Below are 52,754 nucleotides of genomic sequence, written 5' to 3'. Positions count from 1 at the left end.
GGGGAGGAGGGAAAGGAGGGGGGGGAGGAGGAGGAGAAACTGAAGAGATCTCAACAATTGCCTCAAAGTTTACAATATCAGTTTTAAGTCCCAAGCTAATTCTCCTTCATTTTAAAATGTAGATGTGGGGCCAGAGATACTGTTCTCTGACACCCACATGGTGGAAGGAGAGAACCAATTGCTGAAAGTTGTCCTCTGACCCCCACATGAGAGCTATGACATGTGTATACACACATAAACAAACAAATAAATTTAGTGTTACATTTTGTTTTTATTTTATATGTATGGGCATATTTTCTCTATATGTGTATATATGCAATTATGTATGTTGTTGGTATCTATGGAGGCTAAAAGAAAGTCTTAGTTCCCATGAAACTGGAGTTATAGACAGTAATGAGCCACCTTGTGGGTGCTGGGAATTGAACCCAGATCCTCGCAAGAGCAACCAGTGCTCTTAACTCCTGATCCACCTCTCTAGTCACTTCCTTCTTTCCTTCCTTCCTTCCTTCCTTCCTTCCTTCCTTCCTTCCTTACTTACTTATTGTGTTTAGGTGTTTTGCCTGTTTTATACCTGTGCACCACTTGCATGACTGATACACCACTTGCATGCAAGACCTTGAAGATCAGAAAAGGGCTTCAGATATTCTAGGACTGGAATTATATAGATGGCTGTGAGCTCCCATACAGGTGCTGGGAATCAAACCTTGATCCTCTGAAACAAAACCAGTGCTCTTAACCAGTGAGCCATCATTCCAGCCCACCTGGAATTAAAAATATATTTTAATTTTATCTATTAAAAAGAGAAGAATCAAATGTGCACTTTGGAGGCACTATTTCTTTTTTACAAAGGACCTGGACAGCCTCACCTTCTAGTGATCAGTTCTAACCCAGCCATTCCCTCTAAGAGGCCTCTTTAGTACGGTGTGCTTTTCTGGTATGACCTTGTTTAAAATAAAGTACAATTGCTCTATTATCTCCTTTGAAGAGGAAATGTGCCATACTCATTTGCCAAATCATACTTAGCATTTTTGTTCCTATCTTTATGAAATAAGAAGGTAAATAATCTCTTCCTCTTGAGGTTATTGGCTAGTGAAAAGTATTGTGAAGCTTGATCCATACAGTTTCGCTGGAGTGCAGTGTGTCTCATAGATGCTCTCTAAACAAATTGTGCCATCCACGCTTGATAAAAACTGCATTCATCAAATTATGAGCTTAGCATGATAGCTATCCTCTGTAACCCCAGCACTCATGGGCCAAGGCAGGAGAATGACTTAAATGAATTATTTATTCTAGCTAGCTTTATTAGTCAGGGTTCTCTAAAGTCACAGAACTTATAGAATGTTTCTATATATTAAGGAAAATTATTGGAATTTCTTATAGTGTACAGTCCAACTAACCCAACAATGGACAGCTATGAATGGGAAGTCCAAGAATCTAGTAGTTGCTCAGTCCCACGAAGCTGGTTATTTTAGCTGGTCTTCTGTATAAGCTAGAATCCTGAATAAGTAGGTTCCAAGAGATGTGCTGGCAAGTAAGTGCAAACAGATGACAAAGAAGGAAGTTTTCCTTCTTCCATTGTCATTATGTTGGTCTCTAATGGAAGATGTGGCCCAGATTAAAGCTATGCACCACCATGCCTGGACCTAAGCTGTTCTTTACTTGGAACTTGCTCTGTCCCAGGCTGATCTTGAACTCAGAGATCTTCTTGCCTCTGTCTGGGATTAAAGGCATGTGCCACCACCACCCAGCTAAAAACCTACTTTTAATAAGGGTTCTTAAATGCTTCAAACCACCTTCTAGCCTACTGTCCAAAGGTAGAGGAGAGAAGATGGTAAATAGCACAAGGGGATGTAGACCTATTTAGTAGTTCCTTGGGGGAATTCCAATCTCTTTGTTAGGATACCAGTAGTCTAGTTCAGTAGTGTCAGAAGAGCAAACACAAATAAGCAGTGGTGGCAGGATCTAGCAGAATCTGCCAGGCCTTCCACGGAACCAGCACGAGTCAGCGGTAGCAACCAGGACCAGCTGAGACACCAGGAGAAGTTCTCTGCCTCCCTCAATGAAGTGAAGATTAGCTAAGATGAAGACTAGAGGCCAGCAAAGCATTACATAGTTAGCTTTCACTGTCCGTTGAGTCTTATTTATACCCTCTAACTCCACGTGAGACTGTCTTAGCAAAACAGCATGTGAGTCTGCATCACATGACATATCCAGAAACTTCCACTTCAGTTGATTAGTCAATACCAAATGTCCATACAAGTCATACCATTATAAAATGTATGGTGTAAATCTTGCCTGTGCTTACCATTATGGGTTAGGTCATTATGAATGTTGTTTTGTCTGCATTGCCCATCATAATAACTATCTCATATAATAATCACCTTGCCTCTGGTGACTCAATGCTGCCACCTGGCCCCTGCTACTTCAGGGCCCAATTAAACCCATTGCATTTAACTCATCCAATTGAACAGCAGCATCTCTAACCCTAAGGGCTGGCACAAGGAAAGGGGCAACAACAACAAAACTCTTCAAATCTGCTGGTGCCCCTCCCATCATTTTAGGCCTTCTGGGATTTGTGAAGGACATGTCTTCTGGGATTTCTTACCCTTTTCACCTGGGGAAAATTAATTCTTCCCATTGTGGACAATTAGATTTTACACAATGTATCTACTCTAACATTGCAAATTCCCTGAGCCTTAAAATCCCTTCATCAGCACTAAGTCAAGGAATATCAGACATTTCCAACTCCTTTTCAGTAGGCCATCTTTTGGTAAATGCTTCAATCACCATTCAAACAAACTTCTGACACCTTTAAAAAAAAATCTTTGCAAGCTTCTCCACTCAGAGGGCCCATGTCAAAAAACTCAGCCTGCTCTAGTTTTATGTTCCTTCCACCATTATCCCATACCCTTAAAATCCATTCCCACACATATTCCCCAGACTTCTACTTGGATGAATTAGCAAACTCATTAAGCTCCTTAGTAGTGTAAGCCCACTTCCTAATGGACTACACTTTCCACCTCCCCTCTATGAAGTTCTTTTGCCTTGAGTCTGGTTAAGGTCTAGAGGCAACTATTAGTGGGCCTTGAGGAACATCAATATTGTCTTGCCTGGCATTTCCTTCAGAGAAAGTCACTGCTGGTTTATCTGACAATGAAGAATTAATTTCCTCAGGTGAAAAGGGCATTATTTCAAGGGGTGGGACTGAGGGTGCTACTTCCTCAGGTGGGGCAAACCCTTGAGAATCTGGGGATTCAAAGTTCTCAGCTTCAATGGGGTCTTCCCACACATCCCCATCCCAAGTTATAGGATCCCATTCTTTGCTAACTAATGCCCTTACTTTAACTGCCAACACCCTCTGAGGCTGAGACTTGAATTTTCACTGTAACTCAGTCAACCTTAAAATGAGGGCTTCAGTTTGATTTTCTGCAACTTAAGCTCTGTGGCTGCTGGAAAGAATATTCTCTTCAAGGGCACACTTAGAAACCTTTAGTGTTTTCTTTGCATCTGGAGCCAATCAATTTTATCATGTAACTTATTCCATTCCTGTATCAATTTATCCAGAGATGCTGAGAGCAATGAGCCAGCAAAATAATTTTCCTTATTTGCCCCCAAACTGTAGAAATTTTCGTATACCGAATCACCTAATCCATTGCCAATCACAATTGATGGATCAAGATAATCAAAGGCATTTACTTCTTTGAGTTTGAAATAATTTCCATCATGGGCCTTCAATATTCTCCAAGCTCCCAGGAGAGTGATTGACTGGAAAGGTTTCAGTAGTTAAGGGTGCTGGTGAATTAGAAGGTGCTGGCAAATTATCAAGCCAATTCTAGATACTTAAAAGATTCATACTTATACCTTTGCTTCTCTAGAACAATTCCAGGTAACAACTTCTGTATTAGTTAGGGTTCTCTAGAGTCACAGAACTTATGGAATGTCTCTATTGTTGGGGTTCAGGAATTGCCACAAACTACATGAACAGTAATCTCAGTCAGACGGGGATGGTTTATTGAATGTACACCCTAATACTGATCAATCAGGACCACAAAAAGAAATAACCTAATTGTGGCACTTGTCTGTCTTCAGGAAAGGTATTCTTTTTCTTTTATAGGAAAAACCAGGTTCAAAGGTTTAAAAGCAAACAGTGAAGTGGAACAACATTTTTGGGTAACTAGATAAAGTGTTATCAGCTATCCTTTGAGTGGATTTATCCTAGGTGAAGTAAGAGGGGAGGTATACAGGTAGTGAACCGGAGAGAGGAGTCCAGTATATTGAGATAAGAGAGTACAAGTGATTCAACCATAACTTTTTGGCTTATTAGTTGCATTCTTAAGTGTCAGCTATGAATAATTATTTCTGGGAAGTGGAGTCTGAGAACCTGAACTTAATTTTACCTTATGAGCAAAATGGAGACCAAATGGCTACAGTTATGTTAAATAGAGCAGGCCTCGACATATATTAAAGGAACTTATTGAAATGACTTAGTCTATAGTCCAACTAACTCAACAATGGGAAGCTGAGAATGGGAAGTCCAAGAATCTAGTAGTTGCTCAGTCTCACAAAGCTGGTTGTTTTAGCTGGTCTTCTGTATAAGCTAGAATCCTGAAGTAGGTTCCAACAGATGTGCTGACAAGTAAGTGCAAGGAGGCAAAGAAGAATGAGTCTTCCTTCTTCCATTGTCCTTATGTAGGCCTCCAGCAGAAGGTATGGTCCAGATTAAAGCTGTGTACCACTACACCTGGACCTAAGCTGTTCTTTACTTGGAACTTGCTCTGTCCCAGGGGGGCCTTGAATCTAGAGTTCTGTTTGCCTCTGTAATTTTTAAGAATCACGAGGTTGGAGATTAGCTCAGTGGTAGAGTGCTTTCCTAGCAAGCACTAGGCCCTGGGTTCGGTCCTCAGCTCTGAGGAAAAAAAAAAAAAAAGAAATGAAGCCTTAAACTTAGGTCAAATAGTACAGATTTTTAGCTGGGTGGTGGTGGCGCACACCTTTAGCCCCAGCACTTGGGGGCAGAGGCAGGTGGATTTCTGAGTTTGAGGCTAGCCTGGTCTACAGAGTGAGTTCCAGGACAGCCAGGGCTACACAGAGAAACCCTGTCTCGAAAAAAAAAAAAAAAAAAGAATCACTTGGTAAAATATCTCAAATAGGAGTTGAAAACATGTTTACATAGTATGATGCAGCAAAATGTAACCTCAATTTTGCATCAATATACAGAGATTTATAAGATTTTTGGCTACTTAATTCTCTTTGGTCTAAAAATAAATTCAATAATCTACCCCTTTTTCCTATTATTTCTATATATTATTTCTATATCTCTCCCCCCTTTTTCCATCCCTTCTCCTCCCTCTATAGGATAGAGGAAAGAAAAAGAGAGAAATCCCTGACTCTAACTTCCAATATTTTGTTTTCTCCCTGACCAAGACCATGTTATAATTTATAACCAACCCCCCTAAAATGACAACAAATATTTATTATTCATTGAAAAATCCAAAACCATCATCCCACCTTTTGGGAATGGAGTATAATTCTCTTTAAATTTCCTCCTGCAGATTTGGGGAATCACTTTCGTTTTGGGGGACCATGATAATTGGAAAAATGGTTAATCTTAAAAAAGCTAGTTGTAACAATTGTTGTCTAGTCTCTATATGCTGTGAAAATGCAGGCTTAGATCGAGTCCTGATTGGAAAAGTCTGAAAGGCTGGACAAAGAGAGCTAGCTACTGTGAAGTTGTTATGGAAGCAAGCCTTTTGAGAAAACAGCGTTGAGGCAATGTGAGCTGGGATCAAACAGGATGCTAGAACATACAGTGTTTTAGCATCCCTGAGGGTGAATCTTGTCAGGTCTGCTTTTCTGGTTGCTTTTTTCTTTAAATAAAAAAGCTCTCAGAGGTAATACACATGTTTGTATTAACATATGTATGGAATGTGCAATGTGCACAGATCAGTTAAAAGATGATTTTCTGTTCTCTGTTTGAACAGGTAACATATGTCTTTATATGTTAGTTTAGTCTGTATAACCAAACTGCAGTATGAATTTCTATCTATGCCAATTGAAAGAACACTAAGTAATAATACGTGATGAGGATTTTGTAGCCAAAGATGTATTAGCTATGCTTAACTGAGGTTCTGGTTGGAGAAATGTTTATGTCTCAGTTAGTCCTTATGGAGGGATAAGCAAATTATGTCACCTGTCTGTAGGCATATACTTTTCTCAACTTACTTTAATAAGGGTTCAACCTCCTCTCTAGCTCACGACCCACCAGAGGTAGTAGAAAAGAAAGGTTATTAGGATACAAGGGAAGTAGACTTGTTTAGAAATAGTTCTTTGGGGAGATTCCAATCTTTGTCGTTCCCAGTCCAGTCCACTAGCAAACGCCAAACATGAATCAGCAGCTGCAGTCCAGTCAACTTGGCAGACACCACACATGAATCAGTAAGGGCAGTTTAATCCACAAGAAACCTGGAGGCTCACCAATCCACCCAAGTCTGCAGAAGCAGCAAGAAGCCACAGAAACCTCACCAGAGTTTCTCTCTATGAAGTAACCGTAAGCAGAGCTCAGCAATGCAATGTAAGGTGAATCAATGCATGCATGTTGTCAGTGAAGACTAGCAAGGTGGAGCAAGGCAAGCCAGTGCTTAAACTCCCACTGTCTATAGGATCATACTTATATTTTTTCTAAAAACCATGCATCCTTTCATGTGTCTGCCATCCAGAATATCCTTTCATTTGTGTCTTCTTCAGCTAAATTCTTTCTCATGCGTCTGCTTTAGCAAGGCATCCTTTCACCTGTGTACCCCAGCAAAACATCATTTGACATAACGGGCTTTCTAAGGAAACCAAAAGTTTCCACTTCACCTGTCCTGATTTCCTTCCTTCTGTCTGCAGCTAAGATCTTCAGGGGGTCTTCCACTGTCATATCTGATTTTTATCAGTTTGAATGGAAATAGCTTTTCTTTTCTTGTTGGGACAAATGGAAAATCTCTTCCCCAATGCAATGTACTTCCTGACCTCCATTTTGGGGTCAGGACATCCAATATAAACAAGCTGAATTAGTTCAGCAATTTCTTCCTCAAAAGTCCTGCTGGATCTCTCCACAGTTGTCTGACCTATAGGGTTGTAAGCCATATCTGTAACAGGTTTTTTACCATAATGTCTAAAACATTCTTGTATTCTAAGGAATACATATGTTGAAGCATCATCAGCTTCAGCCTGAAAAGGCATCTTTAAGATAGCCCTCATCTCTAATAAATGTGCACTCTCAGATTCACTATATTTAGAATTTAAAGCAAAAGTCCAGTTCTCAATGTGTATCAATAACACGGTGTATCATTGCATGTATATATTTTAATTCTCCAAACTATATAAAATGAAATGTATCATCTAGTGTATGATGTTGCTCTAAGGTGACTTTATTAAACAGGACTTGTATTTTAACTCAGGATATAGACCTTCATTTAGTAATTGATCCTTGACATTACAAATATAATATCCAGTCTGACAAGGTTGATTTATAACTGAAGCTTGTTTATTTAGCATCAATATGGGCTACCATTCTATAATCTCCTCCAGCCTTTGTGGACCCTTTTCATCTGTAATTACCTGTTCTAATGTTGTTGTAGGTTCCAGGTCATCTAATTGCTTTTCTATACTCTCTAACCTAGCATTCTGTCTTTTATATATCTCTTCAAAGGATATATGAATTTGCAATTGTTATTGAAAATAATTGTTTTATGCTAAGTATAGTAAAATTATATGTAATCCAGATGTACTGTGACATTACATCTTTTTCCACTTTTTTTTTCTCCAGAACAGAGGACCAAACCTAGGGCCTTGCATTTGCTAGACAAGTGCTCTACCACTGAGCTAAATCCCCAACCCTAATCTTTTTCCATTTTTAACATGGAAAAATACATTTTAATTTATAATTGTTGTGGTAAATATTTAATCTCAATTGGCAGTTTCTACCTGATTTTTGATCATTGAGTTTCCAAGTAAAAGATATAAAAGTTTTAAAGCACTAGAGCTGGACAGATATCTACCCTCGTGCTATTATGTCTTCTTGCCTGTCAATAACCCTGGGATATGACTTGCCCTGTTCTCCCAGGGCTGCCTGCACTTCATCTGACTGGCTAGCTCTTGTAGCCATTTCTCACGACCCCTCTCCCCGTGGTGTCTTCTCTCTACACTTCCTCTCTCCTCTCATGGTCTCTGCCTCAGATCTCAAGCCTGGGGACTGAAACTCTACCTACCTCTCTTCTACCCAGCTATAGGCTATAGGCATCTTTATTCAACCAATAGTTTTCAACTAAGGAGCAAGGTTACGTAGCATCACTTGGTGTACGTGAGGATCTCCTTGTCCCTGGGGGCAACCAGACCTCGGGGAGCTAGTATTTGGCATTTCAATACATAGCAAACAACCAAACCTTAATAAATAACTCTTTTCCTTCCTTTGGAGACTTCACCTCTTTATTTTTTTAAAGTAAATATTTCTTCCTATTAAATTTTATATACACAGATTAGAAGTTTGTGGTTTTCAGTCCCACAGTAACTTTGGGAAAAGGTTTCTTTTGCCCTTCTGTGCAGCTGTAGGCTCCTCAGACCAACACGCGTCTGTGGCAGCTAACTCCACCCCTTTGGCTCAGTCTAGCCCTCAGCCTGACTGTGGCTTGTGGTCTTAGACTGGCATGCGTTTCTGCGGTCGTCTAGGGCCCATGTGCCACCTGGGTTGGGCTGCTATTTGCGAGCCTATGGCAATACTTTCCTCCCACCAGACCCCTGCACAACAGCAGGCTTTTCCCAAAGGCATATTCTGGTTTCCCGCTGGCTGCAGCATGAAGGCTGAGGGATCCAGTGGGTGGTGTTCAGTCCCTCTGTGTGCCAGGAAATGCACTCAGACTCTGAGAGAGCCCATAGTGCAACCTCTGCTCAATATACCCTGCAAGGCAGCAGCTTCGCTTAATGGAGCCCTGCCTCTGAAATGCGTTCGGCTTCGGTTCTCCACTCTTGGCTAGAAAACCTTCTTTCACCCAGAACTCTGTCTCATAACTGAATGTGAAATTAAAAGGGTTGGGTTACATGGCACCACATATGAATGAATGATCTATTCCAGCTAACCTATATAAAAGAAACAGAAACCTGGTATTTTACTTACAAGCTGTAAGCCTAGACTGGGTAGGATCTATGCTATTCTCACCTATATCCAAGCCTTATGCACCTTATCTTGCTTTTTGAGTCTTGTCCAAGCTGCTTCTATCAGCCTGTCTTCAGAGTGCACTTTTCCTGGCCACATACTCATGATCCATCTGGCTTCATGGAGGCCTCCTCTTTCCTCTGGTCTTGCTCTCTTCCTGGTCTCTCCTGAGACCCCTCACTCAATCTTGAAGTCCCGCCTTTCTCTCTCTACTGCCTCATCACAGGCTCCAGCCGTTTATCAGCTTTAAACTGGGGAGGAAGGTTTATACAACCAAGGCCAGTGTATGTGAGAATGCACTTGTTTGGATGGCAACCAGATCTTGGGGATCAGAATTTAGCATTTGTACCCATAGCAACAGACCAACCCCCAACAGATAGATGACCATGAGTTCAAGGCCAGCTGGGCTATGTAGTGAGGCCCAGACTTGCCTGAGTTATACCATGAAACAAACTAACAAACAAAAAATATATTTTAACTTTTAACTATTGTGGTAAATATTTCATATCAATTGGAGGTTTCTACCTGATTTTTGATCATTTGGTTTCCAGATAAAAGACACAAAACTTTTAGATTTATAATAAGCCTTTAAAACACTAGAGCTGGGGCTGGTGAGATGTCTCAGTGGGTAAGAGCACTGACTGTTCTCCCGAAGGTCTTAAGTTCAAATCCCAGCTGTACAGATACAGTGTGTACTCATATTCATAAAATAAATAAATAAATCTTTTTAAAAATCTCCCAAACCTCCCTCTGGAAAGGAACTTTTTTAAAAACAAACAAACAAACAAACAAGACAAATAAAACCTCTAGAGATGGGCAGACATCTACCTTCTATACTGTTCTGTCTTTTTCCCTGCCAATAACCTTGAGTCCAGGTCCAAAGCCTAATTATAATGTAAATTGGGTTATCATTAACCTAATTAATATCCACTCATTGCCCACCTCTGTGCCTGACTTGATGTCTTTGTGACTATCACACAGAACCTTTTGGGATGTATTAACAGGACACTGGTGGGCTAGTAAGCTTTTGTCAACTTGACACACACTTGAGTCACCTGGGAGGAGGGAACCTCCATTGATGGAACGCCTCGAACAGAACAGCCCGTGAGCCTATCTTTGTGGCATTTCCTTGATGGATGATTGATCTGGGAGGGCACAGACCTCCCAAGGTTGGTGCCAGTTTTGGGCAGGTGGTTCTAGGATGTTCTAAAAAGGTAGCTAGCTGAACATGAACCTGGGAACCAGCCAGTAAGTGGCATTTCCCCCATGGCCTCTCCTTCAGCGTCTGGCCTCAACTTCCCGAGTTGGTTTCCCTCAGTGATAGACTGTAAGTTGTAAGATGAAATCAACCATTGAAACAACTGGTATCCACCCACCCTGTAGCTAAGAGTGTCATTGGGTGGCATCTGAAGCGTGCGTATAGCAGAGGTCCACCTGCACTGCTGTAACCACCCAGCTGATTCTTCTACCAACATAATTGAAAAATGCCTTCTGCTATTACTTTGTTCTGTTGCTATAAAAGCTTCTTGAGACAGTTTCTATGTTGAAACATGGAAACTACCTCTGTGTCCCCAGGCCATGGCTGCTCAAATGGGGCTCCAGAGTAAGTGTCTCTTATTGCCTTGAGGGGTAAATTCTAGAGTTCTGGAAAGCATAGTAGATGAACTGTAGTAAATGAGCAAGGTTTGTGCATTTCAAAATAACTACAATGAGTGCTTTGAATGTTCTCACTGCAAAGCAATGGAAAATGCTTAAGGAGATGGAAAAGCTCATTGCCCGGATTTGATCATTATAGACTGTATACATGCAATTTGGAAATGTAAGAGGTGAATATATTTGTGACTACATCAGATAACACAGCAATAGGACACTCAAAATGACATTCAGGAATGTTTTCTTGCCTCAACTTTATCGTCATTATCTCCATTGGGAAAACATATCCAATATGTTTTCTGACTATTTTCATGATTTATTTTTATTTATGCTTAGGTAAGTGTCATGTAGATATGTGTATGCTAATACAGTTGTCCAAGAGACCACAGGTGTTGAATCCACCAGAGCTGGAGTTACAGTTGGGGGCTGCCTGGTACAGGTGCTGGGAACGAAATTTTGGTCCTATGGAAGAGAAGAAAGTGTTCTTAACCATCTCCAGTTCCAGTTTTTTGTTTGTTTGTTTGTTTGGTTGGTTGGTTGGTTAGTTTGGTTTGATTTAGATTTTTTTCTCAAGACATGGTTTCTCTGTGTAGGTGTGATTCTTATGGAAACTCACTCTGTAGATAGACCAGGCTGGCCTCAGAAATTCACCTGTCTCTTTTTCCATAGTGCTGGGATAAAAGCATGTGCTACCACTGCCTGGCTCTAGTCCTCGTTTTTAATTATGACCTGAAATTACTCAACAGAAAAACTACCATATTATCCTGACTTCTTTACATTTATTTTACCTCCAACTTATTCCCGAGCTTTGAAAAAGTTAAAGCTGCAGTGTGTTACTGTGAAAGACCAGATCTTGGGTTCAGACTCGATCTTAGAGAACCTGACCTAAGATTGAACTCTCTAGCACCAGTTTCCAGGTTTCTCCCCAACAAGCCTGAGACTCCAGGTTGCAAGCCTGCCCCTGGCACAGGTGAAAGACTAAGGCACACTGATGACAGACCATTTTACTGGAGCTGACACAGGAGAAAGGATGGTCTGCTAAAGCAAACACGTGAAGAGACACATGATAAAAGATTCTTTGCTAACAACACACACGTATTGGTTTGTCTTACATTGTGTAGTTGAGCTGCATTTGTCAAGACTCCACAACCTCAAGCTGATTGGGTACACATGCCGAGGCAGGACCCTCACTAAGGCAAGACCCATGGAGGACACATGTTGTTTGGGGGGTATAAATAGGATGCGATGGACAGTGAAGGAGACAGAGCTTGGCTTGCTTATAGTGCTAACTGCGCGATGCTTGTGAGTCTCGCATCTTTGCTGATCTTAACTTCCCTGAGAAAGACACAGCAAGAGAACTTCTAGTGTCCCTCTGGGTCCCTCCTGGTGATTGAGCTGAGGCTGAGGCCTGGCTGTCTCTGCTAGGTAGCACCACTGCTGCCGATTCATGTTTGCTATTTCGACTCAAACGAACAGGACCGCTGGTGTATCTGTGAAATGTTTGCAAGTGGATTGAGCTGTCGCTGTTCAATCACCTGTGATCTGAGCTGCCAATTTCCAGACAACACAGACAGGAGTTGCTCCAGGGAACCCCACCCCATATCCTTTCTTTCCCACTACCTCTGGTGGGTGGTGGGCTAAAAGGGAGGTTAAAATGTTTAAAAAGCATCATTAAAAATAAAGTTAGAAAAAAAATAAAGTTACATATGTGCCAGGCTAGAAAACCTCTTGATTGCTTGCAATTTCCTATAAAACCTTGCCCTGCTAAGAGCTTGAGGCTTCACCCTTCATTCCTGCTGCGTCAGAGACAGCCATGTGGCTCAAGCTTGAGCTTGAACAAAGACCCTGGTGCGTTAGCATTGGAATCGGCTCCCTAGTGGTCTTTTGGGATTTAGGAATCAGGCACAACACTGAAATGAGTATCTAGTCTTCCTTTTGTTATTCCCTTTTGTTGAGTATTTGGTTTATTTCCAGGATGAGTTCTCAGGTGTTATCAGCAGCCATGTTAGAACCATAGACACTGACCAGAGAACAAGGGTTACAATCCAAGGGAGAACAAAGGTAAAATTCTCACAGAGAATAAAGTCAGGGTGCTCATTGATTCATATTAAATTCTAGCTTAATTCCACTAAAAAAATGGTTTTATACAGCTGGAGAGTACTTAGTAGGAAAGAGCACTTAGTAGTTAATAGTGTGTACTGCTCTGGCAGAAGCCTGGAGTTCAGTTCCCATCATTCAGGTTGGGAGCTTGCTGTCACCTATGATTCCAGATCCAGGGCAGCTCAAAGCTCCTTTGGTCCTGGTCTCCTTGGACCTACACACATACTCCACACAGATATACATATATACATAAGTAAAAATAAAATAAACCTTTTAAAAACACCTTTTACGAAGCAGTTTTAATGGATCTTAAGGAAAGATGGCTCAGTGGTTAAGACGCTGTTATGTCCTGAGGACCAGAATTTAGATTCCAGCATCCACATCTGGCAGCTCACAAATGCCTCTAACTCCAGCTCCAAGGGATTTGATGCTCCAAAGGGACCTGAACATACAAGTATACATATACTCCCCTATATGCATAAATAACAAAACATTAGTGTCCTACACACAGAGAATGGCGAAACAGCGTGGCAAACAGCTCTAAGTCTCTACTATATTTTATCATATTTTAACATCTTTGTTTCAGACTCATGAATTTTTTTCTATTGCCTTTTCTCTCCCTCCCCAACCCCTCTCTCTTTCCTTTCGTTTCTCAGTGTAGCCTTGGCTTTCCTAGGACTCACTCTGTAGACCAGGCTGGCCTTGAACTCACAGAGATCCACCTGCCTCTGCCTCCTGAATGCTGGGATTAAAGGCGTGCGCCACCATAGCCCAGCTCTAATGCCTTTTCTAAAGAGTTTACAGATACAGTGTAGACTTCATATATTTTTTCAATCTAGAAAGGTTGTTGCAATTACTTTACGTTGTGATATCACTTTGATTTTCTATATAAATAACCATATTTATACAAATTAGACAGTATTCTCTCTTGCAGATGTCCAGCAATAATGCTTTTTCTCTTTTTTTTTTTTTGCAGTGCTAGGGATTGAGACTAGCGCCTTGCCCGTGATAAACAAGTTCTCTGCCACTAAGGTGCAGCCCCTGTCTCGGTGTACACTCTACGCTGGGAGCTCTTCTTCAGCACTTCTGACTTCTTTACCCAGCATCATTCAGGCGGCACTTGATGGTGCCTCTGTGCCACCAACACCCACACAAACAACACAGGAGAAGGAGAGGTTAACTCTCCATGAACGCTGACAGATGGGAACTCGGGAAGTAGGAAAAGGCTTCACCCTTCCTTTTCTCTCAGATGGTTCTGGCAGGCAGGTTCAAAGCTTCTGAGAAAGTCTTCAGAGATCAAGCAACCCTGTGGAGAGGAGACATTTGCTCTCCCCTTTTGGGGCCTCACTGCACGAATCATAATCTCTCTATTATGTTGGCAGGAGCAGCGATTGCTGGCGTGCTTGTCTTGTTTTGACATCAGTAGGAGCACGTCTACTCTTGGGTGGAGAACAGTATTAGGAAAGTCAATCCAGATACACTGTGTATCTGGATCCTAAGTGATTCATGTTTGTTGTCAGCTTGACTGCATTTAGAATATCTGGAGAGATTTACTTCTGGAAACACTTGGGAGAGCTCGTCCAAAGATTACTGAGAAGAGAAGATCCACCCTGCATGTGGATGACTCTATCCCCTGGACTGGAGACCTACTAAAATTGACGAGGAAAAAGGGAACTGAGCAGAAGCCCACCCAACTCTTTGCTTCCTGATCTGCCCAGATGTGGGCACACAACAGCTATATCAAGCTCTATCTGCCACCCTTGCCAAAGACAATTCTGCCATTTTGCCATTCCTGCTACTGTAAACCTCAAACCTGGAACCAAAATAAACCCTTGTGCTATTGAGTTGTTAATCACAGAGGCAAAATAACCCATACACCTCCCAAAAGACAGCCACTGCTGATGGACAAGGGGCCATTCTTTCCATCAGCCTTTCTCCCTTAAATGCAAAGGGGTACTAGTGGCTGAGGGAGCTAGCATGACTCCCCTCTTCAAAGAATGACCAGATGGCCCATATGACAAGAACAAAGGTCAGCTCTGAGACCTTAGTATAGAACCATTGCCACCAAGTGGCAGCCCAGACAATAGTGGGACACTTGTACCACAGAAAGGCAAGTATTTCTTCCTCATCAAAATTAACTCTAGTCACCAGGCAGTAGTGACACATGCCTTTAATTCTAGCACTTGAGAAGCAGAGGCAGGCAGATCTCTGAGTTCGAGGCCAGCCTGGTCTACAGAGTAAGTTCCAGGATAGCCAAGGTTACACAGAGAAACCCTGTCTCAAAAAACAAACAAACAAAAAAAAACAGAAAAAAGAATTAACTCTAGTCCCAATTTGGATCTGCTCTCAGAGTCGGGACATGTCACACAGCACCGCTATCATGTGTTGCTTCCTCACCATTGTCAACTCAATGGATCTACCGTCACCTAGGAAACACACCAAGGTGTGTGTGTGTGTGTGTGTGTGTGTGTGTGTGTGTGTGTGTAAGCATTCCCAGAAAGGTTTAGCTGCAAGGAAAGACTTATCCTGAATGTGGATTGGACTATCATGGGCTGAGATTCTGGACTGAATAAAAGTGTACCACCATCCCCACCCCGCCTCCAGGTACAATGCAACCAGCTGCATCATGCTCTTGCTGCCACTTCTTCACCATCATAATGGACCGTACCCTCAAAGGATGAACCCCAATAAGCCCTTCCGTAAGTTTCCTCTGTCAGATATTTTGTCATGGTGATATAGTGGATAATACAATCTTCGTGGTAGTCCATGGATTATTTTTACTTCACGGCAAATGGAGAAGAGCACATCCCTGTGGAGTGCACAGTACAGTTTTGAGGCAGGGTTTACTTTGATGTGGGGTTCACATACTTTAGGCTGGCCTCCAACTTGCTGTGTAGCCAAGAATCACTTTGAACTCTCAATTCTCCTGCTTCTCCCAGCTGCCAGGATTACAGGTGTGTGCCACTACACCTGCTTAATTTTACTGGATTTACCCATGTCCTAGAAAACAAGGGAATCCCAGCTAACAGGCTAGGGGTGGACTAATCAAAACTTAAGTTATAAATGTACCAGTAATTGTACAATAGTCTAGAAGAATGTGTTCTCACAGACGGTCACTAGTAAACTTATATGACAGTCGATGTATGGGGTCATTCCTTCTGCCAGTCTGGCTTTCTAGAGAAGGACAATTCTGCTCATTCTCTTATCTAGCAGTTGCAGGATTCTTCATCTTCTTCCATGATACTGAGTTCTGCTGGTTGGAGGGCAGGAATGCCAACAGCAACTATTGGGTTACCTCCTCCCACTGAAGTGAAGGGCACAGAAAGATCATGTCTAGTCACTGGGATGACAGATTCAGATTACTAAAGGGAAAATAGGTTTCTACTACACAGTAGTGTTTAGAAAGTCTATGCTGACACTCAAAGAATTCTCAAAGACAACTTGTGCTATTAAAGAATCCATGTGTTCACCTATAAAGAAGCCCAGAAATACATGGAGAAAAAATAAACAGCATCTTCAACAAATGGTGTTAGTTAAACTGGGCAGCTGCATCTAGAAGATCCAAATAGACCCATCCCTGTCATCTCACACAAAACGCAACTCCAAATGGATCAAAGGCTTCAACAGAAAGTCAAACACACTGAGCCTGATAGAAGAGAAACTGGGGGAATAACTTTGAACTCTTTGGCACAGAAAAAGACTTTCTGAACAGAACACTATTAGCATAGTCACTAAGACCGACAGTTAATTAATTGGACTTCGTGAAACTGAAAAGATTCTGCACGGCAAAGGACAGCATCGTTCAGATAAAGTGGCAGCCTACAAAGTGGAAAATGCTTTACCAACGACACATTTAAAGGAGGGCTAATATTCAAAATATAGGAAAAAACTAAAAAAAAAAAAAAAAAAGACCCTAGATATCAAGAAAAAATACCTCAGATAAAAAGTAGTACACAGAAATGGGAGAGAGGACAGCATAGATCATATAATGATATCCTTATATGTGAAGTTTTCCGCAAAACAAAAAAGTGACAGTCAAATAACTTTGCCTATCAATGCAGCATTATGTTACATTTTGTTTAAATTTAAAAGTTCATGTATGTTTATGATACAGATGAGAAAACCATGAATATATATCCTTTCACTTCTAATTAATTGATTAGAATCTCAGAAAATGTAACCAGTATAATGTTCAATTGTAGTCACAAAATGACAAGTAAAATGTGAAAAATATGATATTGATTAAAAAAGAAAAAGAAACAGAAAAAAGTGGTATACAGATCTAAACAAAAAAAAAAATCTCAAAAGAGGAAACTCAAATGGCTGAGAAACACTTAAATGTTTAATATCCTTCGCCACCAGGGACATGTAAACCAAAACTCCTTTAAACTTTCATCTTACATCCATCTGAGTGGCTAAGATCAATAAAACGAGTGATAGCTCATGCTGGCAAGGATGTAGAGCAACGGGAACACTCCTCTACTGCTGATGAGAGTGTAATCATGTATAGCCACCATGAAAATCAGTGTGGCAGTTCCTCAGGAAGATAGGATTGATCTACCTCAAGATCCAGCTAGACCATTCTTAGGCATATACCCAAAGGACGCTTCATCTATTCACAAAGGCACTTGCTCAACTATGCTCATGTCTGTTTTATTCATAATAGCTAAAAATTGGAAACAACCTAGATATGACAGGAGAATGAATAAAGAAAATATGATACATTTATATAATTGATTATTAGTCAGCCATTAAATAAAATCAAATCATGAAAATTGCAGATAAATGGATAGAAATAGAATAGATAAATGGATAAATAGAAAAAATAATTTTGAGTGGGGTATCCCAGACCCAGAACAGCAAATACGGTATATTAGTTGCTAAGTCAATAAGAACCAAGCTACAATTTGTAGAACCACAGAGGTTTAGTATGAAATAAGGGGCCGAGGAGAGAGAGAGTAGATCTCCCTAAGAAAATGAATTAGAATAGTTAGTTATGGATAGACTGGAGGGGCCTGGAATGGGAGGATCGAATGGAGAGTGTGCAAACGAGTGGTTCTCTGATTCTTGTGCCTTTTCTTGGGCTGTTTTCATTCTGTTTGTGCTATCTAATTCCAATGTGTTAGTTTTGGTTTCATCTTATTATATTTTATTATTATCCATAGAAGCTTATTTCTTTTCTAAGGAGAGACAGAAAGGTGGTGAGGAGCTGGGAGGAGTAGAGGAGGAAGAACCATAATAAGGATGTATTATATGAGAAAAATCTATTTTCAATGAAAGGAAAAAGAAAAAACCGGACATGGGCTGGGGAGACACTTCAGCTGGTAAAACTCCCGAGTCACACACATAGAGATATGAGTTTGCTTTTCCAGAATCCAGGTAAAAAGTCTAAGCAGTGGCCCATGCTTATAATCCCAGTGACTGGGGAATGGAAGCTGAGACAGGAAAATCCCCAGAAGCACACTGGGTAGCTAGTCTATCCTTCTCTGCAAAGCCCCAGGCTAAGGAAAGACCCTGTCTCGAACAAGAAGATGAAAGGTACCTGAAGATGCCCTCCCTACACACACACACACACACACACACACACACACACACACACACACACACACACGTGCTTGAGCACACTTGCATATACAGGTGTGTGCACATACATGGACAACATTAATAAGCTGAATCAATATACGGTCTACATGCTTTGCCTCAGATGACAGAGAAAATATTGTTTTCAGTATTGCCTCAGAATTTTCTCCAACTAGCCCAAATGGAATTCACCACAATCATAAGCAAAACATGCAGAAGACCAGGACAGGAAAGTTCCATTTCAGACTTGAAGCTGGCATGGATGGGGTCTCATTCTAGCCCAGGCCAGCCTGCGTTAGAAATGTGTTCAATATTATAAAGTAGAGGACTACTTCATCAGTTACAGTGTCTTGGTAATGCCTTAATAACTTCCAGATGGAAGGCTGTATAGTCCAAAAAGCAGAGGAGGAAGCACACATGTCAACATGACCTGTCTTTTATCCCTAGTGAGAGCTGTTCCTCATTAACTGACGTTCTACCTCACAGTCCAAGCCCGAGGGGCTAACTTAGAAAGCAGCTGAAAAAGAGCAGAAGGGAAGTATAAAGGTGACAATGTTTAAACATTGAAAAACTCTAGGAATTTATGTGTGTGCATGGTCTTGAACTCAGCAGTGAGTCAACATTTCAGGAAAGCTAATTACATGTGGTTAAAAATAGTTAAAAGCTAATCTAACTGATGGTAATAAATGACAAGAGAGCAGGACTTATGAGCAGAAGCAGAGTCAATTATTAAACCAGTTTAAGACAAAATTCTCACACCTGAAATTCACTATGAAACCCAGGTTAGCCTCAAACTAACAGCCACCCTCAAGCCTCAGCCTCCTGAGTGCTGAGCCAGCACATCCCATTGGCTACAGCTTTTACATCTCCATAGAGTGAGCTTCCCTGGGGATTCTGCCTGCAGTGTCCTATGTCAAAAGGCATGCTGCTGGAACAGAGTAGAGCTTCATCAGCCTCAGTGGCATCAACTCCGGTGGGTGTGTCAAATCCACCAAGCCATTTGCATTAGATTTCCAGCAAGAACCTGCTGAAGCCACACCTCCACAAACCAGCAGCCTGCAGGCTGGCAAGATGGCTCAGCAGGTAAGAGCACTGACTGCTCTTACAAAGGTCCTAAGTTGGATCCCAGCAACCACAACCATCCATGATGAGATCTGACGCCCTCTTCTGGTGCATCTGAAGACAGCTACAGTGTATTATGCCGGAGCGAGCTGTGTGGAACGAGCAGGGCCAGAGAGAGCAGAGGTCCTGAGTTCAGTTCCCAGCAGCCACATACATGGCTCGTGGCCATCTGTACAGCTACAGTGTACTCATACACATAAAAATAAATAAATAAATCTTTTAAAAAAAAAAACCAGCAGCCTGCAATGGTATACATCAGCTTCTTCAAGAAGCTCTGCTTACAGAGCTCAGGTCCATTGTATGACAGATTCTGCTGGATTCATCCCATTTCTCTCCCGAAAATAATATATAAAATGCTGTGCTTCTTAAGCTTGCTTGGCATAAGTCATAGCATATGTAAGACCTCCTGAGTCCATCTCTTCTATCTTCTTTATCTTTCACCCAGTGGCACCTCCCACGCAGGACCCTGTCACTGAAGAACCACCTGCTGATCCAGGTTACAGGTCATCGAGATGGCTCAGTGGCTAAAAGAACTTGCTGTCAGGCCCGATTGATGACCTGAATTCAATCCCTAGGACCCTGTAAGGTGAAAGAAGAGAACTGATTCCCAAAAATTGCCCTGTGCTCTCCACATATGTGCTGTGGCATATGCAGCCCCCCCAACATAAAATAAACTTTTAAAATGTAAATGAAAACATTTTTAGGAGTTCAAGGTCATTGTCAACTACACAGTTGGAGCTCAGTCTAGGCTACAAGAAATCCTTGGAAGAAAAAAAGAGAAATAAACAACTTTGGCATCGTGGAAGGGCTCATGACCACGGTCCTTGCCGTCACTGCCACTCAGAAGACTGTGCATGGCCCCTCTGGAAAGCTGTGACATGATGGCCATGCACAGAACATCATGCCTGCATCCGCTGGTGCTGCCAAAGCTGTGGGCAAGGTCATCCCAGAGCTGAATGGAAGCTCACTGGCATGGCCTTTTGTGTTCCTACCTCTAATGTATCCATTGTGGATCTGACACGCTACCTAGAGAAACCTGCCAAGTATGATGACATCAAGAAAGTGGTGAAGCAGGCATCCGAGGCCCCACTAAAGGCCATCCTGGGCTACACTGAGGACCAGGTTGTGTCCTGCAACTTCAACAGCAACTCCTACTCTTCTATCTTTGATGCTGGGGCTGGCATTGCTCTCAATGACAACTTTGTAAAGCTCATTTTTCTGGTATGACAATGACTATGTTATAGCAGCAGGGTGGTAGACCTCATGACCTACATGGCCTCTAAGGAGTAAGAAGCCCTGGACTTCCCACCCCAGCAAGGACGCTGAGAGCAAGAGAGAGGCCCTCAGTTATTGAGGAGTCCCTGTCCTAACTCGGCCCCCAGCACTGAGCATCTCCCTCACAATTTCCTCCCAAACCCCCATAACAGGAGGGGCCTTGGAAACCCTCCCTACTCTCTCGAATACCATCAATAAAGTTTATTGCACCAAAGAAAAAAAGAAAGAAAGAAAGAAAGAAAGGAAGAAAGAAAGAAAGAAAGAGGAAGAAAGGAGACAGAGACAGTAAGATACAGAAAGGCAGAGAGACAGAGAGGAAGAAGAAAATAAAAGAAAGAAAAGAAAAGGTGCTAAGGAGGTATCCTAGATGCGAGAGTGTTTGCCTAGCACGCACACAAGCCCTGGGTTCAATCTCTAGTCTAAACTGGCAATCCCAGCTTTCAGAAGATGGAAGCAGATCAAAAGTTCAAGGTCATTCTTGGCTACTTAGTGAATTTGAGACCAGTTTGGACTACATGAAACCATGTCTAGTAAAGATAAGAAGGAAGGAAGGAAGGAAGGAAGGAAGGAAGGAAGGAAAGAAGGAAAGAAAGAAAGGAAAAAACAAGAAAATGGTAGGCTAGGATATATTAGAATGATTGAGGATCTTTTCCAAATGAAGGAACAGAGTGTTAATAAAAACATAGTAGAAATTACCTTTCATATTTCCCAGGTGAGAAGCTGTGAACACAAGACAGCTGCTCCTTCTCCCAACAATAGTACCCTCACTGAGAACAAACAGGACATCTACCACCAAACTCACTCTAAATAAAGTTCCCTTCCAAGTTCTGTGATGCAGCCATGAATCTAGCTATTTCTACCCTGTTGTAGATACTGCACTCACTGAAAGAAGCATGTCATGGAGACTCAGGAAGGCAGTAATGGGCAAGACCATCCTGCCAAATGAGAAGTGACAGTTTCCTGATGTCTCCCATCTGACTCAAGAAATTAGCCTGATATTTTCTGAAGGGTGAAATTCTTTCCTTGTAATTTGTTAGGCACAACCCAGGCCTGTAATCCTAAACACTTGGAAGGCTCCCATAAGAAAATGGCTGTGAGTTCTAGGCCAGCCTGGCTACACAGGGAGACCCTGCCTCTAAAGAGTAATCGTGGTAATGACAAAAATGAGATAGGAGTGGAGGCAAAGCTCTGGCACTGGATTGGAAGATAGGAAATATATGCAGCAATGGGAAGTTCTTTCCAGAACACATTTTATCTATTAACATAATGGATGAAATTCACACTGAGCTCAATTCTCTTTTCGTGTTACCTTCCTTTGCTTGTGTATCCAGGTCTCTAGCAGCAGCAATCCTGGTCCCTCCACAAAAGCTGAGCATCCTCAGAACCACAGCAACAGGAACAGTGGCAGCCAAAACGCAGAGCACAGAGCCAAGAAGAGAGCCAAGACAGTAAACACAACTCACTCTCTGCAGCTCCAACTGAGCCCGCCCTCTCATTGCCTCCAGCCAGACCTTTAACCACCAGGATCCTCAAGTCACATCACTTGACGTTTTTGTCTTATCTATGGATTCTTTGTGTGTCAAAAGCCTTCTATCTGTTCTTGGTTGGATCTTCCACTTATGCAATGATGTTGTCTGTTTCTTAACAACAACTGTGGGAATGTTATCTCTGCGTGTTAAATTCCATTTTCAAGTATTTTGAGTGCATGGAATTTGTGGTGTCTGAAGATTGTCAAACAAGTTTGATGGTTAGTCATTTTCTGTTCTAAATTTCTAGTTTGAGTGGAACAGCTAGATTATCAGGTACCAGTAGGTGCCCAGTGCTTCCTGTTCATCTGTAAACAGACCAAAGCTGACTCAGGGTACTTCTGCCCTGAAAATGGACCATCATGTTTTCTTTTCTATAGTCTGGGCTAACATGAGACCCTGTCTCAACAGTTGTGCAATTCAACACAATGCCACAGATGTCTTAACAGGCAAGGTTCACACATGTCTTCCAACTAGTTCCCAAATGAAGGATGGCTGTTTTGTTTGCTTACTTGTGTTATGGGACAGTGTTTCACTTCATATTCCAACTGACCTAGGATTGGCAGCAAGTTCCTTCCTCTGCCTCTTTAGTACTGAGATTATGAGTGTGTGCTACCACACCAGGGAAGAGAAGAACATTCAGTCTGGACTTTGTTCCTTCTTGTTTTGTTTTGTTGTTGTTTGATTGATTCAGTACTGGGAATCCAACCTAGGGTACATACTCATCAAGTGCCCCAGCTCTCTCTCTCTCTTTCTTTCTTCTTTCTTTCTTTCTTTCTTTCTTTCTTTCTTCCTCTCTCTTTCTTTCTTCCTTCCTTCTTTCCTCTATTACTCCCTCTTCCTTCCTTCCTTCCTCCATCCCTCTTTCTTTCTTGTTTGCTTTTTTTCTTTCTTTCTTCCTTACTTCCTTTTATTCTTTCTTTCTTCCTCTCTTCCTCCCTCCCCCTTCTCTCTCCCTCTCTCTCTTTTTTCCTTTCTTTTTTTTCTTTCTTTCTTCCTTCCTTTCTTTCTTCCTTCCTTCCTTTCTTTCTTTCTTTCTTTCTTTCTTTCTTTCTTTCTTTCTTTCTTTCAGCAGGATTTCCATAAATTGTCCAAGCTAGCTGTGGTGGTTGGAATATGCTTGGCTCAGGGAGTGACACTATTAGGAAAATGACCTTGTGGGGAAAAGTGTGCCAATTTGGGGGTGGGCTTTTAGACCTTCCTCCTAGCTGCCTAAAAGACAGTCTTCTCCTAGTTTTCTGAGAGCACAAAGGAGCTGTGTTCCAGAGATAGCCAAGGTTGTACCTTGTGCTGGAGCTGGACTTGGTAATATTTAAGAATCATTCAGGAAGTACTGGCTTTGAAGTCATAAAAAGGTGATGGAGAACAGCTAATACTTGGTACTGTAAGAGGCCAGTGAAGGCCAATGGTGAAGGTGCAGCCTCAGTGGCAGTTGATGGCCAGGACCAAAGAGGTCTTGGAAAGAAGTTGAAGCTAGGCACCATGAAGCTATGAGAGGCTGTTGGTGAAGGCTGGTTGCAGTGGAAGACTCCAGCGAATTGGAAATGATCACCAAGAATAGCAGCAACAATGGAGAGTAGTCAACCAGAGCCTAGAGTGCTACAGAGGGCAGAAGATTGCGTGTGGATCCCAGAACATTGGAACAAGAAGCTGTAAAGTTGAAGTTTTCTAAGGTGCCCCAAGATGTTAGAGATGTCAGAGCCATGTGATACCTTCTGAGGAAAGCAGCTAAGAGGGAGTAGAACCAGCCCAGGAGAATGACATTTGTTGCTGCTGAATGTCAGACCTGCTGATAGCAGTTAACAAAGATGAAAAGAGTTGGAGATCTGAAGAGTGCTTTGACATCAGACATGGAGATGCAGAGTTTAGAGTTTTGGTCTTGCTTTGGTCCAGTATTTCCACACTATGACATTTTGGAATGGTAATATATATCCTGTGATGTTGGAGGTATATGCTCTGATTTTTAATTTTAATTTTGTAGGGGATTGCAGTGAAGTGATTAGATGACTCTCAGAAGAGTTTTTGAACTTTGGACTTTTAAACATTGATGAGGCTGTGATAGACTGTGGGGATTTTTGAAGTAGGACTAAATGTATTTTGCATTATCCTATGGCTAGGCATGGCCCCTATAGACTTATGTGTTTGAACAAGCCTGTGGGGGTCAGGGAATGGAGTGTGGTGGTCTGAATATGCTCAGCCCAGGGAGTGGCACTATTAGGAGTTGTGGCCTTGTGGGAGGAAGTGTGTCACTTTGGGGGTGGGCTTTGAGACACTTCTAGCTGCCTGGAAGACAGTCTTCTAGCAGCTTTCAGATCAAGGTGTAGAACTCTCAGCTCCTCCCAAGCCATGCCTACCTGGATGGTGCCATGCTCCTACCTTGTTGATAATGGACTGAACCTCTGAACCTGTAAGCCAGCTCCAATTAAATTTTGTCCTTTATGTGAGTTGCCTTGGTACTCACGGCAATGGGAACCCTAACTAAGACACTAGCTTTGAACTTGCTCTCTTCAGGCCTTGCCCAGGCACGAACACATCATGATCCTCCTGTCTCAGTCTCCTGAGTAACTGGGATTACACATCAGAGCTACCAGGTCCAGTTTAATGAGTTTTAAATGAAACCTCTGAATTAAGTAGCTTAAGTGACATTTGAATGGCATTCAGATTCTTCTCTGTCTTCGAAGTACCAGACCCCTCCCAACATGGCTCCCAGTGGAGCCTCTGCCTCCAAGCCTGATGCTTACCTTTCTTGTGGATGCTAAGGTTGCAGAATGGAAAGTAATGAAAACTCTACATCAAGAGTTCACAAGGTACTGATGAAACTATTCAGTAGATTAAGGGACTTGCTGCCAAGCCCAAAGACTAGAGTTGGACCTACTGGAACTACATATGAAAGGAGAGCTCCTACAAGTTGTCCTCTGACCTTCATATGTGTACCATGTCATGTGTGCATCCACACACATGCACACAAAGTAAATAAATGTAAGTTTTTTTTAAGTCCACAAGGAAGCTCTGATGTCTGTGTTTAGACTGTTGTTCCAAAACAAACACTGTTTTTTTGTTTTGTTTTGCTTGTTTTGTTTCCTGTCTCAGATGGTGTGTTAATAATGTTTACAAAACCAGGTTTGTAGGAAGGAGCCTGTCATTCCATCCTTTAAGGAGGCAGAGGCAGGAAGATCATTTGAGCAGTTTGAGACTAGCTTGAGCAACAGAGTTAGACCCAGTTCAAACATTTTTCATTGACCAGAGGTAGTGGAGAGATGGCTCAACAGTTGAGAACACTGGATGCTCTTCTAGAGGATCCAGGTTTGATTCCCCTCACCCACATGGCAGCTCACAATCATCAGTAACTCAAGTTCTGGGGGATATGGCGCCATCTTCCATCCTTTTCAAGTACCAGCATTCAAATAGGACACAAACATTACATGCAGGCAAAAAGAGTCATACATATATAGTTATTATTATTTTAATGTTAGCATTTAATTAACCTCCTGCATAGCTTTAAGCCACCAGAACACAGGTACCTCCAACACTCTTTATTTTCTCTTCAGCTCTTCTGCTGACGAATTCGGCCCTCACAATGACAGTTGCTTAGGGAGCTTTCCCTTCCCCAGAACTTTGTAGTAGCCTGATCACCCACCATCAATGATGGGAGCAGCTCCAGTCTTGTTGGTTTTTTTTTTTTTTCAGCATTAACCCGTGTCTGCTCTCTGACCAGTGTCCACAATTTATTCAGGTTGACAGTTGGGCAGAAGTTTTGGTTTCTCTTCAAGTGGTAATGCCTCACATACCAGCTTTCCTGAAGTAACCTGGAAGATATTTGTTGAAGTTGATGCTGTGGTGATGCATGCCGCCAGCATTTCCATGGCCTTCTGGGTGTTTGCGGTACATGCTGATATGGCAATATCAGTTGCTCACACAGCCCTGGAGTTTTGAGGTCTTCTTTGGTCTGGACGGCATGCCAGCTGCACAAAGGAGAGAGGGCCACATATAATTCTTAATGAAATGAAGTTTGCAAGCGCAGGCACCTGACACTGAAGCAAACCTGGCATTGCCACCACTGATAGGCAGTAGACTACACATCACTGAGCTAGAGGAAGCGTTTTTCTGAACACACGTGATTTTCCAAACCTTCACTTGTTAAAAAAAAAAAAAATGTATTTATACTTTGTAGACAGAATCTGGCCTTGAATTTTATTTTTAAAACAATTGCATTACATTTACTTATTCTTATGGATAGATGCTTGTGCCATGGCATAAGTGTGGTGGTCAGAAGACAACTTGTGAGAGTCATTTCTCTCTTTCTACATGTGAGTCCTGAGATTTGGACTCAGATCGTAGGCACTTGGCAAGTGCCTTTACCTACTGGGCTACCTTTCAGGCCACACATACAAATACATATATAAATGTAAAACTAGTGTTTTTTATATTTATATATGCATTAAACATAAAAAAAAAAACCTCAGGAACACTCACTCACCGTGGATGGAATTGCAAACTGATACGGCCATTTTGGAAACTGCTGAAGAGAATTCTCAAAAAGCTAAAAATAAATCTACCATATGACCCAGCTATGGCATCCTTAGCACATGCCAAAGGTCTCAACATCATACTCCACAGATACTTGCTCAGTTATGTTCATTGCCTCTCTATTCACAATAGCTAGAAAATGGAAACAACCTAAATGTCCCTGGACCAAGGACTAGATAATAAAAATTCTACCTAAATTTAAAAAAAAAAAATCGGTTATAACAGTGCAACTGAAAATTTCCCACTGGTTCACGGTCCTAAATTCTGTAATAATCAGAATACTTTTGATATAGTAGAATTACACGTTTCTCCCTTCTTTTTCCTCCCTTCAAATCCTTCCATATACCTCTCCTTGCTCTCTCGCACATTTTTAGCCTCTTTCCCATTAATTGCTGTTACACACATACATGTATATGCATATATATGTATATGTAACCAAGCAGGTTATATTTAGGAATATAATAAATCATATATATGTTCATATAGTCATGTGTATTCATACGTATAATGTTGCTTGTATGTATGTCTTCAGGACTTTCCTGGTTAGCAGAAAACAGTGGCTAAACCCAGCTCTCTGAGAAGGCTGGTCTATGGATGTGGGTCAGTGGTAGAAGGCTTCCTGATTCCCCAGAAGGGGAATTCTTCTTTCCATTTCTGAATAGGAAGTTTTACAACTTTCACTAACAAGGAAATAAATACTTCTTCCATTCCTGCAGAGTTGAAATGCATTTGGAGAGCTTTATTCTCACAAGCCACTGGGTGTCAGTCCTGAGCTGTAATGTAGGAAAATAAGCAACCAGGGCAGTCAGGTCTTGAAGTTGATAGACATCATACATAGCTGGTTAGGACTGCAGTTGCTCTCCTCCTTTGGAAGCTTCATGGTGCCCTCTTGTACCATAAAAGCAAGGCCTTAGGGAGGAGGCATTTAAGTAGTTCCAGTTCAGGGGCCTCTAGGCCCAGTCTCTGAAGCAATAGGGATGTTAACAATAGGGACTTACTTTCCACCTCCTAGAACAACCAAAGGTAATCTTTCTGCCTCTCCCTCCTGAATGATGTGGTCACAGACCTGTAAGACCATGCCTGGCCATGGGGCAATCAAAGGCCATAGCAATCAGTTATATTGTATTTTGGGATTCTTTTGCACAACCCTGACTAGCAAACAACTCAAAAGAGGGCTTCTCAAGTCTAGTGTTGGTGTTTTGTTACACAGTGTTGTCAGCCTGCCTTCTTCTACAACCCAGGACTATCTGCCCAGGGGTGGTACCACCCATGGTGAGCTGGGCCTATTAGCATCAATCTATGGTAAGAAAGTTCTCACTGCCTTGCCTACTGGCTAATCTGATGGATATAGTTCCTCAGAATAGGCCTCCTTTGCCTAAGCAATTCTACCCTGTATCAACCAACATAGGGTGTGCGTTGGTTTGAATTGGAGTGGCTCCCGCAGACTCCTGTGTTTGAATGCTTGGCCCATAGGGAGTGGCACTATGAGGACATATGGCCTTGTTGCAGGACGTATGTCACTGTGGGTTGGGCTTTGAGGTCTCATATGCTCAAGCTAGGTCTAGTTGGGCTTTTACTTCTGCCTGCAGATCAAGACACAGAACTCTCAGCTCCTTCTCCAGTACCATGTCTGTTGGATGCTGCTATGTTTCTCACCATGATGATAACATACGAAACCTCTGAAGCTGTAAGCCAGCCTCAATTAAATGTTTTCCTTTGTAAGAGTAGCTGTGGTCATGGTGTCTGCTCACAGCAGTAGAAACCCTAATGAACACAGGGTACTTCCTGCTGCAAAAGTATCCTTTCTACACCAGTTATCACCAAAGCAACATTCTCCAAGTGATGATAGGCCTTCCCAGTATCCCAGGAAGCCCAGTTCTTCCTCTTCCCACTGCTTGGTGTCAGGGCTGGTGGGCGATGACACACTGTTGGGCTGCATCTCATCTCAGGCAGCACCCAGAGTGAGTCCTATGTTCTGGAATAGGGGGGAAATGTCACTGTGGAACTGAACTTGATAAATGACACACATAGTCAATTGTGTTAGAAGATAAACAAAGGAAACGAAAGCAGAACTGAGGTTAGAAATGTCTGTAAGAAGCTGCATAGTGCTGTGCCTCTCTAACCCCAGCACTCCGGACATAGAGGCAGAGGTATCAGGACCTCAATGCTAGCTATGGTTACATGAGGCCTACTCCAAGACAAACATAAGAAAGAAATAGCCATAATTATTCAGAATATTATGAATGTTTGGCCATATATGGTCATGCAGATCTGTGATCACATCATTCAAAAGGGAAAGACAGAAAGATTGCTATAAACTCAAAGCTAATCTGAGCTACATAGTAAGTACAGTCCAATCAATGCTATGTAGTGAGACCCTGCCTCCAAAAGCAAAAATAAAGTCAGGTGTAGTAACACATATCTTTACTCCCAGCACTCAGGAGGCAGAGGCAGAGGCAGAGGCAGAGGCAGAGGCAGAGGCAGAGGCAGAGGCAGAGGCAGAGGCAGAGGAGGCAGGCAAGTTTATATTAGTTCCAGGCCAGCCTAATTGACATAATAAGTTTCAAGCTAGCTATAGCTATAAGGTAAACAAAAATAGCCTGCCCTTAGAGGTGTTGCAGGTATGGCTGCTGTGTCACATGTGCGTCAGTAGAAGGCAGAGAGGAGAGAGGCTATGTTTACACTCTGGCCTGTAAACAGCTGAATGATTAGTAGCCTAAGATTCCCTGGGGGGAAAAAGTAAACCCGAGATGACAACCAGACTGGCACCAAGGGACCCAGGCAGGGAGCTAGCCTGAAAAGACATCAGTCCTATGCCGCGCAGATCTGGATGGGCTCCCAGGACTGAGAGCAAGTTGGAAACTAGAAGAACCCCGTCCGGGACCTCAGGTTCCACATGGGAATAAGCCCGAGAGAGATGACCCTTACATGGAGCACTCAGTCAGGCTGGGCTAGCAAGCCAGAGATGACCACCAGATGAATGCCATAGGGCCCAGACAGGGATCTAGCCTGAGAGGACCACCAGTTTAGTGCCCAGGCTGGGGTTGAGGGAGCAGATCCTGCCCAGCACCATAATGCATGAGTGGGACACAGCACTCCTGAGACCACTCCTAAGAGAATCCCGGACACTCAGAGACCCCAGCTGCCACTAAGAGGAGCAAGGAAGTGGTGGAGAAATGGAAGAGAAAGAGAAACAGAAGGATGTGGGCACAATGAAAAGCAGAACTGGAGACTTGAGGGGAGTGAGGGACAACCTGATGTGAGTAGCTAGTGATGCCACATGGGATCATGGTGGGGTTCTGGCCTGTGCTGACACTGGGGGTCATGTCTGAGTCTGTGGCCCTGTAGCAGGAGAAGTCTGTTACCACCAAAGGCCAGGCAGATGTCCTTGTCTGGGCTGCTGCCCAGGGATATGTTGATGTCTGAGGGCTGTGGAGAACTGGCCCCACCCCTCATCTGAGCATCATGGGAAAGCTGGCTCTGTAGGTACAGAAAGCAGGAGGGCTGACCCCACCCCTAGCCAGCTGTAATACTTAGGAGAGCTGGCCTGGCACATTGTGGGAGTTATGGCTGAGCCAACCAAGGACACAAGCTTGGGAGAACTGCCCCTACTACTTGTCACATGTTGTATCACGGATGAGGAAGAGATGCCCTCCCTCACCCTTGTTCCTTGCTACCTACTGCAAGCAGGAGAGCTAGCCCTGGGGTCATGACAGCAGGAGAGCTGGCCCTAATCCTCACCTGCTATAGCACTCAGGAGAGCAGGCCCCACACTTCACCTGGGCAGCAGGGTTCCTGATGAGCCACCCTGAGAGTGGGAGAGTGGGAGAGCCAGTGGATACCTCTCAGGCCCACATCTGGGGCTTTGAATTGCCCCACCCCAACATCTACTCAATTGATAAACTGCTGGAGTGTATGAAGGGGCCAGTCCTACAGATCCAAAACTACAGGATCTCCATGACACAGGGCAAGAACAGGATATCCCACAGGAGCCGCAGTGAGGTTCCTGTGTTGATAGAGTAGCAGAAGCAAGAGGCCTAGTACCAGATCAATGAGTCACTGCAATGAACATTTGCAAGTAAAGAAGTGTGGACAAAAGGAAATACTGTGGGATGAGTTGTGACATTATAGCTTCCACAATGAAATTTTCTTTCTCTATTGGGGAGCAGGTTGCAAGGGGGGGGCAGGTACAAGGGGAGGGGAAGATGAGTGGCATTGGGGTGCATGGTGTGAAATTCACAAAGAACCTATAAAAAGTTAATAAGTAAATAAATAAATAATTAAGAGAACAAAGAAAAGGAGGAAGCAGGAGGAAAGAGGGAGGGGAAACAAGAGAGGGAGGAGAACGGAAACCAGTCTTGTAGCTAAAGGACTAGAGTAGCTGTGGGAGGCAAATTGCAGTACAAAGGCAGAGAGTAGGCTGACAAAACAGATCCGTGGTAGAGAATTTACCTAAACACACTCAGGAAAGAGGGTGACTGAGAGAGAAGATCCAGGTATTCATGTTAGATTCAAAGCCATATTTATGTAAACAGTTTTAGGGTTCCTGTTTTTGTTTTTGCTTTTTTTGAGACAGAGTCCTTCACTGTAGCCCAGATTGGCTTGGAACTCACTATGTAGCCCTGACTGGCATCAACCTCATAGTGATCCTCCTGCCTGGCCCCTCAATTATGGGAGTGCGTGTGTGAGCCACCATATCCCACTTTATATTCATTTCATACAAGGTAAACTCGTTCCTTGACAGGCACAAATAATGGGCATGCCAAGCTACTGAGATTGCAACTGAAGTGTGTCCCTGTGGCCATTTGTCATAATTGGCCAGTTCGAGTGAAGCGCAGTCTGTCTTTTTATTAGCTGCAGTGACAGTAGGCATCACCATCCAGACAATGTCCACATTATGTTCTAATGGGAAAATCAATCCTTCCCTAGATGGATGTTAGCAGGAAAATGTAGAAGAGCTTTCCTAACGCCACAGTTCACCTGTCTTGGGGGACCAGGTACTTCTGATTGTAAATCAGCCCTTATTTGGGACTTTTGTGATGTTTAGTTTTTATATACTGTAAGAAATACTATATATACTTTTATATACTATAAGAAGATCCATCTTACTCTATGTTCAAGAAAATAAGACAGAAAAACTGAAAAAAAAAAATCTCATGGAATACAATATTTCACATCTATTCTCTAGACCCATGGTGCTCAAAGTGGTTTATATAGCCAAGCATACTAAGAAAAGATAGACTTTCTTTGTGAGTTTGAATGTATCAGCCCAGCTGGAAGCTTGGTGTCCCCTGTAGGAAGGGACAGGATCCTTAAGGACTCTGTCTTTGGAAGGGAATGAAAGCAGTTCTCTTGATATAGTTTGAATGAGAAAGGCCTCATAGACAACTGTAGCTGAATACCTGGCATCTAGGAAGTGGTGTTGTTTAGGGGAAGTCCTGGTAACTTTAGGAGGTGAACCTGGCTGGAGGCGCTAGGTAAAAGAGGGGGGAGGGAATGGTTGCCAGGTCTTCATGTGGCTAGTTAATTTAAATGTGAATCCACTAAAATTAAACTAAGGACTGGTAAGATGGTTCAGTTAGTTAATTGTTGGACATTCAGGTATAAGGACCTAAATTCTGATCCCCAGATCCTACTAAAAGTTGAGTGTAGTGGACATCTGCAGCCCTAGTGCTGGCAGGCAGGGGTGCAGACAGACAGAACTCTGGAGCACACTGGCCTGCCAGCCTAGCTGAATCAGTGAGCTGTAGGTAAAGTGAGAGACTCTGTCAAAAAGTAAGGCAGAGAGCAATAGAAAACATTGCCTCCCCTCCTCTCCATTCCCCACCCCCCCACACACACCATTAAACTAGAAAGTCATGCTATCATTTACTAAGCACATGTGACACTCAGCTGCCACCTGGGAATGGTCATTTCCATCAGGGCAGAAAAATCTACTGGACAGCAATAGATAACATTCGGAATGCCGGTCTTTACTGACAAAGAAGCAGAATAACATGAAAGTAAGATTGTGCCCCCCCCCCACTTTTATGACATTATAAACTATTTATACAAAGCCAAACATTGTAGTGCATGCCTGTGAACCTAACACTCGGAGGTAGAGAAGGAAGGATCAGGAGTTCAAGGTTATCTTTAACTACCCAATGAGTTTGAGGCCTGTCTGGGCCACTATGTAAGACCCTGCCTGAAAAAAAAAAAAGAAACAAATGCCCCACCTGATAAAAATAATAACCTCCAGCTGCCAATAGCCAAAATTCCAGATCTAGGATTGTCAGACCAAAGAGACCTCGCTGACATACCAGAAGGAGAATCACCTGAGGTACTTTTTGTAATCACATCTTGAAGACCTGCCTCACATCATGGAGTCTGCCTTCAGTAACTTTCCACATGCCTCTGAGCCAGGAAAACAGCTATGACTAGAATGTATACGTCATAGCCAGCAAATGAGAATACCTCATGAAAAAAAGGCATTGGATCGAAATTTCTGTCCTTTTATGAGTGGAGTATGAGCCTGCATACCGAACCCTGCTCTTTGGGATTCACCCCAACAGAGGGTCTTCTAAAATCCAGAGGATACCTGCTACCTGAAATTAATCAGGATCTTCCTCAAATCAGTGGAAGAGTGAGAGGGAGCTACATCCAGCAACCATGAGCTGACCAGGGGGAGATCCTAAGAGTTCCCTTCATATTTCAGCCCAGCTACCAAAAGACACCAGGAGCAAAACCTTAGGAAAATTTGCCATCATCCTGTAGGAACAAAGCTGTTTGAGTTAATAGGGAACTAAAGGTCCTTTTCAGATATTGTGGGCTATAGAGAAAGATAAGAGAACAATGGCTTTTCCTGGGAAACAGAACCTCGCTTTACAAGATTTCTGAGGAATTCTGAGTGTTTGCCCAATCAGAGTCTGGCCTGAGCTAAGCCCAGATTGTCATTTTAGGGGTTGGGACCTAGCAGTTGTGACCTGCCTACTATGGGTTCTGGAAACCAAACTCTGGTCCTCTCCCCGGGCAGCAAGCTCTCTTATGGTCTCTCCAGCCCCTGGAATACCGTTATAATAAAGGGAATGTGAAAATCTTTTGGTTGAAAAGAATAATTTCCAAAGATAGATTTGTAATCACATTATAGATGATGCTAAAAATCAGGGAAACTGGGTGAGAAGTACGTGGGAACGATAATAACATTTATCTCAATGACAAAATACCAAAGGCTGTGTCATATATAAAAAAATGTTTTTTTAAGATTTATTTTCATTCATTGTATGTATATGAGTACACTGTTGCTGTCTTCAGACACACCAGAAGAGGGATCAGATTCCATTACAGATGGTTGTGAGCCACCATGTAGTTGCTGGGAATTGAACTCAGGGTCTCTGGAAGAGCAATCAGTACTCTTAATCACTGAGGCATCTCTCTAGCCCCTTTTCTTTTCTCTCTCTCTCCTTTTTCCTCTCCTTCTTCCTTTCCTTCTTTCTTTCTTCCTTTCTTTCTTTCTTTCTTGTTTTTGTTTGTAGTTATTGGTTTTAGAAATTAGCATGGCCCAATGAGCTTTGTATTGGCTCTGAGAATAGCCCCCAGGCTGTGTTAAGTCATTGAAAAAAGCCTGGTGGCAAGAATAAGAGTCAATAAGGTGAGGCAGGAACACAGTGAATAGAGAAGTTTCCATCTTGCTGGGTTTGGGGGAGTGTTGGTGGTTCGGGTTTTAGTTTTGGTTCTATCTGTGTGTCTCTCTGTTCCTCTATCTCTCTCTGTGTGTCTCTCTGTGTGTCTCTCTGCTTCTGTGTCTCTGTCTCTCTGTCTGTCTCTCTGTCTCTGTCTCTCCCTCCCTCTCTCTCTCTCCCTCCTTTTCTCTCTCTTTCTCTCTCTCCCTTCAGTGCTGGGAGTAGAACCCAGAACCTTGCACATGATAGGGAAGTGATTGCCATTGAGCTGCACATCTAACCCTCTGTCTTGCTGTTTTAAAACCACCCACCCAAAAGAACTAACCAGTGTCTCATAGGAGTGACCTTACTCTCTTCTGAAGGCAATGTTGACCTAAGGGCCTTCCACCAGGACCCACCTCTTAAAAAGCCTCCCTCATTTGAACTTTGACCTACTGGGGAACAAGGTTTCAGTACACGGAACTTAGGGATATAAACAGCAACCATGCCCGTTAGATAGACAGATAGACAGACAGACAGACAGACAGACAGACAGACAGACAGACAGACAGACAGACAGATAGATAGATAGATAGATAGATAGATAGATAGATAGGTGATAAATACTGACCTGTTTATAGCAGGAACTCTACATTCTCTTTACAATGTCAAGAAATTATTTTTATAAACAAAAAATGAGTGTGATGTTGACCCTGACAACAATGATTGTAACAGAGACCCAGCTTAGTTTTCCTTCCCAGCTTCTTAGCAAACAGTGAGTGTCTAAAGCCATCAGTTATTTGTGGTGCCACATCCTTGCACAACTTGGGGACCTGAACCTTGACTAGGGGTAATGAAAGAATGAAGAAATGACAGGCACAAAGATGCAGAGAAGTTGAGGTTGGGTTTCTGAACTCACTGATGGAAAAGCCATAGCATCCCAAAAGCTTAGTATGCTTACTATTTACAGACGTAGGGTTATTGAATACATATAAACAAGGGACATAGAATATACATATACAGCTGATCAAGGAGACAAGTTCAGCTAATCACGGTAGGAGCATCTCTGTAGAGGAACATTTTACAGACTGTAAACAGTGTGGGTGGGTGGACATTTTCTGCACACACTGTCTACATTCAGAAGGCTTTACCATCCCTCTGAGCCTCACTTGGAAGGCTTTGTCACTTCCACAGAGCTGAGGCATAGAGTCCTTAGCATGGTCATGCCCCTGTCAACAATACGTATCTACCCAGGCCTTCACTTTGTCCTTACAGTGTGGGACTTCAGCACTAGACCTGATTCAGGAGACACACCTGACCCTTTCATATTACCTGTAGACAAGCCAGGTGCCTTCCAGCTAGGACCGATTACCTTCTTTTTCTTTCTCTCTCTCTCTCTCTCTCTCTCTCTCTCTCTCCCTCCCTCTCTCTCTCTCTCTCTTTCTTTCTTTCTTTCTTTTTTCTAAGATTTACTTATTTTACTTTATGTTTCCCTGGCATGCTCCATGTGCCTCCTAGTTGGGTCCCTGGAACTGCAGTTACAGGCATCTGCAAGCCTCCCTATGAGTGCTAGGAATCAAATCCAGGTCTTTTACAAGAGAACAAGTGCTCTTAGCCACTGAGCCCTGTAACTTTCATTCTAAGCCCTTCATGTATTCCTCTTTCTCACCCAAGTTTGGAGGATTAGTTGGTCTTTTTGTTCTGGTTTGGCTTTTTAATTCATTTTATTCCGTTGACTTTTGAAACAGGGCCTCACTGTGTAACCCTAGCTTGCCTGTAACTCTCTATGTAGATCAAGTGGGCCTGGAACACACACAGAAATCTACCTACCTCTGCAGCTCAATTGCTAGGATCAAGGATATGTGCAACTCTACCTGGATATTTTATTTATTTATTTATTTTTTTGAGATGGGTCTCATGTAGCCCACATTGAGTTCAGATTCACTATGTAGTCAAAGATGACCTGGAACTCCTGATCCTCCCGCCTCAGCTCCCAGGTGTTAACATTACAGGTGTACACCACCACGCCCTGCAACCTAACCGGCCTTGCTGCTGCCCAGGATCACACTCTCATCAGTCTGTTCCCACAGGAAACTGCACTCTGCAAATCTAGGTCTGTTCATCCTTCCCTGTGGTGTGGAGCCATTTCTCATACACTGAGGCTAGATGGTTCCAGAACACCGACCATGCAGCCCAGACAAGCACGTGTCTCTGATCCTCGCCTTCCCCTTTCCAGGCCCTGGCCTCTTCCATAAAGGCTAGTCCTCCACGACCCATGAATACTCACCTCACCATCAGGAATGGCAGCTTTATGCTAGCTTTCTCTCCCCAGGAGAAAAGGAGGGCTTTTTACATGTGTCCACTATTTAATCCTGCTGACCCATCAGCCTACTTTTCTCAGCCCCCAACCCCACACTTCAGACCCAGCCCCTCACTCCAGCCCTGGAGGAACTATTTCTATACAGTCATAAAAACCGAGGCCATTTTCAATCTACTTGCCTACATCTGAGGTTTTACTTGAAATGTATTTCTCCTATTTACAGTCTTTGTATCTGTCCTCCCCATGACTGTCATACTCTGCAAGGCTCTGTGGGGCAGAGCATATAAAGAAAGAAAAATCATTGGCCTCATCCATCACCTGTATTGGAGATATCCCCGTAAGCATACAGTTTGAGAGTACGTTTTATAAACTGTGTTCATCATCTTTGTTTCAAAAAAAAAGACATTTTTTTTAATTGTACAGTAAGTATTGGGCCCTTTTCAAACTCCCTGTTAAAAGGTATGCAGTAGGGCTAGTGAGATGGCTCAGCGAGTAAGAGCACTAACTGCTCTTCCGAAGGTCCTGAGTTCAAATCCCAGCCAACACATAACTACTCACAGCCAACCATAATAAGATCTGACACACTCTTCTGGTGTGTCTGAAGTCAGCTACAGTGTACTTATGTATAATAATTGATGGGTTTGGGTCGCAGCGGGATGCGTCTGCAGACACCAGGCTTAGACAGTTCCACGTACAAGAGGTTTAATTGAGAGGGGGTGGGGGATAGTGGCGCAGAAAGAGAGAGGGGAGAGAGAGAGAAATGGAGGAATTGTCTCATATATACAGGCTGTGACTTAGTAGTCCCAGGTAAAGGTGGGAGTTGAACCCAATGGATTCTGGGAATATGGTGGCCGTTGTCTTGGCGACAGGTCTGTGGACCCACCCATATCTGCCGCAGGTTCTGGATGCTAACAATAATAAATAAACCTTAAAAAAAAAAAGGTATGCAGTAAGCAAGAGAACATCTGTGTGGGAATTCTCACAGGAGCTTCTTGTTGTACAGTATCCGCCAGAGAAGGCTTCTCAGACATGGGTTTAAGCCAATAGAAAGTCTTTATTAGCCTGCTGGTAACTACACTGAGTGTTCATGAGCCTAGTGTAGGCCCAAGCCTTTCTCTGGGTAAGCTCTTAAGCACAAAAATTGTGATTGACATACTTCAGTTAAAACAAACAGTTAACCAGAAGCAGAATTACAAAAGCCAAAAATCAAGGTTAGTGCATTTAGAGACTTTCCCAGAACTATGGGCTTTGATGGAGTAGGCCTTTGTTTCACTTTTAGCAGTCAATGTTGTCTATGTGCTGTGTTTTGAAGCTTGAATGGTACTTACACCATGGAGTCCATTGAGTCCAGTGCCCTGTTACACCTCTTGTACTGAGACTTTAGTTGCATTTTCACTTTGGGGCTAGAGTTGGTCAAAACCTCCATCTCAGAAAGGAAAACATAAGATGCAGCTTGCTTCTAGTGGAGAGTTCAAGAGGCCCTCCTACAGGTGGACTTACCTCCTTTTCCAAACATTTTCCAATGGTTTGGCAACCATTGTTTATTTGGAAACAGTTGATGTGACATAAAAAGAATCCTGGGGCAAAAGAATTTCCATCAGCTGGATGCCGTAGCCCAGGCCTGTGATCCCAGCACTCTGGAGACCGAGAAAGGGAGGTTAGCTAAACGTCAAAGCCAACCTGGACTACAGAGTGAGAGCCATCTCAAAACAAATGAACCCGAACTCTTATTTAATGTATTAATCACATGTGCTTGTGTCTTCCAATGCAACACTCAATCGAGAAATGTGGCCTTATGTTAAGAAAGCCTTACTACAAGGCAGCAGTCCTTAAGCCAGCTCACAGTCACACTCTCCTGCCCCATCATTTGGAAACATTAGGTACATAAACTGTGGATGCTTCTCATGTGGAAACTAAACCCACTGATCTAAAGGACAGAGTGGAGTGTGGGTTATTTGTGGGTATGAAGGGAAGAGGGTGGAAGATGGGAGAAGAGACTCCTGATGATGGCTTTGGTCCTTTCTCCTGCTTGGGTAGCCTGCTAGTCTCTTGTTAAACCCTAGCAGCAGCCTTTGCTGTAAAAACCTCAGCTACAGATAGCAGAATGTCCTAACCGTGGGGCAACAAAACTTAACGGACAGAGCCACAAGATCCACCACGGGACCTTGAACATGTCATAAGGGTCAGATACGAGGGAGACAAGCTGCAGCTGATCTTGGTTGGTTTTGCCTCCTGACAGTCAGACGGCCCTTTTGTGGTAAAATGCCCTTGGGGTTGTGGATAACTTGTTCCCAGTGTATCAAAAGCAAAGGCTCCAGGGCATTCTCCCACACACTTGCACTAATAAAGGGTCTGCGTCTTCAAAAGACCTTGGGAAGAAATACTCCCAAGGAGAGATCTGGACCACGGAGATTTGGAAGGGAAAACAGGTCACCTTACTCTATGAATAGGCTACCCATCTGACAAATACTTAAAGATGCTTCTTTAAAATCCTACATGCAGAACTCACTGTGCTGTCCCACACCCACTTTGAGATAGCCGGCTCCAACTTCCGCTGTGCTGGATTGTATAATAAATGAATGCTTAAATTGTCTGTGTCTCTTGACTGAATTCTTTACTTTGAGAAGACAAAAATGGAGAGACCCCTGTAACACAGGGACAAGATTCACAGCAATGACGGGCAAGAGGGACCAAAATTTAGTAAGAGGAATACATTCTAGTGTTTTGTAGTAGCAAGTGATTATAGTCTAGAATAATTTATTTTAATACCTTTTATTATTCATTTTTGTGAGTGTGTGTGTGTGTGTGTGTGTGTGTGTGTGTGTGTGTGTTTAGGCCAGATATTAACTTGCAGGAATCAGTTCCTTTCTTCTGCCATGTGGGTCCAAGGATTGAATTGGGGTCATCAGGCTTGGTGGCAAACACCTCTAACTTCGGTGGCAAATACCTCAAACTTGCTAAGCCTTCTCATGAAAAACTAGAAAAGAGGAGCCTGAAGGTTTCCAACCTAAAGAAACAACAAAGGTGTCAGGTGCTGGTTACCGTGTTGTAACAGTTACACATTGTTTTCTGAACAATGAAATACCAGCTTGGCCTGAAGTGTGGCATCACTGTCTCTAGCACTTAGAAGCCAACAGCAGCTGAATTACCACAAATTTGAGGCCAGCCTGAGCTACGTACATATCAAGATTCTGCCTACCCTCCCCCCAAAAAAACCCCAAAAGTTAAAAATAAAATTAAAAGGCCAGGCCCAATGCCCCAAGCCTGTTTGTACTTCCAGCTACTCATGACCAAGTGGACTACAGAGAATCAAAGCCAGCTTAGGCAATTTAGTGAGACCCTGCTTCAAAGTAGAAACTAAAACAAAGGCTGGGACTGTAGCTTCGTGGTGGGGTGTGCACAAGCAATTCCCAGTACAGCAAAAGGAATGAGAAAGAGAAACATTATGGTTTACTTCACAAATATGCATAGATTTTAAATGAAATAAATCAGTCAGGAAGGTGTAGCTTAGTGGTAAGCATCCTTGATTAAGGAGCTGATTCACTAAGTAGTTTTAAAAATTGAACCAAGGGCCTGGAGAGATAGCTCACTAATCAAGAGCACTGGCTGCTCTTCCAGAGGACCAGGGTTTGAGTCTCAGCACCCACATGGCAGCTCACAATTATCTGATACACCAGTTTCAAGGGATCAAACACCTTCTTTTGGCTTTCTCGGGGAGCCAGACACACGTGTTGCACAGACATACATACAGGCAACATATAAAAATAAAATAAAATATTTTAAAAGTTTAACCAAGACATGATTACCACAACTGTGGAGACATAAGTAGAAATGACATTGGTGTTGATAGCAAATTATCATGACACATACATATCAAACTGCTATAAAGCTCTGATATCTTCTTCTGCCCTCCATGGTTACCAGGCATGTGTGTGGCACACAGCTCTGAATGTAGGCAAAGCACTCATGTACATTAAATAAATAAATATATAAATAAATATAAAATGTTGAAGACAAACAAAGAGAATAAATAGACTGCAAGAACTCTGTGGCTGTGGGGAGTTGGCATGTTACAAATTCTGAGCCAAGATTGTCTTGAGCTCTCTGTAGTGCCTTTAATGGTCACCGACTGACCACGTTTTATCTGCCCTGACACAACCAGCAAAAACATCTTGGGAAATATTAACAGACCCCTAGCTTTCCTAGCCCCCAAAGTTAAGACTGTTATCAGACAGCATCTGAGACCTCACTCAGAGACATCCCACCCCTGCTGGAAGCCACCCTTCCATGTTTCCACCTATGAACACAGGGGCCTAATCCAGTAGGATTAGTACAACTATAAGAATCCCCTCTCCTCCCCATCCTATATACTTCACTAAGGAATGCCACATGAACGAACTCAATTGTACCGTATTCTGCAGCTTGTAGCTTCTAGAACTGTAAGTAAATAGATCTGTCTTAGAGTCATTGCTGTGGTAAAACACCGTGACCCAACTTACAGAGGAAAAGGTTTATTTCAGCTTTCAATTCTCAGGTCACTAAGGGAAGCCAGGGCAGAAACTCAAGATAGGAACATGGAAGCAGGTACTGAAGCAGAGGCCATGAAGGAGTGCTGCTTACTGGCTTACTCCCCATGACTTGCTCAGCCTGCTTTCTTATAGAACCCAGGACCTCCTGTCCAAGGATGGCCCCACCCACAGTGAGCTGGGCCTGTCCACATCAACCATCAATAAAGAAAATACATCAAAGTCTTGCCCACAGGTCAATCTTAGGGAGAAAATTCCCCAACTGTGACTTCCTCTTTTCAGATGACCCTCGCTTGTGTCAAATTTAAAGAAAGAAACAGAACCAAAATACTATTGGGACATGGTCTTTACTGTGTAAGCCACAAGAGTATTTTGTGCTGAGCAGATTAATCCCACCGGATCATTCCTCACGTAATTTCTGATGCATGGCAGCATGCTAGGCATTCTCAGAAGTCCTGCATGGAAACAAAGGGGCTCTATTTCCTGGCTATTGCTCTCACCTCAGCATCTTTGGAATCAGGGTTTGAGGATATGAGCCAAGATTTTCCATCTCTGAAAGTGTTTTTCCCCTATAGAGTCAGGGAGATGGCTCCGTGGGTAAAGCGTCTGCTGTGCAAGCATGAGAACCAGAGTTCATTAAAAAAAAATATTAATTCCATGTGCTCGTTGCCTGGGCGCGTGCCTGTGTGCCACAAGCACACTTGGTACCCACACAGGTCAGAAGAAGGCACCAGGGCCCCTGGAATTAGGCTTATGGATGACTATGAACCAGCATGTAGGTACTGAGAATCAAACCCAATGAGGCTCGGAGTTCAGATCTCAGTATCCAGGTAAAAAGCTACATAGATCTATGTAACACTATATAGGCCACATGTTGGAGGACCAAACTTTTCCTGGGGAGACACAGCACACGTCTCCTCATCCCAGAGAACCCATGACAGACCAAAGTATGGATACCACCAAAGTCCAACTTGGCGAACCCATGAGGTTTATTGGGGTTACTCGCAAGTATGTGGGTGAGGTGTAACTTATGTAAGCAGAAATGACTCAAAGACAGCTACATCACCCAAGCCCATCTCAGCAGGGGTGACGGCTCACAGAACTGAGAAAATGGAAAGCACTGCACAGCCTGCAGGCAGTCCAACAGGTTCCTGAGCGTCCTTTCCAAGTGCCTCAGATGGTCTAAGTTCTATCCAGGCACCTCAGCTGGTTTGCACTTCTTCTAGGCAGCTGGTCTGGTCATCTGAGGGTCTTCTTTGCAGCTTGGCTTGTCTACATCTTTGCTGCTCTGTTGGGTTACTCACAGAGGGACTCAGTTTGGGTGGCTTACTCTATCTGGGTGGAGCCTAGTGAATCTGCTCAGTTTCGGGAATTTCCTAAAGCTCCTTTGCAGAGGATCTTTCCACTGTAAGGACTTCCCTGCAGGATGGAAGGTTTCAATTTCAGAGGAAACTGCTGCACAACTGTGTATGAGGAGAAGACAAGGTCCTCTAAGAGTTCCTTGGCCAGCCAATCTGGATGATGGATGAGCTCCAAGTTCAGTAAGAGATCCTGTCTCCGAAACCAAAATGGAAAGCAATACCGGAGACACTTGACATCTACCTCTGGCCTTGACATGCATCTGCATATACACATGTATGTATATGTATGTGCCACATACAGACACACTGAAAAATCTCTTTCTGAAATTATGTCCTGCACATGGGGTTCTCAGGTTTACACCATATTAAAGCCGTGAGAGGTGATTGGGTGCTTGTGGATCCAGAGACAGCAGCACAGTTGATGGAGCAGACAGACTTCGGGCAGATCTTAGACAGAAGCATGGCTCTGTCTGGAGCTGTCCCAGTCTTCTTTTCAAGACATGTGAGAGCTGTGTGTGTTGTCGCACACCTGTTATCCTATCACTTCAAAAGCTGAAAGGCAAGAGGAGTACCAAAAATATGAAGCTAGCCTGGGCTATAAAGCAAGACTATTTCAAAATAACAACACATTCTCTTTTATGTGGGACGTTAAAGGCATGATGATCCTTTGACTATAAGAGTTCAAGACTCTTCTGGGAATCTAGAGAGATCACCATTCTCAAGCTGTCAAAATCTCCACTTCTCCATTCTCCAAATACTGAGTGCCTCCAAAGCACTTAATCCCTGCACAGGACATTGACCTTAATCTCTGCACACAGCAACCGCTTGAGTGCAGCTACTCTGCATGCCACCAGCAGATGGCAGTAGTGGACAATAGCAATTTGGATTAAAACTTGACACTGTTTCCCTGAACCTCAATACTAATTTATTAGTGCTCATGTGTGCCCAAGGGACATTTCAGGGTGAAGGTTCCACATCTGAGACATAACTATAAGTGTAATTACAAGTGGCTTTGAGGATGAGAGAGTCATTGCCTTGAAAGGTCTCATCACAAGGAACGGGCTCAAAGATAAGACATATTATTTAGCATGATTGATACTGATCTCCTGACATTTTACAAAATGTCAATCTGCCAAAAAAAGAAACCAAATCAGATGCTGAAAGGAGACTGCTTGGCAGGACACCAGCATCTTCCACCACAAGAAAACCAAAGTGACAGATCCCAACACAAACTGTTAGGCAACTGTGTGAAAGAAAGCAAGAAGCTGGAAAGAAATTGAAGTGGGTGCCTTTTCCACAGGACATTTGAAAGTACGCAGGGTGTCACTCACTCATTAACCCAAGGTCTTCAAGGATCCTTCATGGCTCTGTCGATAGGGAGTGTCTTGCTTGCGAATGGAGCTCATGGCCACACAGTAAAGGAATTACAAAGCCACTAGAAAGCTAGGTTTGACTCAAGCTCATTTGTTTCTTGGACAAAAAGAACGCAGTTGGACTACCGAGTGACTCTGTTAAATCGATCCAGAATTTAGAAGCCTCGGAGTGAATTTCCCTCACTCGTGTAAAGATTGAGGGGCGGAGGGAATAGAGCACACAATTGGAGGTGAGGGTCGAGGAGAAGAATGATTGAGAGTAAATATAAACTTTAAGGGGTAGACGAAGTCAGAGGAATCTCAAGCATTCTGTTAAAGAGGCAAACCAGTTCCAACTGCAATTCCAGCCAAATATCTCCCTGGTAGCACGTGGAGAAGCCTTGTAGGAAAGGATGATGATGAATTGCCTACCCTTTTGCCTCCACCTCATGCATCCCAGGATTGTAGGAGATTCTGGGATCGAACACAGGTCTTCCTCCTGCTAGGCAAGCACCTCACGAGCTGAGCACCCCCAGCCCAGAGAAGACTACTTTTGCACGGAGATTGCCACAGCCTGAACTGATGATGGGTGGCATCGGTTGTTGTAACAATGGCCTCATATAGTGATTCACATGATCAAAAGTGAAGAGGAAGAAAACTCACACACAATGCTGATGGCATCTGTGTCTCAACATCCTCAGGTATCAGCTCTTAGGGTAACTTCTCACTCAGCAAGATGTGGATCAGCAGGTAAACATCCTTGCTGCCAAGCTTGATGATCAGAGTTTGAGCCCCAGGACCTACCTGGTAGAGAGAACCAATCCCCAGAAGTTGCCCTCTGACTGCTTCGTGAATGTCGTGGCACACACGCACACACACACACACACACATGCATAAAATAAATGTAAAAAAATTGTCATGTGATTAGATTTGTTTAAGTTGGGAAATTTGAAAAGATTTTTTTTTTCTAAACTGCTGCCATGGACTTTAAGGTTGACTTATTCCTTTTATTTATTTAGTTTTTGTTTCTTTAGACAGGCTCTTGCTATGTAGCCCTGGCTGGCATGGAACTCCCTGAGATCCACCTGTTTCTGAATCCCAAGTGATAGGAGCAAGATTGTTCATCCCTGTGCCTGGCACTGGACCCATTTCTTAGCCTTGCTGCAAAGATGCCCATACTTTTCCTGAGAGTAGAAACATTAGTGGTTAAACAGAACACACAGATAGTGACTAGCAGAAACAAGCACAGCTCCCAGCTCCAGTTACCTGGTAAACGTGGCTCTCTCCCCTCATCAAAGACGCTTCCTCTTACAGCAGGTAGACACCATCACAGAAAACCACAAGTGGCCAAAATGCAAAGAACAACTGTCCCAGGGGTGCCACGCCTCAATGGACACATCTATAACACAGCTCCTGCACATAAGGCTCAGAGAACGTCGCAGAAGAGGGGCCAGGATGATTGTAAGAGCCAGGGGATCAGGAAATCAGTCGTGAGATTGTGCCTCCTAGAAACGACAGGGATGCTGCATACATGTATTGCAGAGCCCCAGATCTTAGTACAACCACTCCATGGTGGAAGTAGCGTTCAGGCCATAAAACTTGGCATGTAGACAGTACTACCTGCCAAGATGAAACAAAGACTTAATCCATCAAATTCCATAGTTCTGTGGAAGTTTCTAAATGTGCTAACCTTGCCTTTTGTCTTCTGAAGTTCTGCTTCCGGCTAACTGTTCTTGCTAACTGAAATACGTCAACCCAATATATGGGTTTTGTGCTTAAAAGATCACCCTGAGAAAGGTTCAGTGCTACACTGGAATCCTGAGCAGTACAGTCTCTCGCCAGCTAATAAAGACTTTGTATTGGCTTAACCATTTGAGCAGTCTTTATTGGTACCTCAACAAACTTAAGATACCTCAACAATATGGCTGTCCAAAGGCCTAAGCAATGACACTAATGGACGTGCTAAAGTGGGTGAGGGAAATCTAATGGGACCCCACCCCTAGGCTAAGAGCTATAGGCATCTAAAGACTGCAGAGAGGAGAGTTAGTCTTCCTCACGCATGAGCTCCCTAACTGGTTGCACTGAATCAAGTTGTTCAAGTTGTCAGCCATGAAATCATATAATTATATACATCCAAGCAACACTAGGCTGAACCTGCAGGTTGTATGCCTCTCTCTCTGCCTCCCTCTCTCTCTCTCTTTCTCTGTGTGTGTGTGTGTGTGTGTGTGTGTATGTATATGTGTGTGTGTATGTATATATGTGTGTGTGTGTATGTGTGTGTATGTATATATGTGTGTGTGTGTATGTATATGTGTGTGTGTATGTATATATGTGTGTGTGTGTGTATGTGTGTGTATGTATATATGTGTGTGTTTGTGTGTGTGTGTATGTGTGTGTGTGTAGTATAACCAAAGAGAGAGGCCATGATTTGAAAGGGGGTTTTATTGAGGGGTTGAAGGGAAAAAAGAGCAGGAGAGGGAGAGCAGGAATTGTGTGATATAATTTAATTAAAATTTTAAATTATTAAAAGAAAAGCATAAAAATAATGATTTTTCATTCAGTAATGAAAATGACTGGAAACATTTCTTTTCTGTGGCTGCGACAGAAACAAACAACTGTAGGCAGTCATTCAGCAAACGTGTGTGTGTGTGTGTGTGTGTGTGTGTGTGTGTGTGTGAGCACACGCTTGTGTGCCTGCACATGCATATTCAAATGTGTATGCTTCCTTCCTTTTTTTTTTTGTTTTGATAAGATCTCATGTAGCCTAAACTGGCCTTGAATTGAACAATTCTATTGCCTTAGCCTTTGGAGTGCTAGAATTCCAGGCATGAGCCACCAATTCTGATGACTAGTTTTCTCTGTTTGATGGGAAAGAGAATTGATCTCTAATCTATCACAGCCAGACCCTCCTCCACAGCCCCAGCTTTTTCAAGCTTCCTTTTGCTCCACAAACTCTAGGGCCCCTGCTGGCATTGGTTGTCCTCTCTGAATGTCATGATAGAGGCCTCCATGAACGTCTGCCTGGCTGCACATGTTTCGTAACGAGGCATAGCCTTGTAGCTCTGAAGTTCCACACCCAGGATCAACACTTGCCAAGTAGTCAACAGAGGGGAACAGGTGGCCTTTTATTGGCCATTCCCCAGATGTCAAAGCTGTTGATGTGAAACATTGTTATCCCCTCAAGCAGAATAAGAGAGAGTTTATTCTGAGCCAAATAACAATAAACCATGGCCTGGAAACAAGGACTTGGGTGGTTTCAGATCACAGAAATGGTTATATGAACTTCCATAGTCACAGAACAACAACGAAAAGTCATAATATACTGTTTACCAAATGCTTTGGTAGGGACAGCAGTAATTTGTTAACAGCAAAGAGTCTTTGCTATATAAATTTTAGATCTAGCCAGGCAGTGGTGGCACATGCCTTTAATCTCAGCACTTGGGAGGCAGAGGAAGGTGGATTTCTGAGTTCCAGGCCAGCTTGGTCTACAGAGTGAGTTCCTGGACTGCCAGCGGTATACAGAAAAACCCTGTCTCAAAAAACCTAAATAAATAAATAAATAAATGGGAAAGTTTAGATATATATGACATTATCTAGTGATGTGGTTAGTTTTGGGGTTAGTGGAAGCTAGTAGTCTGCTAAGAAAATAGTCCTAAGATTTTTATCCAATAGTCAAAAGGATGTTAAGTCCATTACAGAAAGTAGGTAATAAATGACTGTTAAGGAGATTAGTGATGGCTCAATATACGTTTTGCTTTAGAGCTACAACATCCTAACTCTCCACACTCAGGAAGTTCTAGTTAGTCAGCCTGGCAGAATTTTCCTTGTAAGCATGGATTTTCTTCTGTGGACTTTAGTTCACAGTGTCACAGACTTTTCATTTAAGGATGATTAATAACCTAGCAGAGTCCTGGGGATGAAGCTCAGTAGAATGCTTGGCTGCATATGTGAAGAACTACATAAATACCAGGCAAGGTGGCATTGGAGGATACAGAGTTTCAGATCATCCTTGGTTCCCTAGAGAGCTTAGGCTACAGGAAATTCCGGCTCGAAAACTTAGCGGAGGGGTCCTTTAGTCTTTGTCTCAGGTTGTAAACCTTGTTGCTGATTTTCGGCAACTCATTGTTGCCGAGTTGTTTGGGGCTATATTTGGAAGTAGATTTCTCTGAATCTCTCCCCTTTGCATATGGTATCATAACTGGGAGTTTTAGGGCAGAAGCCCTGGCTACTGAAGACCCAGCAAGCTGAATGGGCCACGTATTCCTACAATCAATTAGAGAGACAGTTACGGTAGAAAACAAAGATAATTATCCACATGTTGGAGAAAAAACAGATGCCGGGGTCCAGGAACTAGGGTTGATCTTCGCGGCGCAAAGCTTTGTGTTTAAGCAAAAGTAGAACTAGGGCAGGAGGACAAGGGATGTTGTTGAGTCTGCAGCCCTGGTCAGGGCGTGGTTGGCATCATCACTGTCTCCACTCCTGAGTTTCAGGAGATCCCATAAGTGCTCATGTCAAGCTGGTTCTGAGGAGGCGATTATATGTCCCAGTGCAACCTCACCCCTGTGATAATTGTCCCCTTCCCCTGTCTGGGGTGGGGTCCTGCCCAGCCAGTTTTTACTATTCTTGCTAACTGTAGATTTATTTCAGTGGCTACTTTTGTGCCCTGGGAGGGGGTGAGGCAGGAGTGTTTGGCACAACTGTGCAGAGCAGAGCAGCCCACTGGGCACTGGGAGGAGCCAGAGAGAAGCAGAGCTTCCGGGCTCTCGTCCCTCTTGAGTCACCTTGTGCTCTTCAGCAAAAGCAGCTTCCTGGTTATTTTTAGTTATGGACATCTGCGTGTGAGAGTGTGCACGTGAGTGCAGGTGGCTACGTCAGGAGGAGTGCTCCAGGCTAGACCAGGCCTGGAGTTTCAAGCGGCTGTAAGCTGCCAGACCTGGAACTCCAGTCCTCTGGAAAAGCATCAGGAGGCACTCTTAACCACCTAGCCATTGCTCCAGCCCTCAGAAAAGAAGCTCTTAGTGTCTGTCCCTTATACGGTGTGACCTCTGGCCTTTACCTCATCTGCTTCTGACTAGGTGGTTTGGGGTTCAAACTTTTTAGAGTTCTCTTCCAAAGTTGGGTGACGACAAACAGCAGGGGACCATGTGGGGTAGAGAGGAGCTGAATAACCAGTCTGTGTTGTCAGGTGCTTTACCCCTCACTCCTTCACACCAGCTTCCAACTCAGAGAGATAACGTATGTCTCTAGTTCCTGGGGTTTTTCTTTTTCAGTTTTTGAGACAGGTTTCTTATCTAGCCCAGCCTAGTTCTCAACCCTGTGTAGCTTAGGATGTTCATGAATACTGGTCCCGCTGCCTTCACCTCCCAAGAACTGGGATTACAGCCATCTCACCCTGATGTTGTTCTTGAGTTCTGCTATTAATGTGTTGTGAAGGTGAAATGTCCCCAACAGGTTCCAGTGTTTGAACACTTGATCTCCAGCTGGTGGCACTGTTTTAGAAGGCCCTGGAAACTTTAGGGACTGGTACCTTATGGGAGGAAGTGGATCAAGTTGATCACTTGATGTTTTTAACTCAACCCCACTCCCTGTCCATTTTCTGCTTCCTAAATAGCAGCATATCATGACTGTCTACCTCACGTTCCTGCTTCCCCACCAAGATGGACAGTAACTTCAAACTTCAAGCCAACAAGGTGCTTCTTGTTGACTACTTGATTTCAGAAACAGGAAAAAGCCACTGATACAGAAAATTGGGATTCGGGGCTGCAGCTAAGTTAGCAGTGTGCTTGTTGGGCATGCACAGTGCCCTGGGTTTACTCTCCAGCATGGCACAGATTGAGCATAATGGTGATGCCTGCAATCTTGGCACTTGGGAAGTAGAGTCAGGAAGATTAGCAGTTCAAGATCATTCTTGGGCCTTTTCCCCTGGCTAGAAGCCACTGGATGGCTGGAGTTACTGCAAAGGACATCAACCATCAGGGCTTCTCAGTGCTCCAGCAGCCTGCCTCAAAAAGTCCCTGAATCTGAAAATCTCCAGTAGATGGACACAGTTAAGCTAGCTAACCATAAAGAGCTTGCTCCCTATGATGATTAACTGTTTCTGCACATGAGGTGCTTCCACAAAATAGCCCATGTACCGCCAGGGTGGTGCTGGGTTGGTGTCATGACCAAGATCTATGCAGGTAGAAAACCAGCATTAGATACAGAGACTTCAGTAGAGGCTCCAAGAGTGTGGTCCAGGAGTTCCTCTAAATCTTGGAGTTGCTGAAAATGGCTGAAAGGACCAAGATCGGGGCTACAAACTAACACCTCAGAAACAGAGAGATCTGGATAGTACTACAAGCAGGTGGCAGCTGCCAACAAGAAGGCTTAGGACAAAGGCTTCAGAATTAATACATTGCCTCATCTGCTAAAAGAAAGATAATCCTCAGCTACATAGTGAGTTACAAAAAAACATCCCAGGCAATATGACCCAGAGAGAAAGAGGGAGGGAGACAGAGGAAGGGAGGCAGAGAGGGAGGGAGGAAGGGAGGAAGAGGCAGAGCCAGAGCTAATCTATGTTGCTACATTAAGAAGAACTGATATCTTCAGAGTCATTGACATGCAGGTTATGTTTATTTCTTTGGCCTGGCCTTATAAAAAAAAGATTTGTTTTATTTGTTTGTTTGTTTGTTTGTTTGTTTTGAGACAGGGTTTCTCTGTGTAGTACTGTCTGTCCTGGAACTCACTCTGTAGACCAGGCTGGCCTCGAACTCAGAAATCTGCCTGCCTCTGCCTCCCAAGTGCTGGGATTAAAGGTGTGCACCACCACTGCCCGGCTACCTGTAGGCATTTTTAAAGAGTGTTCCTAGAGAGGGTCAGTGAGGGAGAGAGTCAAGCTGTGATGTGGCTGGCACTATCCAATGGAAAAAGCCAGCTGAGGAGCCACATTTATGTCTCTGCTTCCTGACTATGGACACAACATGAAGAGCCACCACTGCCCAGCCGATTTGTTTTATTTGTATTTATGTGTCCGCATGTGTCCATGTACAGGTGTCCACAGAGGCCAGGAGATGGACATATAAGTAGGTGTGAGCATGATGTGGGTGAACTCAGGACCTCTACAAGAGCATAGCTTACTTACGTGCTGAGCCATCTCTCCAGCCCCTACGTTGGTCTTTTTGAGACAGGGTCGTCTAGAACTCAAGCACTCTTTCTGCTTCTTAAGTGCTGATATTTCAAGGGTGAGCCACCACACCTCGCTTGAACTTTAGGTTTAAATAGAGGAAGAGGAGCTGAGAATGTAGGTCTACTGGTAGAGTGCTTGCTGAGAGTGCACGAAGTCTCAGGTTAAGTCTTTGGTGTCACTACACCTGGGCATGATGTCACACACCTGCAATCCCAGGTGGAAGAGCATAGAATCCAGGTCATCCTTGACGACAGAGTTCTAGGCCAGGCTGGGCTTACAGGAGGAGATGCTGTCTCTAATTACAATAAACAAGCAGATGAATGGATAGAAGAACTGATGTGGGCTGGAGAGACAGTTTAGCTCTTAGCAGCTCTTGTCACTCAGGCAGAGGACTTGGGTTTGTCTCCCAGCATCCCTACCAGGAGATTGATCATCTGCAAGTCTAGTTTCAGGGGATCCAATACCTTTTTCTGGCTTCCTGAGACTCCTCTCCCTAGTGCCTCTGCCATGGTCCAGTTTACTTTCCTGGCTTTTGGGGTTATGTGTGCATATCTGAAGATTTGGAGCTGGTAACCACAGATAGGAAGGAGAACGTGGCATCTGTTTTTTCTGGGTTTAATATAACATGTTCTAGTTCCATCCATTTACCTGCACATTTCATGATTTCACTTTTCTTTATGGCCGAACAGCATTTCCTTGGTGCACAGACCACATGTTCATTAGTCACTCCTTATTTGCTGAAGGCACTGTGGCTAGTTCCATTTCCTAGCTACTGAGAACAGGGAAGCCAACAGTGAGCACGGCAGAGTGAGTATGTATATAGAGATGGATGTGGAGTCTTTTTGATCGTATGCTAAAGCATGGTATAGCCAGGTTGTAAACTAGACTTTCAGTTTTTTGAGGATTGTTTTCATCTCGAGGATGATGTGTGCTGCAGACCCCCTGCTTGGAGGTAGCTTTAATTCCTTGTCACAGAGATGTCACAGATCAGACCTGTTTAATTTGGAATCCAGGCCGATTCAAGAGGACTTATGCCTTGGAAAGAAAGGGTAAGAGGGTTGGCAGACTGGGCCCAGCAGAGGTTTGAGCTGAGCTGTAGTAAGGAGACAGACAGGAAGTGAAGGTAGAGATGCCAGCCTCCCAAGCTGCTCTTGGTTACACTGTATTCTGCTAGTGGAGGCGAGGCGGGGTGGGAGTGGGGATGGGGTGGGATATGGTGGGGGTGGGATCCAGTGGGGTAGGATGGGGGTATGGTGGTATAGGGCGTGGGGCGGTAGGGTGGTGTAAGTGCTTTGTTTGTTTGTTTGTTTGTTTGTTTTAAAACAGGGACTCACTATGTAGGTCTGGCTGTTCTGGAACTCACAAAGGTCCACTTGCCACTGCTTCTGGAGTGCTGGGATTAAAGACTCCTCTCTCT

At 43.4% G+C, this 52,754-nt stretch overlaps 2 pseudogenes; both read left to right on the top strand.

Annotated features, from left to right (window-relative positions):
- The first annotated feature begins 29,575 nt into the window (after positions 1-29,575).
- Positions 29,576-29,700, top strand: LOC116082917 (annotated as a pseudogene).
- A 20,412-nt stretch (positions 29,701-50,112) lies between these two features.
- LOC116082641 lies at positions 50,113-50,542 on the top strand (annotated as a pseudogene).
- The last annotated feature ends 2,212 nt before the right edge of the window (positions 50,543-52,754 follow it).

Source organism: Mastomys coucha, unplaced genomic scaffold, assembly GCF_008632895.1.
Source record: "Mastomys coucha isolate ucsf_1 unplaced genomic scaffold, UCSF_Mcou_1 pScaffold7, whole genome shotgun sequence".
In the NCBI taxonomy this organism is placed as follows: domain Eukaryota; kingdom Metazoa; phylum Chordata; class Mammalia; order Rodentia; family Muridae; genus Mastomys; species Mastomys coucha.
Note: the sequence above shows the minus strand (reverse complement) of the source record. Positions and strands in the feature narration are given on the sequence as shown.